The following is a 72089-nucleotide window of genomic DNA, read 5'->3' on the forward strand; positions in this document are numbered from 1 at the left end:
TGCAAGGCATACCCATAGAGCTCGATGGCTGGATTTGCAATTCAAGTTGTGCAAGGATACATTTCCACTAGATAGCATTGTTTTGGTAGTAGATTTTACAGAGAACTACACACTACAACCACAAAATGAGGTGCAAGCAAAGTATTATACTTCTCAACAGGTTTCCATATTTGTTCACATAACATTCATGCATTCACTTACAAGTACAGAGGATGACAAGAAGATTTTGAGGGAGTACCATTTTTACATCAGCGATGATCGATCACATTCTACAGAGTTCGTACATGGTTGTTTTCAACTATTTTATGGAGATTTGGCTAACAGGGGCATCACATATTGTCAGCACATTATTTGGTCAGACAATTGTGCATCTCAATTCAAGAATGCACGGATGTTCTATTGGTTGAGCAGGATGCACAAGTTGTGTAGAATTCAATACATGTGGAATTTCATAGAGGCTAGTCATGGAAAGGGAGAGCACGATGGTGCAGGCACATGCATCAAAAGAGCCTTAGCTCGTGAAGAACTTTTATTTTATAATGCCATCTCGGGTGATGCTGAAACTTGCAGTGTGGGCCAGTTCAAAGTTGCCAACTGCCAAATCTCTCTCACCTTTCGTCGTGGGATCAAACTGTCTTCTTCATTAGCTCCGAGTGGCCGGGTAAACCCTATTCCCAATCTCATCCTATCCCCTTCAGTGCTCGAACGTTCTCAGGCACGCCAATCAGAAATGTCCTCAAGGGTCACTAAATGCCATAGGGCTGCGATCTTTGACGGGGCATATCTCGGAGCTCGTGTGAGGTATAGATGGGATTCTAGTTCCTACAGGACTGTGTTGTGGAGACCTACAATAAAATCTCTCACTTTTTGGAGATCACATTCTATTTTCATTTTACAACGCCATCTCGGGTGATGCTGAAACTTGTAGTGTTGGCCAGTACAAAATTGCCAACTGCCAAATCTCTCTCATCTTTCGTTGTGGGATCAAACTGTCTCCTCCATTAGCTCTGGGTGGCTGGGTAAACCTTATCCCAAACCTCTTCCTATCCCCTTTAGTTCTCAAACGTTCTCAGGCACGCTGAACCAAAATGTCCCTAAGGGTCACTAAATGTCACAGGGCTGCAATCTTTGACGGGGCATATCTCGAAGCTCGTGTGAGGTATGGATGCAATTCTAGTTCCTACACGACTGTGTTGTGGAGACCTACAATAACCTCTCTCACTTTTTGGAGATCACACTCCATTTTTGTTTTACAACGCCATCTCGGGTGATGCTGAAACTTGTAGTGTGGGCCAGTACAAAGTTGTCAACTGCCAAATCTCTCTCACCTTTCGTCGTGGGATCAAACTGTCTGATCTGTTAGCTCCGAATGGCCAGGTAAACCCTATCCCCAACCTTTTCCTATCCCTTTTAGTGCTCGAACATTCTCAGGCATGGAAATCTAGAATGTCCCCAAGGGTCACTAAATGCCATAGGGCTGCGATCTTTGACGAGACATATCTCAGAGCTCGTGCAAGGTATGGATGCGATTCTAGTTCCTACAGGACTTTGTTGCAGAGACCTACAATAACCTCTCTCACTTTTTGGAGATCACATTCTGTTTTCATTTTACAACACCATCTCAGGTGATGCTGAAACTTGTAGTGTTGGCCAGTACAAAGTTGCCAATTGCCAAATCTCTCTCATCTTTCGTCATGGGATCAAACTGTCTACTCCATTAGCTCTGAATGGCATATCTTGAAGCTCGTGCAAGATATGGATGAGATTCTAATTCCTACAAGACTATGTTGCAGAGACCTACAATAACCTCTCTCGCTTTTTGGAGATCACATTCCATTTTCATTCTACAATGCCATCTCGGGTGATGCTGAAACTTGTAGTGTTGGCCAGTACAAACTTGCCAACTGCCAAATCTCTCTCATCTTTCATCATGGGATCAAACTGTTTGCTCCATTAGCTCTAGGTGGCCGGGTAAAACCTATCCCCAACCTTGTCTTGTCCCCTTCAATGCTTGAATGTTCTCAGGCACGCCGAACCAGAATGTCCCTAAGGGTCACTAAATGTAACAGGGCTGCGATCTTTGACGGGGCATATCTCAGAGCTCATGCAAGATATGGATGAGATTCCAATTCCTACAGGACTATGTTGCAAAGACATACAATAACCTCTCTCACTTTTTGGAGATCACATTCTGTTTTCATTCTACAATGCCATCTCGGGTGATGTTGAAACTTGTAGTGTTGGCCAGTACAAAGTTGCCAACTGCCAAATCTCTCTCATCTTTCGTCGTGGGATCAAACTGTCTGCTCCATTAGCTCTGACTGGCTGAGTAAACCTTATCCCCAACCTCTTCCTATCCCCTTCAATTCTCAAACGTTCTCAGGCACGCTGAACCAAAATGTCCCTAAGGGTCACTAAATACCACAGGGCTGCGATCTTTGACGGGGCATATCTCAGAGCTTGTGCAAGGTATGGATGCGATTCTAGTTCCTACAGGATCGTGTTGTGGAGACCTACAATAACCTCTCTCACTTTTTGGAGATCACACTTTATTTTTTTTTACAATGCCATCTCGGGTGATGCTGAAACTTGTAGTGTGGGCCAGTACAAAGTTGCCAACTGCCAAATCTCTCTCACCTTTCATCGTGGGATCGAACTGTCTGCTCCATTAGCTCTGAGTGGCTGGGTAAACCCTATCCCCAACCTCATCCTATCCCCTTTAGTGCTTGAACATTCTCAGGCACGCCAATCCAGAATGTCCCCAAGGGTCACTAAATGCCATAGGGTTGCGATCTTTGACGGGGCATATGTCAGAGCTTGTGCGAGGTATGGATGCGATTCTAGTTCCTACAAGACCATGTTGTGGAGACCTATAATAATCTCTCTCACTTTTTGGAGATCACATTCTATTTTCATTTTACAACACCATCTCAGGTGATGCTGAAACTTGTGGTGTTGGCCAGTACAAAGTTGCCAACTGCCAAATCTCTCTCATCTTTCATCGTGGGATCAAACTGTCTGCTCCATTAGCTCTGGGTGGCCGGGTAAACCCTATCCCCAACCTTGTCTTGTCCCCTTCAATGCTTGAATGTTCTCAGGCACGCCGAACCAGAATGTCCCTAAGGGTCACTAAATGCCACAAGGCTGCAATCTTTGATGGGGCATATCTTGGAGCTCATGCAAGATATGGATGAGATTCCAATTCCTACAATACTGTGTTGTAGAGACCTACAATAACCTCTCTCACTTTTTTGAGATCACATTCCATTTTCATTCTACAATGCCATCTCGGGTGATGCTGAAACTTGTAGTGTTGGCCAGTACAAAGTTGCCAACTGCCAAATCTCTCTCATCTTTCATCATGGGATCAAACTGTCTGCTCCATTAGCTCTGGGTGGCTGGGTAAACCTATCCCCAACCTCTTCCTATCCCCTTCAGTGCTTGAACGTTCTCAGGCATGCTGAACCAGAATGTCCCTAAGGGTCACTAAATGCCATAGGGCTGCGATCTTTGACGGGGCATATCTATGGGCTGTCAATACTTTGACTATACTTTAAGTCAATGATTATCAATATGTGAAAAAATGGAACTCGTTGTATTTTGAAGTACTGAGAAAATGGCCTTGCCCTTCCCCAGGAGTTTCAGAAATGGGAGACATTAGGTAAGAGAGTGAAAATGTTACTATCACTTAAATGCACATGACGCAATTGGAAATGCAAATTTTGATGGTAATCATTTTGTGATAAGGGAGAGACTAGGGATGATCATTGTTACTATCTCTTTAGTAGTGGAATTTTGTTTTCTCTTGAATTTGGTGGTGGGGGATCAGTGGTAAGACTCCTTGGATATTCCTTCTTATGATGTTAGTGACAAGTGTTGCTCTTTGAAAACACTTGTACAATCTTTTTTAAATTATTAGATAAAAATAGAGAATTGTAAGTATTAAACATGATTAGCTTTTAGTTCCTAGAAGATCTTTATTTCCCCATCAATGCATTTAGAAAGTTAAGTTTGAAGAAGATCATAAATACAAAAAATTAGAGAAGCAATTTAAACATTTATATTGATTGGAAACATGTGACTCTTGAGTTTCCTCTACCTTTTAAAGAACGTTCCTTAGCTAGCAGACCTAATTCCACATTCCATAAGACTGTCATTGCGCTAAAGATTTAGGAAACCAACTCCTCTAAGATAAAGCTTCCCAGTAAATAATAATCTAGCCTATTGAGGTACATAATACTTCTCAATTAAACTTGTGTTAATTCAGTATTAATTTTGTAATTAACTACAATTTCAGTATCTGTGTACAGGGGGTGACTGAGAAAACTATTTGAGGTCCAATTTGAAAATATAGTTGTAAGGATCTCGACCAAGGTTCAGAACTTCAATGATTAATACATTCATTCAGGCCAGAACCTCACTACAAAAAAATAATATATAAAAAAGGTAGTGAATAACGTCATGTCTAGACCAAAATCAACCAATGAAAGTCAAATTAGCATAATGTGGAACAACAATATATGCATTGAGTGGGTTGTCATAAAAAAGCTTCATAATAAAATTCATGTCTAGAATTAAAAGACCTTAAAGAACATTTATGCTTGTAACACAAATGGCCATTCAAAACTGAATATGATTACAATATGTGAAATAGCATTACAAGAACTTGTAATGCTCTTGTGAACATCATGTTAATTCTTGTAAGAATCCCTAAGATGCTTGTTATACTCAAAATTTTGTTGAACTTGAATTAATTTTTATCCTGTCAGTCAATTGTCTTAGGGTGATATATGCTTCTTGGAAGGAATAATGAGTTCATGATTAACTCTGTATTAAGATTCATAGCATCTTCTAGTTATTTGCAAAGGAAATTTATAAATTACTTGCTAATGTCATATGGCTTGCTTGAGAAAGATGTCTGTGTTCTTATTGATGGGTACTAATGACTATCCATATTTAGTTCTTTAATATCCTATTTGACAAGCTTTCCATAGACATTTCTTTGTCATACTAAGTATTTTTGAAAACATATTTGAGTAGGACTATAGTAGATACTACCAGAAATAGCTTCTTTGTAGTTTTTGAGAAATACTAATAAAGCAAAAAAGAACATCTACTAGTTGGTAGACATAATGGCAACTCTCTAGCAATTGAATTGAATTTCATACATGCACATATCTAATTTAATGTCATACACGAACATATCTAATTTAACGTCATACATGAACAAACATATAATATAAAATGATAACCAATAATGTCATATACATTAACAAACACATAATATATTATGATAACCAATAATGTCGTATATGAACAAACATATCATATATTAACCAATAATGTCATACATCAAATATGTCATACATCAAATATAGAATGTCATATGTACATCAAATGTGTATCGAATATGTCTCTCAGATGCCTATATATATACATGGGGAAGGAAACAAGTCTCTATATATATGTATCAAATATCTCAACTACATCTTTTCCTTCCCACGAGGGGAAGGAAACAAGTCTCTCGACGTCCTCTGCTGTCGTGTGGAGGGAGACAGTGGAGATGACGGGGCCTTCCTGACACACTCACTTGACCTCTTATTGAGGCTCTTCTCTAGGTCCAACTAATACAAAGAATGTAGATATGAATCAATATTTATTATACGTTTAAATCAAATATATGTACTCACAAAATCAATTATTTTCTTACTGCCAAACAAATAGTCACTCTGTAAGTCCACCTCAAATGCTCGTGGACGATCAGGCATGACAAGACCCTACAACAATTCAATAAATATAATCACTTATAAATAACATTAGAAATTTTGAGATTAACTATTATAAACAATAACTAAAATGAAGAAAATTCTTTCATACCTCCGTCAGTGGCTGTGAGCTAGCCACAGCTACGGCCACTCCACTATCAACAGACTGTCGCAGATGAGGAGGTGTGTCCGACATCATGAGCTACACGTCATACAATAAATATTATATCTAACATGAAACATGGAATAAATATAATCAAATGAATTAAATTAACATGAAACAACTATACCTGTGTGAAGCTTGTATGATGTCTCTGCTCTGCATCTGTGGTAAAGGTTGAGGGTCCTGTTGAGAACTGATGCACATGCATATTTTTTTTGGTCAATCCTTAATATGATTACGTAATAAATATATGTATTAATTAAAATGATTAAATTGATACATACCTCAGGACTCGTCAAAGGGACAAAAAATGGGCCTGGAGGATCACTGCTAGGCCCAGGAACACTTTGACCCTAAATTTTGAACAATGTCAATAAATCTTAATTAATTAATCATTCACTATACATATGAAATGTGATCAAATTAGTAATTTACCTATGTGTCAATGCCAAATGTCTCATTCAGGAACTGATCGGTGACAAGCCCATCATCTGCACCATCTCCGACATGAGTGCCAAATGTGCATAGGGATCCACATGAAGTGCACATGTGACCACGACGTATAGAAGGCTCCCCCTCAACTAATGGGCTCATGGAATGGATGAGGGTCTGTGTCAAAGCATTAATGGTCCCTAGAGTGCTGGCCTCTACATATTCCTTCACAACTGAAGGAATAATCACATGCTCATGCTGTGGATGGACCACGGGTGCCCTAACTACATTAGGGTCACGACATGCTCCCGGCCTCTCAAATGATGACCCCCCACCTCTACCCTGGGAGTCTAACATATCAAAATAATTGGGGATCTCCCCAAGGACAAACTCACAATATAATTTCTTCAAAAAATACATGGGGACCTCATGATTGTTGCAAGGAGGGGCATCAAAAACCATCCACCATCTATCCCAAAAATTATTTCTAATAGCATCATGTATGCACCAATGGATGGGGAATCATTTAGTACCCTCTCTAACAGTATTTTTCTCACTGAGTTTTCTAAATAATGCACATATACTACCTTTTGGTATTTCCTTTTTTTTAACATCTTCATATGACAATTTATTTGCATAAAATCTTTTTTGTTCATCCCTCTTAGCCCACCAAATATCTAACTGACCACTAATTGAGGCTATCTGAGTGTTAATGGATTCGAGGGATGATGCCAATTGAGCCCTCATTGGATTTGTTTGTCCAGATTCTTTCAACCGAGAAATGATTCCTTCTAATTCAATTTTGCCTCTCTCTATTTCATTTCTTAGATTTTCTTGTGTGCCTGGTGGAGGTCTTGCAATTGGTTCGGGTTGTGGAATTTGTTCTTCTTGAGGAGGGTTTTGGTTTTGGGATTCTTGAGGGTTTTGATGTTCTTGTGGATTTTTTGGTTGATTATGAACATTTCCTGATAAAAAATCAATTGGAATTCAAATAAATAAACAAATCTAAATGAAATTTGTAAAAACCCTACAAAAGAATATTAAAAACTTACAAAACAATATGAAAAATATATCAAAAAATGCAAAGTTAGGTTTATATCACTTACGGCGTCATCGTGGGTGCACTTGTGGTCTTGGATTTCATCAACGAGGAGGCATTTTGGAAAAAGGTGGTGCAAATGTTGAGTCTTCAACTTGCGTACGCATTGCTCGTTGTAGGAGTAAAAGAAAATGGTAATGAAAATGATGGGATGCAGGTTTGCAGCCCATCATACATACTTCTTATTTTTTAGAAAGCGCATATGCGCTATAGCACGTACGCACTATAGCACGCACGTGCTATGGCTTGGGTTGCCCAAGCCATAGCGTGTGCATGCTATAGTGCGTGCGTGCTATAGTGCGTACGTGCTGTTTAAAATAGGAAAAAAAAAAAATTGTTGTCACCTTTTTGGCACCACAACTCGGTGCATATGCCCTCTTAGGCTTAGGTAAAAATAGATTTGAAGGACTTAGAGAGTTAAGAGTAGATGTTTCTAGAATTATGAATTTAAAGCTGGATTGTAGATCTTGAAGTTGTAATCTATATCAGATCTTAACCCAAAAGGCCTTATAGTTGGGCATGTATGCTAAAGAAAAGTACTCTCTCTCTCTCTCTCTCTCTCTCTCTCTCTCTCTCTCTCTCTCTCTCTCTCTCTCCCCCACTCCCTCCCTCTCTCCCTCTCTCTTCTTGGTTTTTTTCTTTGTGTTTTTACTTCCTTTATGTTTACTCTACAAGGTGTTTCGATAGTTAAGTGTGCCTTTGGCCCTTGCTATTCACACCTTCATTGCATCAAGTGGTATCAAAGCTTGAGGTTTGTTCGTGTGGAGATTGGACTATGTAGATCCCTAAGTTTGATTTGGTTGTAGGTTGGAAGATTTGGGGATTTGACCTATAATTTGGAGAGGGTTACGATCTTGTAGAAACATAATTGTAAATATCATTCAGGGTAGAGGAAATACTAACTCTAGTATTATAGACATGTTGAGACAAATTTCAACTAGATTAGATGCTATGGTGACAACTTAGAGGAGAGGAGCACATCTTGATGATGTGAGTGATGATGAAGTGGCATGTCCCTTTTCAAATAATTAAAAATAGTAATTTTTGCCAAGGTAGGCAGGCCCAAGAAGGTGAAGTTTCAGAAAAAGGGGGTTAATATTTGGAAACTGTTGGACTAATAAATGAAAATTATTATTAAAATATGTTTTATTAACCCCTCTTGGACGTGAGTTAGGGTTATGCCCTCTTTTAAGGGGTTTGGAGGCATTTTGGGCTGATTCCATAACTTGATGGAGAAGGAGACCAAAGAGAAGGAGTTTGTAGGTTTCTAGGAAGGCTAAGGATGGGATTTTGAATCCATTCCATGTGCATGCTCATGCAGAGTTTGCCTTTGTGCTTAACAGTGCAGATTTGTGGGTTTTCAGGTGTATTTTTTGTAAGAGTTTGGTGTTTCCAGTTGAGTATTTCATATCAGTTTGTGTTGCTGCTGTATATAAGAATTTTAAATGTTAAAATAGAGCTGAATATATTTATTTGGATATGATTATACTTCTGTGATAGAATATTAAGTTTTTGTGGCGATTCTGAGCTATTTTGTGCTATTTTCGGGAGCTCGATGAGCATTGTTTTTGTCCTCCATTTGAGAGCTATTGTGTGCATGTTATACAGATCTAGAAATGTCATTTTATATGCTGTTATTCTGCTCAAATTTTTGTCAAAATTTCCACTTTCAGATTTATTAATAATGGGCAAAGCTGTGAAGCTTTTGGCACTATTTCTGGCATACCCGATTTGGGGTTTATTGAGATATTGGTGGATCTTTGAAATATTGCTTGTTTGATTTTAAAGATCTGATTTGAGGCTTGAAATATCATATAAAATCAGAGAAAGGGACATTTTAGTGGTATCAGAGCTATGATCTTGCTAGCCTGAGGGTTTGTAGAAGTTTGCATGTCAGTTTTGACAACTACCCAAATCTTGCATGTCATAATTTGGTGGTTGCATGTTGCTTCTAATCAGTTGCATGTCAAAATTTATGGTTGCATGTGACTAAGTGAAAGAGAAAAAGGATATTTGTAGTGAGAAAAGAATAAAGAAATTTTGATCAAACCTCCAATTGAAAGTAAAAGTACAAAATCCAAGGAAGGAAAAAGTATGGCTGATCCAGATGAGATGGCAAAGAAATTCTTCCAAGACATCCAAGGTATTTGTCATAATTACTAGTTTCTGTAGCTGCATATTGCAAGTAGTTTAAGTCTCATATTTGTATTGAATATTGCCAAATTAGTTGCACATTCATGTTAGGTAATTGTTTAGACAATCTAGAGTCTTTTTGTAAGCATTCATTTGATGCAAATCGAAATAAGAGTCCTTGCAACAATCTAAAAAATTATATCAGCCATATGACCCCTTGCTTGCAAAGTGTTTGATGAAATGTCAAAAAACTAAAGTATAAAGATTCTTGGTGTTTGAAGAAGTTATAACCTATTGGGGTTACAGTCTACTTTATCTAGAATGGACAGGTCTAGTACAGAGTCTCAGAGGACACGATCTTGGAAAATTGATATCCAGAGTCAGAATAGTAGAAAGGATGATTATTTAGACATTCGAGATAAACTTAGGAAAATAAGCTATGACATGTCTGAATAGTTGGTTGAGCACCACTGTATGATGAATGACATGTTGTTTGACCTAGCTAAGGTGGATAAGTTGACTGGATTTCTATTTGGCAAATTTTCTCATAGGGCAGATGACACAATTACCAAGAACTTGCATGAGGAGTTTGAGAAACTAGCTTATAGCCAGGCAGAGGTCTCAGATTCTACTCTACCACAAGAGGTAGTGAGAAAGGATATTACACAGATTGATAGTAATGGTCACCTGATACTAAAATTGAGACAATTGTATACAAGTCGTCAAAGGGTGATGTCACAAGTATTCAAGATGGTATAGTTACAACAAGAAGTGACTACAGCGTAGTGGGTTCAGAGGATGATTATGAGGATGTTGTTGTGCATGATGGTGAGATACCTAGTAGAGATGAGAAGACCTTGAGCATTCATGAGTTTGCTGAGAAAGAGTACCAGGCACAGTTAGATGCTTCATCACATGACGTTGAGGCTGGTAGTACTTCACATGATTTGTCCAGCTAGCTAAAAGTGAACAAAGACAATATTGTGACTTCATTATCTCATCATGATAGATATGTGGAGTTAGTTGGTATTGGTCATATTACTCAGGTGAGGAGTTTGCTTAAGTTACCAGCCGATTCTAGTTTACAGATATGGACCCGAGATTGTTATATTAGCATTTGGGATTCAGTTGACTAGAGATCTTTAACACTTTTTGGTAGCAGTGTTTGTTTGGGTGCTATCATGGATTTGATTAGCAAATTGCCCGGTGTTTTCTTTTCTTGTGCTAGCAGCTTGTCCAATGTTGGTATTAGTTTTTATACATCAGTTTTGGGCTTTGTTCATATATCCAGTCGACCATACTTGATGGAATGTGTTGATGATCTTTCATATTTGGCAGTGTGTATAGATGAGTCCCAGGATCATATTAGCATTGATGACATCCAGGAGGATGTAGTGGGTAGTTTTGAAGACTTAGTTTCCTCGGTAGTTTCTTTTGGTACAGAGGAGTTCGGCATCAGTGCTATAATTTTTGATTCTCTGTATGTTGATATGAGCTTTAAAGTTGATGCACAAGATATAGATGGTAATACTCTAGAGACTAGTAACTTTGAGAATACTCCTTTAGATAGTGCATCAGAGGAGATTTTTAGGAGATAGTCTAGCCAGTGCCATCATGTGTCTAATCAGTTGAGAGTTAGTGAGTGAGACATTGCTATCGCTTGCCAGCATTTCGATGTTGCTTGTCAGTTGTTAACAATTTATGGATGGGGTTCTCCTACTAGTGATGAGAAGGAAGGTTGTTATCTTTCCTTGATAGAGATCCACTCTTTTTGGGAGGCTATTCGAATTTTGAGAAAAAATTATATGTAGTTGGTAGCCGACAGAGATTATCTTACGAAGTGGAGGAGTATAGCATATGACACATTATTGGCCAAGGAAGATGAGGTGAGTGAGCTTACTTAGCAACTTGAGGTGACTTCTGAGATTCTTGAGAGTACATAGTTGGCTTTCAAGGAGTCACAGTTTCATTTGACTAAGGTGACCATGGAGTTGGAGTGACTGCAATCTTTACCAGATTTTGTACAGTCACAAGTTGTGGTGTTTAGTGATCTGAGGATGTCCATGGTTGAGATTGTCAGAAGTAGTGGAGATGGGGATGCATCCATCCTTGATACTAACATTGGCATATCAGGTTCATTCCCACTAGAGTTAGGTTTAGTTGAGTTGGGTGCTGCAGCAAATTGTTGTGGTATGCTTAACATGGTGGTGGCCTCTAGTACTAATGGCACATAGACTAGAGATGTTGTATAAGAGATCATGTGTGATGTTGGTGAGCTGGCAATTGGCATGGTTCCTGCTAGTAATATTACTCCCTTGGCAATGTCTTTGGAGGTAGTAGTCAATTTTAACTTGGTTAGTGATCAATTGCAGTTAGTTTCATCTGGATTGTAGTCTGAGCCACCGACTAAGATTGGCACATTCTATCGACACTACACTGTGACATATGCTCATCAATTTACCTTTGATGACCATGTTGATGAGATGATGATACAGAGATGTACTTTGGTTCATAGTGCTTGTCATCAATTATGGGATGGTTTGATGCCTCGGGATGAGAGTTGTGATGGGCATGACATGGTGATAGTTTCTATAGTTGACAGCTTGATAATACATGGCTTAGAGCAAGAGTTTGGGAGTAATTCTTTAGCAGTTGTTGTTATTGATTCTACTCCTTTGGCTATGACATCTCCTGAATTAGCTGGTGGTTAGTCACAGTGGGCTGTATCACTTGTTCATGGAAAATTTGGTTTAGGTTCCATTTCTTGCTATTTATCTTGTAATGTCTTTTCACCATCAATAGTGCATGGGAGTTATGGTTATGAGATAGTGGTTGGTGATTTACAGAGTTGTGTTGACTGTAGGAGTTGTACAATGTGTGGATTCTCCATACTTGGTACAGTTTCATTCAGGAGCATTCACCATTGTTGCTGAGTTGGATTGTACATTCCATATAGGCTAGTGAGATATGTTGATGGTATTTACTGTGTTGGAAGTTTAATTTGTCCACTTTACTTGGGTTCTGATGTTCTAAGAGTTTGTGTCTCGGGGGTTTTTGACTGTGGTAGTAGTGATTTTTGCGCATTGCTTTATTTGTCCTTCTTCCATAACTTGATTTTTGTGCATTGCTTTATTGTTCTTCAGAGGCTACCAAACCTGGGAAGAAGGAGACCCAAGAATGGGAGTTTGCAAGTTTCCAAGAAGGATAAGGATGGAATTTTTAAGCCATTCCATGTGCATGCTCATGCAGAGTTTGCCTTTGTGCTGAATAGTGCAAATTTGTGAGTTTTCAGGTGTATTTTTTGTAAGAGTTTGGTGTTTCCGGTTGAGTATTTCATATCATTTTGGGTTGCTACTGTATATCAGACTTTTAAATGTTAAAATAGAGCTGAATATATTTATTTGGATATGATTATACTTCTATGATAGATTATTAAGTTTTTGTGGTGATTCTGGGCTATTTTGTGCTATTTTCGGGAGCTTGATGAGCATTGTTTTTGTCCTCCATTTGGAAGCTATTGTGTGCATGTTATAAAAATTTGGAAATTTAATTTTATATGCTGTTATGCTGCTCAAATTTTTGTAAAAATTTTCACTTTCAGATTTATTAATAATAGGTGAAGTTGTGAAGCTTTTGGCACTATTTCTGGCATACCCGATTTGGGGTTTATTGCAAAATTGGTGGATCTTTGAAATATTGGTTGTTTGATTTTAAAGATCTGATTTGAGGCTTGAAATATTATATAAAATAAAAGAAAGGGACATTTCATGAAGTAATGACACCAAACCCTAATCCAGAACCTGAGGAAGATCAGGATGAGAAAATATCATTCAGATTACTATCTAGGGCACATTCAAAGCCTACTGTAGAATTTTTTCCTTATGATGGAAAATTAGACACTAATGTTGTGCTGGCTTGAATCTTTTATATGGAGAATTTCTTTGAATTTGAAAGCACTCTTGATAATTGAAAGGTGAAAATTATAGTCACTAGGTTGAAAGGTTGTGCATCATAGTGATGGAAGAATTTTTAAATTGATAGATAAAGGAGAGGAAAGAAGAAAATTAGGAATTTCCTAAAAATAGAGAACAAGGTGAAGAAGAAGTGTGTTCTTGTTGATTACTAAGTTAGCTTGTTGAGAAAGATGAAAAATTTGGGACAAAAGGACATGATTGTAAAGGAGTATAATGAGGAATTCTATAGATTAGACATCAGATCTGGACATGTAGATGATGAGGTTAGAAAGTTAACAGGTATCTAAATACATTCAGATCTATAATTCAAGATGAAATAAGTTTTTTGAAATTGAAAAGTGTGGAAGAAGCATATCAATATGCCTTCAAAGTTGAGGAGCTCTTGATAATTAAGCATGAACAATGACAAAGATAGAGGTGGTAGATTCCAAAGAGGCATATATGAATGGAAAAATGATGATAAAGGCAAGACCAAGTGAAAAGGTGGTAATTCTTACTAAGGAGATACTAGTTCTTACTAAGGAAGAGGTAATTATTATCTTAGAGGTGGTATTTGTGGTAATTTTTTAGATGTGATAAAGAAGGATATAGATCCTTTGAGTGTAGATCCTCTAGTGAGAATGAACAAGGTTAACATAAATTTGGTGATTCAAGGAGATCATGAGGGTTCATGTGGTGGACCTAGGGCTAGAGAAAATATGATGGTGATAAGAACTTTGTGTAATAAGTGAATTGATGAGGAACCTATCCTAAGGAGAAGTCTTTTCAATACTAGATATAAGATGGCTAGAAAATATTGTAAAGTGATAATTAATAGTGGAAGTTCATAAAATTTGGCACTAGACGAGTTGGTTACAAATTTGCAGTTGTAGAGGATGAGACATCCTAAACCTTATCATGTTTCATGGATCAAGGATGAACATAAGTTGTTGGTAAGTGAATAATGTGTTGTGAATCTCAAGATTGGAAATTACTTTGATGAAGTTTATGTGATATTATGCCTATGGATTGTAGTCATATTTTGTTGGGTAAACCTTGGAAATATGATAGATATGCTATGCATGATGGAAGATTGAATCAATATACTCTTTGAGTGAATGGAAGAACAAAAATATTGTCACCTTTGATTGAGTATCGTGATGACATAAATTGTACTACTATGAGAATTTTCATGGTTAATGGAAAAAATTGAAACTGAAATGAAAAGGAACCAAATTTATTTTTCTATAATTTCTAGAGGGTTGAGTTGTGATAGTAATGGCTAAACAACAGAAGCTAATTGAGACTGAGTGATAGTAAAAATTGGTAATGTTAGCTAAGTAACAATAGAAATTGAAAGGTTACTAAATGAGTATAAATAAATTATTGCAGAGGGTATACCTGATGGTTTACCAAAACTAAGAAGTGCAAGTCATTGTATGGATCTAATTCCTAGAGCTATTTTCAAATAAAGGACCATATAAATTAACACCTATAAAGAATGAATAACTTAATAAGAAAGTGTAAGAGTTGCTACATAAAGATTTGATTACAGAAAGTTTGAGTTCATGTGTTGTACCTTCTGTATTAGCACCTAAGAAGAATGGAGAATGGAGGATGCATATTGATTCCAAATCTACTAACAAGATCATAGTGAAATTTAGGATTCCTATGTTGAGAATGGATGACATAATGGATTGTTTGAGTGGAGAAAAATATTTTACCGAGATTGATTTGAAGAATGGTTATCATCAAATTAGAATTAGAGAAGGTGATGAATAGAAGATTGCTTTCAAGACAAAATATGGTTTGTATGAATGGTTGGCAATGCCTTTTGGTTTGACTAATGCACCTAGTACTTTCATGAGGTTAATGAATGAAGCTCTCAAGAGACTCTTGGGTAAGTTTTCAATTACTTGTTTGGATGATATTCTAATATTTAGTAAGACTAAGGAAGAAAATTTTGATAGTGTTAGACAAGTATTATGGAGATTGAAAGAGAAGTTGAAAATTAACTTGAAAAAGTGTTCCTTTATGCAAGAGGAGACTATGCATTTCATATTTTTGATTTCACCTAATGGTTTCAAAATAGATCCTAAGAAGGTTAAAGAAAATTTGGAATGACCTATGCCTAAGAATGTGGGGTAAGATCATTTCGTGGTTTGGCTAGTTTCTATAGAAAGTCTATAAATAATTTTAGTTATGTTTGCAATGCTATGATTGAAACAATGAGGGAAGTTAAAAACGATTTCAAGTGGACATATGGATCATTTGATAAGAGTTTTGGGACTTTGAAAAAAAATATTGTTGAGTTACATGTAATGGCCTTACCTGATTTCAATAAGGTATTTCAAGTTGAATGTGATGTAAGTGGTAGTACAACAGGAGTTGTGTTGAATAAAGAAGGAAAACCTGTTACCTTCTTTAGTGAGAATTTGAATGATGCTAAAAGGAATAATTTTGAGTTTTATCAATGGTTTTATGCTATTTTTCAAGCCTTGAAGAAGTGGAGACATTATTTGATTCCTAAGGAGTTTGTGTTGTATTCTAATCATAAAGCTTTATTGTACTTGGGAAGTCAACATAAATTGAATCAGAGACATATGAAGTGGGTTTAGTACTTGTAGATTTTTACATTTGTGATCAACCATAAAAGTGGAGTTACTAACCGAGTTGTTGATGCATTGAGTAGAAGACATTATTTTTTGATCAAGATGAAGGTTGAAGTTCTTGGTTTTGATGAAATGAAGGAATGGTATGATATTGGCCCTAACTTTTATGAGGCATGAAGATAGTGTCATGAACCATATCTATCATATCACATTAGTAAGTTTGATGAGTATTTCATTCAAGAAGGTATGTTGTTGAAAGGAATTCAATTATCTATACCAAGGAATACTATGAAATTTAAACTAATTAATGAAAAGCATTGTGGTTGAATGGCTCAATATTTTGGAATTGATTAGATATTAAATTTTCTTAAGGATAAATATTATTGGCTGCAAATGTATAAGGATGTTTGGAATTTCGTAAGGAGTTGGGAAATTTTTCGAGTTGGGAAATTTTTCAAGTTGAAAAAGGAGTAAATCAAAATGCTAGATTGTATACACCTATTTCTGTTCCTAAGAAACCTTGAAGTGACATTAGTATGGATTTTGTTCTTGGCTAACTAAGACAACAAGAGGGTATGATTCCATTTTATTTTAGTGGATAGATTTTCTAATATGGAGCATTTCATACCATGTAAGAAGACATCAAATTTTGTTCATCTTGCTAAGATTTTCTTCAAAGACATTGCTAGATTGTGTGGATTACCAAAAAGTATTATTTATGATAGAGACAAAAAGTTTGTTGGTTATTTTTGGAGGACTTTGTGGAAGAATATGGGTACTAAGTTGAGATTTAGTTCTACATTCCATCTAGAAATAGATGGATAGATAAAGGTTATGAATAGAATCTTGGGTAATTTGTTGAGACGTTTAGTTGGAGATAAGCCAATTGATTAGGATATGGTGTTAGCACCATTTAAGTTTTCATATAATAATTTTGTGAATAGGAGTATAGGAAAAATCCTTTTGAGATTGTTGCTGAATGCACACTAGAGGAGTATTAGATTTGAGGGATCTTTTTTGTGAAGAGAATAGAAATACTAAAGAGGAAGGATTTTCTAGTTTTATAAAGTCCTTGCATGAGGAAGTAAAGTTGGAGTTGGAAAAAAGTAATAAAAAGTATAAGGAGAATGTTAATAAGTCTAGAAGACATCATGTTTTTGAAGTTGGCAATGAGATGATGGTTTATTTGAAGAAAGGTAGATTTCATATTGAAACATATAGTAAGTTGAAAATGAAGAAGTTTGGATCTTGTAGAGTTTTGAGGAAGTTTCATAGTGGTAATGCTTATGTTGTTGAGTTAACTAATGACATGGATATATCTCCTATATTCAGTGTTGCTGATTTGCATAAGTGTCATGAATCAGATGATAAAGTTGTTGTACTTGATGATTATCCTAAGAAGAAGATTGAAGAGGCTGAATAAATATTGGATTAGAGATTTGGTAAAAGAACAAGGGGAAAATATTACTATAAATATTTGGTGAAGTGCAAGAATAGACCAATTGAAGATGCTACATGGATTTCTAAATTTGAGTTGGATTCAGCTCATGTTGTGACACTTGCATCATTTAGGAAAGGGATAACTTTAAGGAACCCCCCTCCCAAAATTTATAAAATTGTGGCAAATCACATGTCATTTGGGTGAAAAAAAATTAATAGGATATTTGGTGGCAAATTTTTTAATAGGCTAGACAATTTTTATAAAATAATGGCGATTATAATTTTTGTTTTTAATAAAATTATTAATATTGATGGTGAATTGTATTTTGAAATGTAATTATGTTAAATGTATTATTTGAGAACTTGGACTGTCTGATGATCCAAGATCAATGGCTGAGGTTTAATTTTGACCAACATTTCTTGAAGGCAGAAGAATTATCGAGGTAGTCACTAGAATGTTGACACATATCAAGGTAAGTTGTACTTGTCTGTGGAATATAGCATCACTCATAAATAAAAAAATTCACATAGGAAAATGGGAATTTGGTGAATGATGATCATCGAAAGAGACACTCAATTAATTCTATGGCGAATAAGAGTAAACATTAAAGAGAAATATGTGCGAAGAACCCAACTACCAAATTGAAATTATGTAATAATAGTGGGAAACATTCTGACCACTATATGAGTATTTTATAAAATTTGGGTGAACTGGTCAACTAGTAAACGGTATTTTTTTAGCCAATTTCTATAGCCCAATCGGGACATATTAGCCAATTGGAAAATAATAGCCACTAAAAAAATCCCTGATCTAGGATAACCATTTATTTCTATCTTGGTTGTTTGATATAGGAACATCCCTAGTTGACATGTTATCCTACTCATATGTGTTCATTCTATCAGTTGTAATCATTGCTGAGTGGTAATAATTATTTAATATCAACTGACTTGAAATTTTCCCAAGTCATGTTAACATGATGGTTGTTGTGTTATCTCATTCACTCTATTAGTGTTGATTGAGTTGTTCATTTTTGTTTGAGCTATCCAATGTTGACCAAGCTATTTGGTGTTAGTTGAGCTATCTAGTGTTGACTGAGTTATCTAGTGTTGGCAAAATGTTCCTTCAAGAGTCGAGTGAACCTATGATTTTATGACCCTCAATTCCTTCTTTAATTTTTTTAAAGATTGGTTCTTAGTTTGAGTCAACTTATGTAATTGATTTGGATCATGAATTTAATGCTCAAATCTTATCTTGGGATATATACAGACCATTTTGAGGTCAATGTTTATGTTATGAAATGGCATAGAATCTTCTGTAGGCTATTTTGGAAAGTATAAATAGGGTTCTTTGGCTTAGGTTAGAAAGGAGTTGAAGAAATTAAAGAGTTTAGAGTGGACAATTCTAGAATTGTGAATTTAAAGCTAGATCATAGATATTGAAGTTGTATTTTGTATCTAGTTGTAACCCAAAAGGCCTTACAACTAGGAATGTATGCTGATAATTTTTTGAATCAATAAAAATATTTTTGTTCTCTCTTTCCTTAGTGTTGTTCTTTGTGTGTTTACTTCCATTCTGTTTACTCAGTGAGGTGTTTGGATAGTTAGGTGTGCCTTTGGCCCTAGTTGTTCACACACTCCTTGCATCATATACTAATTCACTCAGCATTAACTAACTTCCCAAGTCCTTGGTCTCTTCCATGTTACTCAACTTCTATGTTGACTCAATCTCTCCTAGGGTGCTCAACAACCTTTGACTTGTTTAGCTTATCTTAAGATATAGACATGTCCTTTGTAGCTTGACCTTCTTTAGATGGATCAATCATGGTTTTGACCATCCAACGTTGCCTTGGAAATAAATAAATGTTAGACAATAATAGAAAACTTGGGCTTAGAGAGTAACATTAATGTCCATTTGATATACCTTGAATTTCTTATGAGTTGCACATGCCCATAGAGTTCTAACTCCTTCCAATCTCACTATAGGTGCAAAGGTTTAACCATAACCAATTTCTTCTTCTTGGGGATAACCTTTAAAAGATAGTCTAACCTTATTCTGTTAACCTCATAATGGTTTTTGACACTTGAGTGCCAATAACACTTACCTAGTCTATATTGGAGCCGAGTACACCATGCATGCCGAGCCACAAAAAATGTCAAATTAGGAAAGACTTCAGGTGCCGAGTGATCTTTATGTGCCAAGTAGTTTTTAGATGCCGAGTGAAGATTAGATACCGAGTGAAGTGTAAGTGTTGAGCAACACAAGGTGTCGAGTGTTAACAAGTGCTGAGAAACATAAGGTGTTGAGTGTTAACAAGTGCCGAGCAACATAAGGTGCCGAGTGTTAACAAGTGTCGAGTAACATAAGGTGCCGAGTGATACAGTTTTGTTTAGGTGTCGAGCTATCCAGGAAATAGCATGTGCTGAGTACCAGAAATACTTTAGGAGCCGAGTAACTCAGAATATCAGCATAAGAGTTTGTAACTGCACAAAATATGATGCAAACAGTTTTTGTAGCTGACATAAGGTAAATCTCGAAGGATTTAATGATGAGATCAAATCTTTTATCTTTCCTATGCAATCTACATGCAACCAATAGAAAAAATGCAAATAATAAGTAGAAAATAGAGATTGAATATGGATCATAGATCCATACCTAACCCTAAATCCTCAAATGTCTTTATAAGGAAGAAAAAATTTCATTGTAAAATATATGAGTGGATATACAAGGGTGCACAAGGAAATCTATTTTCAGAAGCGAGGGTTATCAGATCACAAAAAGGTCAAGATCAGAGAAAGTGGAACAAGTGCCTACATTCAGCAATCAAGGATTGTAATCTATCAGGTTCATTATACCTAATACTTTCTAGCAATTGTATTAGAATGAAAATCCTATGGTGATAGGTTAGCTTAATAGCTATTTCGAAGATCCTTTAATTAGGTGATTAAATCTTTTAACAAGGTGACACTTCATGTAAAGTGTTTGTAAAGCCTCTAACCAGGTCACTATTAATATAGTGTAAAGTGTTTAATAGGGCAAGCCTTTAACAAGGTAGACCATCAGAAATGGTTGAACAATATTGCTGTAGTAATTTTTGTGGGTATCATCCCCACCCCAGTTTTACCTTCTTATTCCTAGAGGGTTTCTGGGTTACCAAATTCCAGTGTTATGAGTTGTTGATGCATGTCTTAGTTTCATGTTTACTTGATGTATTTACATGCACACAATTTACTTTCAATTAAAAGTTTTATTGGATAAAGTGTGATACTTTTGATTCACCCCCCCTCTCATAAGTATTCTTTTCATATTTGAATATTCCAACAATTGGTATTAGAGCATCCAGATTCTCACAAGGAAAATCCTAACAGCTTGGAGGAAAAGATCTAAAGATGGAAGCTTTCAAACTTGGAAAGATCATTGAAAATCAGGTGATAGATTTGCAACTTGCTCTGCATAGCTTGGAGGAATTTAGAAAGAAGTTGAGAAACTCATGAAAAAAAAGGAAGGATCTAGCCATAGCTGAAAATGATATACATTACAACGAGATTGATACCACCAACATATTTTCCAACGGAGATACTAAAGAGTTTGATACAATGATAACAGAACTGATGGAGAAAAATAAAGTTCAAGTAGATGAGATAAGATCTCTCAAGATGGAACATGAGTCACAGGCCATAATGATATGTGAAATCACTGAACACAAGAAAAGAGAAATTGAAGATAAAGTTATGATGGAAAATGACAAAAGAAATCTTGCAAATAGACTTGAAAAAAAATGTACTGAATTGATAAGGATCTCAAACATGCAGATGGATACACTTGCCCAAATGATGAACCTTCATCATGAACTCAATGTAAAAGATATTGAGATCTCTACTTTAAAGATGCAGAATGAAAAAATGCAAAATGAATTGAACAGAGAAAAAGAGGTAGCAGAGAATCTCAACAAGTCAAGTGAAGCTATCAAGTATTTTGAACAGTTGCTAAAATCTCCAAAATCTGCCCATGATACATCAGGATTAGGATACAATAGCACTGAAGTTGGGGAATCATCAAAGAGTGTTGAACAAAGAAGTGATAAAGGTAAGAATTCAAAACCCACTTGTCATTACTGTGATAAGAAGGGGCATATAGCTAGTGTGTGTAGGAGTAGAAGACTCAATCAATCAAACACACCCAAAAATAAGAGTTTCTATCACAAGTGCAACATGCAAGGACATATAACACAAAATTGTAGATCCAATGTCACAAGGACTCTGAGATTTGATGGACATTGTTATAATTGTAAAAAGTATGGACATAAGGCATTTGAGTGCAGGTCAAAACCTATGTGGACATTAAATCAACCAGCAAAAATAGAAGGGAATGAAAGTCATTATCATTGGGATTGCAGTACCAGGTATAGTTGTCATTATTGTCAAGAATATGGACATATACCACAGAACTACATAAGAACACATTTCAGAGAGAACTACAAAAGATGGTTGAATCAAACTACATTTTTTAGTTGTTTGAAAATTGGTCATATTATCAGAAATTGTCCTATAAGATCAAAGGCACCCAAGACTGAAGAAAACAATTGAAAAGAAAAGATTGATGTCGAAAAGATAAGAAGGCAAATGAATAAGACTTGGAAAAAGAAAGATGAGTGCAAGACATCAAGTGGAGGGATCACTTCATCCAATGGATCAAGTGATCACAACTCATCAAACTAAGCATAAGAAGTATACTGGACTAATATACAAAGCTATATCACACATCAGTCCCAAGACAAAGAAGCCACGCTAAGTATAAATCTACATGAAACAAGATGTCAAGACAAAACCTAAATGTTGTTGCCAGAATATCTTTGGATGTCAAGTTAAACTCCAACACATGTCAAGCTCCTAATAGCGATCGAGCTGATAATTGATGCCAAGTTGGTTAACTCGAATGGAAGCCAAGCAAAGTGAAAATATGGTGCAAGCTGAGTTAGGTCAAGATTTCTTCAGAAGTCGAGTTGGTAGTTGAGCATTTAATGTAATGGAAATAGGGTAAATTATTGCAATTTCAATTAGTTTTACTCATCATGATCAAAGAACAAAGAAGAAGAAAGAGAGATAAGTGACTTCATAGCAAGAATCCAACATTTCAAGCAGTTTACAACCTCATTCAACACATTTTTCATCGATCTTAAGGTATTTTCATTTGTGCCGTGCTACGCAGTTTCGTATCTTTTTATTGTGAAAACACTAGTTTGAATGAATGGCATCAAGTTCAAAAAAATTGAGGATAAAGAAATGCTTGAAGTTTAGTTAGTTTCAAATGAGGTCAAGCAACTCAATTTTGACCCATTCTCAAAGTTGCCTACAAAAATGACCCAGTCGGAGCTCTCTCCCAAATTCCCCCAAAAGTTGTAATGGTCGAAGACGTGAGAAAATGTTACAACTATAAGATAGGTTCCCTAGGAGACATGGAAATAAGACAAGCTTATGAAAAATTGTGCATAGATGGAGTCTTGAAAGATGAATTCAAAATCATTGAAAGAAAGGGTTTAACCTAAGTTTTGAGCTTTCCCACCGTATTCAAAATAGAATGGGTTAGACTTGTGCTGAGTAGAATTCATGGTGGAAATTTGTGGTTAGAAGATACTCCCATCAAATTGACAAAAGAAATCATACATAGAGTAATAGGGTACCCAACCCTAGATCAGTTCAAAACTTTGAGAAGTGAATCAAAGGAGGTTATTGAAAAGAACACTGGTGCCCAGTGGAACAAAAGAGGAATGAAAATTCACACCATACAGGATCCTCTAGTTGAGTTTTCTATTAGAGTCATCCCCCATAAATTCTACCAATCCAGTAGACTCAACAGTGTACCATGTATTGCAGTAGATGTAGGCTACAAATTGGTGAAAAAGGATCATACGTATGATCTTGCAGAACTACAACTACAACAGATCAATGAAAACCTAGCTTCCATAAGAAGAACAAAGGGAACTCAATGCAAATTTGGAGCAATCCTAGTTTGCATATTCTTTTATGTTCAGAATGAGTTTCCTTCTTTTGGAAAAGTGGCATGGAGGAATGACAAAACCATCATTTCCCAAAGCAATGAATACATAGAACAAATGGGAGAAAATTTTGATACCTTGATGACAAGCTATTTTGAGGATTTCAAGAAATCCATGAAGCAAAGATCAAGGATACCAATTTCCTTAGTGGAAAAACATAATAATGATATATAATTCTTAGTTGACATTGATTTTACCTATATTCAAGTAGTAATACCAAGGGTAAGATGGCTAAGGCCATTTGGATATGAAATTAATGTTGATGAGGCATCTGCACCAATAACTGCATTATTGGCAGAAAAATAGATAAAAGTGTTCCACATTTTGGCACTTATGATGTGGTAAGCTCAAAGATAAACATGGAATTAAAAACTGCTTCCACATTGAAGAACAAAGAAAAATTATTTAAACAGATTAAGAAGAAATTTGGTAAAGAAATTGAGGCTAAAGCAGAAGGAGAAGAAGATGACAGTGATGATGAAGATGAGCATGAACAAGGGCCAATGGAATTAACTCAAGGTCTTGGAGAAGAAAAGGAGGAAGGTGCAGAGGAAGAAGAAGCCAAGGAAGCACCAACTGAAGCTGAGCCAAAGAAGAGAAAGGCAATAGAACAGCCTCCAACTAAGCCCAAATCAAAGAAAGCTACCACAACATCACCTCAAAAGCCAACAACACGAGCAGCAACAAGGGCCTCCACTCAAAAGGCCAAAGAGGAAGTTACAAAGAAGAAACAAATCAAGGAAATATAGGAAGAGCCGAGGAAAAGAAGAAAATATGTGGCTAAACCTGATACTAATGAGGAAGACCAATTTGAAAAGGTAAGCCATTTTTCAGTTGATACCTTATGTAAAAAGATTGGAAATGGTGACTTAAGTAATTTAAATAAAGTCAATTTCGATAAATTTACTAAAGAAGAATAGAATAAGATAGAAGAAAGAGTTTATGGAATGATGGCAAAGTTCAAGTACACTCCACTTGAACTAGATGGACAATTGCCAAAAGAACTGTCAAAAATTGTAGAAGACAGATGGCATTTCTGTTTGAAAATGGAGAAGGAGATGAGGGAATCAACTCTAGCAAGTGTATTGCCAAATTTGACCAAGGAACAAGTGAAGAATGCAATCAAAAGGCACAATAATAGGTTTACACCTAAATACAGGGCATTCTTCATACTCCAAAATAGGATGGAAGGAATTGTTCAAAGAACAATGAAATCATGGAAGAACTTGTACAAAAAGATTGAAGATTTTCTTGAAGAAGAATACAAGGAAGAAGCTATTGTACCAATAGAGGAGAGGAGAAAAAGGAAAGAAGATGAAGAAAAGAAAAGAGAAGAAGAAAGGAAAGAAGAAGAACAAAAGAAAAGAGAAGAAGAAAGGAAAGAAGAAGAACAAAAGAAAAGAGAAGAAGAGAAGAAGGAAGAAGAAAAGAAAGATGGAGAGGAGGAAGAGACACACAAATAGGATATAATGGGAATAGTTGAGCAAGAGTAGCAACTAGATCAGAGTGTGCAAGACACACAATTGCCACCCCCTAGCCCTCCTCCAGCATCCATCTCACCTGCAGACACTATAACTATTATTGATGTTCCTGATACTTCTGGTTAGAATATTAATCCATTAACTATAGATCTTAAAAGAATTCTTGACCAATCTACCCAACAAGCAATATTATGTGCAGATCCAGTATTGGTCAGTATGGATGAATTGCAAAAACTAGTAGAAAGTATAGTCAAAGATAAGGTGAATCCACAAGAACCACCTTCTATCATCTCTACAACTACTAGTAGTCAATTTCAAATGCCAACAAGAATAGTTCATGCTGCAAGATAGAAGCAAAGTGCAGTTGTAGAAAAAGGAATAGAACAAATAGAACAAACTATTACATCTGATCCTACAACACAAACACAAGGTGCACTTCCACAAATTACAATAATTGATCATGGTAGATAGAAGGAGGAGGAAATAGTGAAAACCCCTAAAGAACAAGAGGCAATAAAAACATTAATAGATTTGCCTACCTCAGGAACTCCTTCACATCAACCATTACAAATAACAGCTCCAGGATCTACATCTACAAGAGTTGCAAGGGTACTTCACTATGGAGACCCTGAATTAGATGAGGAGATAGTCATACCATGCTATGACTCAAAAACAATAACCATTCATCAAATCAATGACATGCAAGAAGCACTAAATAGGAGGAAAAGACATGAGATACTCAGGAAGGAGTATAAACAAAAGCAAACACTATATGAAATTAAGGACATATTTATGGATGCCTTCAGTTTGCAATCACTAGATGAGTCAAAGCATATCATGGAGAAATTATTAGATATTATTGACCAAGTGAAAAATGAAGACCTAGAAACAAATGCAAAACTTATGGAGTGGTCAGAGAGAAAATTTCAAGGAAAAGTAAATGAACAAATATCAAGTCAAATTGCACTTTCACAGGTTGAATTAGCAAAGCTCATTGACAAAGTGAAAAAGGTACTTGTAAATATATTCTCATTGTACAAAAAGTTGTGTGATTTTTCATACTTCACATAAGAGACAAGCCAAAAGATACTGAGCCTAGAAAGAAATTTAAACATTTCAAGCATGCAACTACCAAATGATCCAGCTCAAAGTGAGAAGCATTTTTCTCAATCGCTTCACACTCACAAAGAAATAGTTGTATTAACAATAGATGAGGCTAATATCAAGGCCAAACTAATACAGCTCCAATCCTCCATTACCCCACATTTAGAAATACTTCATAAAGAGGAAGTATATGCTGAAACTGTTCTCAAGAAAGACCCAAATCTTTCTACTTTAGAAGGACTTATTCATCTTGCTGCCAAGACTGTCATCCAGCACAAGTCACTAGAAATTGCTTTGAACAATTGAGATGTAGCTCTTAGGATGATTATGGAGGTAAATAACACATTTTTGGCTAAATATGGTCTTAACCCTTAAACATTCTTTCACATAAGTGTCAAAAAGTGGGAGAAAATAGGCATAATAGGGGGAGATATAGATATTATGAGATGAATTAATGGGGGAGAAAAGATACAAAGGAGGAGCTTGATATGCAGATAAGGCACAATCAACCCAGGGGGAGTTACAAAGTTTTTGAGGTATATATTGTAAGTTACAAATTTTGATAAGTTTTCTTTAAACTCTGTATATACCAATCAGATAAGTAAATGTACTCATAAGTTCAGTTAAGTGTTTTTGTCACTCATGTCAAAGGGGGAGATTGTTAACCTCATAATGGTTTTTGACACTTGAGTGCCAATAAAACTTACCTACTCTATATTGGAGCCGAGTACACCATGCATGCCGAGCCACAAAAAATGTCGAGTTAGGAAAGACTTTATGTACCAAGTGATCTTCATGTGCCGAGTAGTTTTCAGATGCCGAGTGAAGATCATATACTGAGTGAAGTGTAAGTGCCAAGCAACACAAGGTGTCGAGTGTTAACAAGTGCCAAGCAACATAAGGTGCCGAGTGTTAACAAGTGCCGAGCAACACAAGGTGTTGAGTATTAACAAGTTTCAAGTACCATAAGATGTCGAGTGATACAATTTTTTTTAGGTGCTGAGCTATCCAGGAAATAGCATGTGCCGAGTATCAGCATAAGAGTTTGTATTTGCACAAACTATGATGCAAACAGTTTTTGTAGCCGAAATAAGGTAAATCTCGAAGGATTTAATGATGAGATCGAATCTTTTATCTTTCCTGTGCAATCTACATGTAGCCAATAAGAAAAATGAAAAAGGCATGTAACCAATAGAAGAAATACAAATAATAAGCGAAAAATGGAGATTGAATATGGATTGTAGATCCATACCTAACCCTAAATCCTCAAATGTCTTTATAAGGAAGATGAAATTTCATTGTAAAATATATGAGTGGATATACAAGGGTGCACAAGGAAATCTATTTTCAAAAGCGAGGGTTATTAGATCGCAAAAGGATCAAGATTAGAGAAAGTGGAACAGGTGCCTACATTCAGCAATCAAGGATTGTAATCTATCAGGTTCATTATACCTAATACTTTCTAGCAATTGTATTAGAATGAAAATTCTATGGTGATAGGTTAGCTTAACAACTATTTCGAAGATCCTTTAATTAGGTGATTAAATCCTTTAACAGGGTGACACTTCATGTAAAGTGTTTGTAAAGCCTCTAACCAGGTCACTATTAATATAATGTAAAGCCTTTAATAGGGCAGACCATCAGAAGTGGTTAAACAATATTACTGCAGTAATTTTTGTGGGTATCATCCCCACCCTAGTTTTACCTTCTTATTCCTGGAGGGTTTCTGGGTTACCAAATTCCAGTGTTATGAGTTGTTGATGCATGTCTTAGTTTCATGTTTACTTGATGTATTTACATGCGTACAATTTACTTTTAGTTAAAAGTTTTATTGGATAAAGTGTGATACTTCTAATTCACCCCCCCCCCCCCCCCCCTCTCATAAGTATTCTTTCCGTATTTGAATATTCCAACATATTCATTACAACTTTTTGATTCCCATTTAGTTTGTTTCTAAAAAGACAATTTGTTCCAATAACATTTTTGTTAGCAAGTCTCAACATTAGTGTCCATGCGTTGTTTTCTCAATTTGATAAATCTATTTGAATTCATAGCATTTATCCTTGATGTTCAAATTGTCAAGTACACTTTTATAGTTCTTTTTGCAAACTCAATAATTAAAAAAGTATTATTCTTCAACTTAATTATTTTCATGATTCTAACACTATGATCTCTAATGATTTGTCTAGGTGAATGATTCATTTTAATATACTTTCCTAGGATGGGTTAGGTTCTTTGATTTCCAATATTATATTCACTTAGTAAGGGTTCAATGTCCTGCTCAATTTGTTTTGTTTGTCGCTTGGGTAATGTAATTTTTTGATTAGATAAATAGGTTTTATAGGGACCTTGAAATCCAAGAGTTAAAACAATAACAAGGCTGATAATAAGCGTGAAAAGCCCAACCAAAAGAGTTCAAGTTCAAAGGCTGATAATAAGCCCAAGGCCCAGCCTAAAAAAAAAGATCATAGAAAAGACTAGGAATAGAAACTACTTAGAAATGACAAAGGCAAAAGCCCTGACAAAAGCCAAAAAATAGATTGAGACAAAAGAACAAGTAGTGGATTAGTCCTTGTTCTTTCTCTCTAGGTCTTTCATGGCCTGAGTAGCCTCATAGGCCATCTAGTTCTCCTTAGCCTCTTTCTTGTGCACCCTTTGATCCTCCTGGTCCTAACCATTGTTGATGTTGTCCTTTTCAATGTTGACCACCAATCTAACTTTTTCCCTGTCTTTTCCTTCCTCTTCTTCTTTCATAACTCTGTCTTTGATCTAGCCAATTAAAGAAATAATGTTGTTGTTAATGGAGCTTAACAACAAAATCATCTGGTTCAAGAGATTATGATTGTAGATTTTCAGGTTGTTAATCCTTCTCTTTACCAGACAAAGCGTCTCACCATTGCCTTCTCTATTATTAGAATCTGCTCCATTCCTATTATCCTCCATATGACCCACCTACTCTTTGACCTCCTCTAGCTCATGGAAAAGCCACTTGATTGATTTGAAGTTATCAATCATACTATTGTGGGCATTGTTCAAGAGGTTCAACCCAGATTCCCTTGCATTATACGAAATAGCCACAATTGTTGGGTCTATAAGTTCTTCAAGCCGTGCTTCTTCTTGGGTAATGTTAAGCTATTTCTTGGTATCTCTCTCTTTTTATTTAGGCACTACACCAAGTACATCTTTATATACATAGAGAAATTTATTGTAATCATTAGGTTCTTTTTTGCTCTTCTCATTATTCTTATATGCAAACTCATTAATTCTTACATTTTCAATTTCAATAATTTTATCAATTACTTTTTTCAAAAATTTGTAAGACTAGAACTCTTAGTGGAATAGATGAGGAAAATACCTTTATCACCCTTAGAATCAAATTTTCCATTCCTTTTATATTTATGAATGTAACATCTACTCCCAAATATCTTGAACTCACATTAGGTGTATAACCATACCAAATTTGATAAAGTGTTTTTTTTTTTTTTTTCCTTTCTTCAATTGAACTCAATTGAGAGTGTAGACTATGGTACTAATGGCTTCTCTCCAAAATTACCTTTTCACTTAGTAGTGTCCTTGCACAATCCACAATTGACATGTTCCTTCTCTCAGTAACCCCATTCTATTGTGGTATCTTTAGTGTTGATAACTATCTCTTAATTTCATGCTTAGAACAAAAGTTGGTGAATTAAAAAGACATAATCTCACCACCTGTATCAGATCTAAAACATTTTAACTATTTATCAGTTTCTTTTTCAACTCTAACTTTTTACCATTTGAACATATCAAAAGTATGTGTCATTAACTTTATAAACATGAAATTCATCATCCTAGTGTTGGATACAATTTTTCAAATTGTGTGTTTTCTTTGATGTCACACAAATTTCATATCAGTCATCAGATAGTATCTACAGAGCTCAAAAGGTCAGCAAGGCAAAGGGTAGTATCTACCAAGCTTAGAAGGTTAGCAAGGCAAAGGACAATGTTTACCAAGCTTGGATGGTCAACGAGGTAAAAGGATAGAATCTACTAAGCTCACCCGATCATCAAAGGTAATATGATTGAAGCAGGTTCTTACCAAGAACACTTGGTCATCAAAGGAGATGTGACTAAAAATATTGTTATCAAGCTCACTCAGTCATCAAAAGAAATATGGTAGAAGCAGCTCTTACCAAGCTCTCATGAAGGAATTCAATTCTTACCAAGTGAATCTGGTAGCCAAAGGATTTTACCAATATTGCAATGTTAACCAAGTTAAGAAGGTTAAGTCAGAATTTTTTTGGAAGTAGTATCTACCAAGCAGGGTTGGCCAGTAAAGGATTTCACTATTTTATGAAATAACATTTATTTGTTCAAAATAATATCTTTAGCTGACTGATGTATGGTTTATTGGTAAATGTAACATGTAAATGGTCTGACTTGACAATCTAAATGGTATAAGTAAGAGGTCAAGTCACGAATTCTAAGTGTGAAAAAAAATGGAATTAATGTAATATGAAGATTGATTATTATGGAAGTGAATCTAAAGGATGATTAGAGATCATTGAGGAGCAGTAGATCCATATTTGATCAAGGAGGATCTAACGATGCTAAATAGAGAGCTGTCACCAAAAAATTTAGTTGCATCTTGTTCAGGTCAATTCATTGTTTCTTTCTAACCATTGTAGCAGTGATTTCAAATCTCTTAATAGAGTTGGTTTAGTAGCCATTTTGTAAATCCTCTAACAAGGTGACAGTTCAGTTGAATTGTTCTAAAGACCTCTAGCAAGGCCACTCCTAACAGAGTGATTAAATCCTCTAACAAGGTCACACCTAATAGTGTGTGTTGTAACCTTTAATAGGGTTGGCTCCTAATAGGGCTCACTTCAAAAGAGTGAAAAATTGGTGACTAGTTACTTGGTGGTTTTTCCCTTATTGGGTATCCACATTAAATTAGGTGTCTCTTGTGTTCATTTTGATTTTAGTTACATGCATGAATGCCTAAAAAATAAGTAATAGTTAAATTTATCGAGTTACAACATTTGTTTATCAAGTATCAGCAGTAACTAGATCGGATCTGTGGATTAATTTTTGTAAGTAACTGATTCACCCCCCCTCTTAGTTACCCTATCTTTATCCCAACAATTGGTATCAGAGAAGTTGGTGCTTATAGAATTTCAAGAATCTAAGTGATCTGATTAGGATCTAGGACTATTACAGAGGAATGCTAATTTATTACATAGAGTTAATTTAAAACTTTTAACGAATCAAATTAATGTAAATGAAATAAGAGAACAACAAGATTAAGCTGATAAAAGAGATAATGAGAGAAAGAAGATGCAAACAATTTGATCTCGGAGTTCATCCGTATGGACTACGTCTCCGGGTCCAGCTCCAATAGGGGGACCGATCCGATTTGCTCCAAAATCAATTACAAGTGTACAAGATCTTCCCTTCAAGCACAATTGCAGCATTACTCTCCAATGTGCAGGAATAATCATCAAGTCTCCAAAATCATAATCTCCTTCTCATCACCTGGATGCCTTTCCAAAGCCTACTACCCCCATTTTATACATCAAATTTAGCCAAAAATGGGCTAAAACAATTAACCAACATAATCTCCCATTTTGATTACATATTTCGAATTTACCCCTTTTACCATTATTTGGATATGATTTGACACCAAAATTAAGGGTTTGTTTTCAACAAATACCCTTATTTAAGTAAGATTGGGCGGATTTGTTATGGATAGATAACAACTCTTCCCTTACTATTCTATATACCATAAATAGCCCATTGGTTGGCCTTAATTTTAGGAGACCTATGGTTAGGAGTTCAACTCCCATTATCTCATTCCTTTAATTTGAATTAAATAGCTATTTTAATTCGAATTTGAATGTTTTCCCTCTCTTTATGATTTCATGATGTCATGGTGACATCATCAAAATCCATACTTTTGCTTGAATTTGAAACCATCATAACTTTTATATCCGATCTCCGTTCTTGATGAAACGAATGCCATTGGAAAGCTTTTGAGGAGCTCTTTCATTTGGAATCCATTGTCAAATACTTTTGAGATGATTTTTTTTTTTCACCCTTTTATGACCTTTGGTCCCAGTTGACCATTTTGACCAGTCATAATTTTTGCACTTGAACTCCAATTTTGATCGTTCGAGTTATGTTGGAGTAAAAATTGTGAACACTTGTAATGATGTTGATTCTTGGAGCATTAGGGATATTTTACTTTTTAGTAATTTTTATCCCCTGGATCAAGCCTCCCCACTGAAGAGCTTTCGGACCTCCGAAAGTTTGGATTACTCAGAAAGAAGGTGAGGGTATAGTTCCCTCACTTTACCAATCTCCATCCATCTTGCCTTGCTTGGATGCATCCCATTCAATCCCACTCGGAGGTATTCAACTGGTCCTCTTCGTGAAGTTCTGACATTCCTGTCAAGGATGACATCTTGTGGCAATTCTGACATGTACTTTGGTGAAAGGTCATCAACTGATGGAACCTGAACACTAATGTCTTCATCCAAGATCATTGGAGGCTCATACAACTTCAAATTCTCAACATTGAAAACTGAGTAAATTTGCATGTATGGAGGAAGATTAAGGTGAAAAGCATTAGTACCGATCTTTTCCAAGATCTCAAAAGGACCATACCTGATAGCTTTGAGCTTCCTTCCTTCACCTTGCATTCTTTCCTTGCTGATATGTAACCAAACTCTGTCACCAACTTGGAATTGGTGATCAATGCGATGCTTATCATGGCGAGCCTTGTATTTTGCTTGGCTCTGCTCTAATTGTGCTTCTACTGCCTGATGGATTGCTTGGACCTTTTGGATGAACTTTAAAGCCTTTTCTGCATCATGGCGTCCATCTACAACATCGTCCTTCCCAAAAGAAAAATCCATTGGTGTCTTAGGCAAGTAACCAAAGCAAGTCTCAAAAGGAGACCTCTTTGTAGAAGAGTGTGCCGCATGGTTGTAAGAATGCTGCACATAATGAAGACTTTCATCCCACAACTTAGGATGCTTACTACAGTAACCTCTAAGTAGATGCACAAGTGTCCTATTCACTACCTCTGTCTGTCCGTCGGTCTGCGGATGGAAGGTTGTACTCTTCTTCAGCTTGGTGTCCATGAGTCCCCATAAAGATGACCAAAATTCCCCTAAGAATCGAGAATCTCGATCCGATACAATAGAAGTGGGTAACCCAAAATGAACCCATACATTTTGAAAGTACAAATGAGCAATCAGTTTAGCAGTAACTTGCTTTTTACAAGACATTAAAATACACATTTTGCTGAACCGATCAACTACTACATATAAATAATCATGACCCTTCCTAGACATAGGTAAACCTCCCACAAAGTCCATAGATACACTTTCCCATGGACGGGATGGTACAGGTAATGGTGTGTACAAACCTAATTTCCTATTACTTGGTTTACTAGTTGCACACATTACACATCCTCTTATATACTTGGTGACAGTTTCCTGCATACGAGGCCAGTAACAATATTTTTGCAATTGAGCTAATGTCTTACTTACCCCGAAATGTCCTGCAATCAATGAGGTGTGTGCTTCACGGATTACATGTGCTTGTTCATTTCTAGGAATACATAATTTTCCCAAGTGGTACAACAAATTATCCTGTACATAGTAATCTTTCTCTTCTACATGTTTACCCTGGATTAAAGCTGCATAGATATCCTTAAAGTTCTCATCATTAGCATATTGTTCTTGAAAACTTTCATGAACCATAGAACTATTTTGAAGGATTATCAAAGCATTCTGAATAGGAGGTCTAGACAGCATATCTGCTACTTTGTTATGGGAACCCTTCTTATACTTAATTACCAAATGAAACTGTTGTAGAAAACCCATCCACCTAAAGTGCCTACTTTGTTGCAACTTAGATTGTGAGTGCAAATATTGTAGTGGTTGGTGATCAGTTTGGATTACAGTTTCCTTTCCCATTAAGTAATGTTTCCATTTTTTAACACTCTGAACTAAAGCATAAAGTTCTTTATCATACGTAGGATAGTTACTTACTGCTCCTGAAAAAGTTTCAGAGTGGTAGCAGACTGGTTTACCTCCTTGCATGAGTATTTTGGTAAGTCAAACTTTACATCCAACTTAATTCGAGGCTTATGTCCTCCTTTGAAAATATTAGAAGACTCAGAATGGGTAGAAGAAGGAGAAGAGGGGGAAGAAGGAGAAGAGGGAGAAGAAGGAGAAGAAGGAGGTGTCTTTGGTGGATCACGATCAACTCCTTTCTTTTTCCCTTTGTCCTTTCGAGCTGCACGTCTTTGCATCTTCTCTTCTCTTTCTCGTACCAAAACCTCTACCATTGTCTACAAATTCTAAAGAGTCTTCTGAATACTCTTATCTTGAGAAGCTTGTCCACCTTCGTCTGCCATTTGTGATGATGGTTTAGTCCTTCGTTTTCCAATCTCAGGATTGTATTCCTCAAGCTTTCCTTCGCCTTTCTCAATCCTCGATCTTGTTAACATTCAAATCTGCAATACTAATCCAACAAAGGCTCTGATACCAAATTTGATCTGATTAGGATCTAGGACTATTACAGAGGAATGCTAATTTATTACATAGAGTTAATTTAAAACTTTTAACGAATCAAATTAACGTAAATGAAATAAGAGAACAACAAGATTAAGCTGATAAAAGAGACAATGAGAGAAAGAAGACACAAACAATTTGATCTCGGAGTTCATCCGTATGGACTACGTCTCCGGGTCCAGCTCCAATAGGGGGACCGATCCGATTTGCTCCAAAATCAATTACAAGTGTACAAGATCTTCCCTTCAAGCACAATTGCAGCATTACTCTCCAATGTGCAGGAATAATCATCAAGTCTCCAAAATCATAATCTCCTTCTCATCACCTGGATGCCTTTCCAAAGCCTACTACCCCCATTTTATACATCAAATTTAGCCAAAAATGGGCTAAAACAATTAACCAACATAATCTCCCATTTTGATTACATATTTCGAATTTACCCCTTTTACCATTATTTGGATATGATTTGACACCAAAATTAAGGGTTTGTTTTCAACAAATACCCTTATTTAAGTAAGATTGGGCGGATTTGTTATGGATAGATAACAACTCTTCCCTTACTATTCTATATACCATAAATAGCCCATTGGTTGGCCTTAATTTTAGGAGACCTATGGTTAGGAGTTCAACTCCCATTATCTCATTCCTTTAATTCGAATTAAATAGCTATTTTAATTCGAATTTGAATGTTTTCCCTCTCTTTATGATTTCGTGATGTCATGGTGACATCATCAAAATCCATACTTTGCTTGAATTTGAAACCATCATAACTTTTATATCCGATCTTCGTTCTTGATGAAACGAACGCCATTGGAAAGCTTTTGAGGAGCTCTTTCATTTGGAATCTATTGTCAAATACTTTTGAGATGATTTTTTTTTTCACCCTTTTATGACCTTTGGTCCCAGTTGACTATTTTGACCAGTCATAATTTTTGCACTTGAACTCCAATTTTGATCGTTCGAGTTATGTTGGAGTAAAAATTGTGAACACTTGTAATGATGTTGATTCTTGGAGCATTAGGGATATTTTACTTTTCAGTAATTTTTATCCCCTGGATCACTAAGCTAAAGATCGAGATGTCTTACAAAAGAGAAATTCCAAGACTTAACATGGACAACTTCTTAGCATGACAAGGATTGATGAGGCTTCATCTGGCTTCTATTGGTGATATAGGGCTGAAGTACCTTGATGAAAAATATGAAGAACCTTCTAATACATTATCTATCAATGATATTTCTGAAAAGAAGACTCACAATAACATGATGATAGATATAGCATCTGCTCTAAGTTATGAAGAGTTTGATGACATCAAGGATTTCAAAACTACCTTTGAAATGTGGAACAAGCTAAGAGAAATCTATGGAGGAGATGATAATGTGAGAAGAGCCAAAGAAAAAAGTTTGAGAGGACAATTTGATCAAATGAGGATGAGAGAGAATGAAAACATTGCAAAGTATGTTGAAAGAATTAAAGCATGTGTTAGTGCAATCAAAGCATCTAGAGGAGATATCAGTGAGGAGATAGTTATAAGTAAATTTCTTAGAGCTCTAATTTCCATTTATGCAATTAGAGTCTCTATAATTCAAGAAAGGAGATGTGAGGTAAATCATAAAATAAATTTAGAGCCCATAGTTGGAAGATTGACTGCATTTGAGGTATACAAATATGATAATTATGTTCTAGCTTCCAAGAACATTGAATCAGCATTTAAAGCCAAGCTTTCACTCAAAGAAAAAGAGAAAAAGATGAAAGATCCACAATCAGATAGTGATGAAGAATCAAAAAAAAGTTTAGAAAGTTATCTTGAAGTGGTTGAAGCTCTACTAGCAAGAAAATATTCAAGAGGCAAAAGGAAATACAAAGGTAAGGTTCCTCTAGTCTACTTTTCCTGTAAAGAAATTCGACATATTGCTACTAGGTGCCCAAATAAGTCGAACAAAGATGAGAAGAAAGGTCACAAGTACAATGGCAAGAAAGACTTAAAATAATTCAAGGATAAAGGTAAGAAAACATGTTTTATGGCTAAAGATTCCAATGATTCTGGTGATGAAGAAGAAGATGAAATTGTCTACATTGCTGTGAAAGATGAGTCTGATAATGATGAGGAAATGGCACTCATTTCCCATATAAGAAAAAATGATACATTGATCATAGATAGTGGTTGTTCCCATCACATGATTGGTGATAAAACTAAGTTTGAATACTCTGAAGAGTATAATGGTGGCAATATAAGATTTGGTAATAATGAACCTTGTTGTATAAGAGGAAAAGGAAGAATATCACTAACCAAGGAACTTGTATGTGATAATGCATACTAGGTAGAAGGAATAAAGAATAATTTATTGAATGTGGCATAGCTACTCAATAATGGATTCAAAGTAGAATTTATGCATGAAAATGCAAGATTATTGGATGGAAAAGGAAAGTTGATTGGATCAAGTACTCAAACTAAAGGTAACTTATTTTATCTTGAACTTGGTGAATGTTCATGTTTCATTGCTCAAATTAAAGAAAGTTGGCTATGGCATAGGAGGTTGTCTCATATAAATTTTGACAACTTAATAAAAATAAGTAAATTCAGGAAAGTAAGAGGTATCCCTAACATAAAGAAACCTGAGGTTGGTCTATGCAAGAATTGTCAAATTGGTAAAATGGGAAAGACTAGTTTTAAAAGCAAGAACTATCAAACTGAAGAAATTCTAGAAATTGTGCATACTGATTTATGTGGACCTATTGGTATTGAGAGTTACATGGGTGAAAAATTCTTCATTCTATTTGTTGATGATTATTCAAGAATGATGATTGTCATGTACCTAAGAGAGAACTCAGAAGCATTTGAAAAGTTCAAATGGTATTTGGCCAGAGTAGAAAAGGAAATAGGAAAAAGACTGAAATGCTTAAGGTCTGACAGAGGTGGTGAATTCATTTCACATAAGTTTTATAACTTTTGCATTGACAGGGGAATCAAAAGATAGGTTTTAGCACCTAGAACTCCTGAACAAAATGAAATAGTAGAAAGAAGGAATAGATCTATCATGAATTGTGCAAGAACCTTAATGATTGAGAAAGAAATTGCTATCAAATATTGGAAGGAAGCTATCAACATTGCAGTTCATACCTTGAACCAAGTACAACTACAAAAGGACTCATTCAAAACACCCTATGAGTTGTGGTATGGCTACAAACCTAATGTAAGTTATCTAAAAGTATTTGGAAGCAAATGTTACATTTTGATTGAATCTAGAAAAGATAAATTTGATGTAAAAAGTGATGAAGGAATATTTTTGGGATACTCTTGCAAAAGAAAAGCATATAGATGTTTGAACTTATCTACTCACAAAGTTATCGAAAGTGCACATGTGAAAATTGATGAGTTTGTAGAAAGAATAGAAGAAGAAAGCAAAAAGGAACTTGAAGACTATAGAAGATTTGTTTATATTGAACCTAATACAATGCCAAGTATACCTATTAATTAGGAATCCTCAACTCTAGAGTCTTCATTAACTGAGTCACAAGAAGTTCAAACTAAGTCAATACCTACCAAGCTGCAAGAACCCGAGTTGCAGATAGAAGCTACAGAGTTAGCATCTATTGAGCTCAAGTAACCAGAATCAGAACAAGAAGTTGAGACATAGAAGGATAACAATGCAATTCATTCAAAAGGCATGGAGACCATGTTAACCAAGTATGTCAGAAAGCATCATGCACCAGATCAGATCAGTGGAGATAAATTAAAAGGAACAATGACAAGAAGTAAGTTGAAAGGCACTTGTTTACTTTCTGATTTTGAACCTAGAAATGTCAAAGATGTACTAGAAAATGAAAGTTGGATTGAAGCTATGAATGAACAGATAGAACAAATAGAGAAAAACAAAACATGGACTCTTGTACCAAGACCCAAAGAAAAAAATGTGATTGGAACAAAGTGGGTATTCAAAAACAAACTAAATGAAGATAGTAAGGTATCAAAGAACAAAGCTAGACTAGTATGCAAAGGATACTCTCAAGAAGAAGGTGTAGACTATGGAGAAAATTTCATTTCTATTGCAAGATTGGAAGATGTAAGAAGCTTACTTGCATATGCTACATTCAAAGGATTCAAAGTTTATCAGATGGATGTCAAGTCAGCATTTCTCAATGGCATATTGGATGAAGAGGTTTACATTGAACATCCTAAATGTTTTGTTGATCCAGACAAGAAGAACATAGTCTGTAAATTGCATAAAGCATTATATGGTCTGAAACAAGCCCCTAGAGCATGGTATGAAAGATTGCATAAATATCTTATTCAGATTGGTTTTCAAAGAACTAATGACAACAATAGTTTGTACATAAAGGAAGGACTAGATAATATGATTGTTTTGGCAGAAATATTTGTAGATGATACTTTGTTCACAAGAAATGATAATCTTTGTAAAGAATTTTTAGAACAAATGAACAAGGAATTTGAAATGTCAATGTTTGGTGAAATAAAATTCTTTTTTGGTTTTCAAATTCAATAGAATAAGAATGACATCTACATCACTCAATCTAAATACACCAAAAGGATACTAAAAAAGTTTGGTATGGAAGACTACAAACTAGTTGGGACTCCTATGTGTACAAGATTAAAACTAACCAAGGATGATGAATCAAAGGAAGTGGATCAAACATTGTATAGATCTATGATTGGAAAGTTGCAATATGTAGTGCACACAAGACCAAATGTTGCCCTTGTAGTAGGAATTGCAGCAAGATTCTCAACAAAACCAAAAGAAAATCACATGATGGCAATCAAAAGGATCATGAGATACCTAAAAGGAACTGAAGAATATGGATTATGGTATAAACTTGGAGGAAATCTGGATTTAAAGGTCTTCACTGATGCAGATTGGGCAAGAAATATTGATGATAGAAAGAGCACACGTGGAGGAGATTTCTTTCTTGGAAAAAGGTTGGTTTCTTGGACAAGCAAAAAGAAGAATTGTACATCTCAATCCATAGCAGAGGCTAAATATGTTGCAATTATAGTAAATTGCTAAAACGTTGTGTGGTTTAAACAATTATTAGAAGGTATGAAGCAAGAAATCAAAGAACCTATTGTTATGTTTTGTGATAACACAAGTGCAATTAACATCTTTAAGAATCCAGTGATGTATTCAAAAACCAAGCATATTGCCATAAAGTATCACTTTGTTAGAGAGTTGGTATAAGAAAAGGAAATAAGACTGGAATATGTCCATACAAAGGAACAAATTGTTAACATATTCACAAAACCTCTACCTAAGGATGCATTCTAGTATCTAAGAGGTAAGTTAGGGTTCATTCCCCTATCTAAAGATCACTAAAATAAGGCTTTAGTGATGCATCAACAACTTAAGAATAGGGATCGCGGGGTCTAGGGGAAAGTGTATAAAGATTCAAATGCCTAAGACACTTAAAATAAAAATTGAAAATCTATCAGTTGATGCAGCAAACCAATGAAAACATTGCATATGAATTAGTACATCAAATACAATGCTATTCAGCTATTTCTAGTTGTCTTTGGCATATGTTGTCAAAGAGGGAGAGTATACTGTCATATCTTTTTGTAATTTGAAAAATATAAGAGTCTGCATAAAAGGGAGAGATTATTATGAAGGAGGGAGTTTGCTGTATTTGAAAAAGAAAGTACAATATTCTATCAGTAAAAGTCTTGTTTTCAAATTTCATTCTACTATGACATGTTGTGTTGCCATCAATGCCAAAGAGGGAGATTGTTGAAAATAATTTTTCAAATTGTGTGTTGTCTTTGATGTCACACAAATGTCATATCAATCATCAAATAGTATCTACCAAGCTCAAAAGGTTAGCAAGGCAAAGGACAGTATCTACCAAGCTCAGAAGGTCAGCAAGGCAAAGGACAATGTTTACCAAGCTCGAATGTTCATCAAGGAAAAAGGATAGAATCTACCAAGCTCACCCAATCATCAAAGGAAATATGACTGAAGCAGTTCTTATCGAGCTCACTTGGTCATCAAAGGAGATGTGACTAAAGAAGTTCTTACCGAGATCACTCGGTCATCAAAAGAAATATGGTAGAAGCAACTCTTATCGAGCTCTCATGAAGGAATTAAGTTCTTACCAAGTAAACTCAGTAGCCAAAGGATTTTACCAATATTGCAATGTTAATCGAGTCAAGAAGGTTAACTCAAAAAAATTTTGGAAGCAGTATTTACCGAGCAGGGTCAGCCAGTAAAGGATTTCACTATTTTATGAATAATGCTTATTTGTTCAGAATAATATCTATAGCCGACTGATGTATGGTTTATTGGTAAATGTAACATGTAAATGGGCCAACTTGACAATCTAAATGGTATAAGTAAGAAGTCAAGTCACGAATTCTAAGTGTGAAAAAAAATGGAACTAATGTAATATGAAGATTGATTATTGTGGAAGTGAATCTGAAGGATGATTAGAGATCATTGAGGAGCAGCAAAGCCATATTTGATCAAGGAGGATCTAATGATGCTGAATAGAGACCTATAACCAACAAATTCAATTGCATCTTATTCAAGTCAATTCATTATTTCTTTCTAACCATTGTAGAAGTGATTTCAAGTCTCTTAATAGAGTTGGTTTAACAACCATTTTGTAAATCCTCTAACAAGGTGATAGTTTAGTTGAATTGTTCTAAAGACCTCTAGCAAGGCCACTCCTAACAGGGTGACTAAATCCTCTAACAAGGTCACACCTAAAAGTGCGTATGGTAACCTTTAACAGGGTCGGATCCTAATAGGGCTCACTTTAGAAGAGTGAAAAATTGGTGACTAGCTACTTGGTGGTTTTTCCCTTATTGGGTTTCAACATTAAATCTAGTGTCTCTTGTGTTCATTTTGTTTTCAGTTACATGCATGAATTCCTAAAAAATAAGTAATAGTTAAATTTATCAAGTTACAACATTTTTTTTATCGAGTATCAGCAGTAACTAGATCTTTAAGACATCTAAGGGATCTGCAGATTAGTTTTTGTAAGTAACTGATTCACCCCCCCTCTCAGTTACCCTATCTTTATCCCAACACCTAGAATAATCATATAAAAAAAATGTGAAATACATGTCACCATAATAAGTTTAGACTCTCATTGGTCTACACAAATCTATATGCACTAATTCTAGAATGTCATTAGAAGTATTTGATTTTCTTGAAAAACTTGACTTTTTCATCTTACTAAGTTGATATTATATTCACATAGCATTCTTAGGTTTATGAAAATTTGGTAAGCCTCTTACTGTTTTCTTTCTATTAACTTTGACTATATTCTCCAAATTGACATGACATAGCCTTTTGTGACACAACCACACATCTTCAACTTTTGTATTTTCATAAAGTAAAAGCACAAACCTGTGTCACCTTTTATAAAAGAAAAGGATCTCAAAATGTAACTATTCAACTTTAATGACATAAAAAATGGTATTTGTGTTTAGAATTTGAAAATGATGTAAACTAATGAAATGTGTAAAATTAGATGAATTTTATGCCCATAATTTTTATTATTATTTTGATGAAGAATTTATTCATTTAAAAAAGAAATTGAATTCTCCTTTTAACTATAAAATTATAGGGTGTAGTTCCCATCAAACAAGTATATGAAAATCTTTTTTATTTTTTTCGAAAACATCTTATAGACTAAATGTATAGATAGGGAACAAAAAATGAAAATTATTATTTTGATGTATACTTTCCTTTTTAAGCTTACTCAAGGTTGACTTTATCAAAATCTAATACTTTTTTCCTCCTATCAAAACTTCCTTATCAAATCTGCACCTTTTTTTAAGAAAATTACATAGTCTTGAAGAAGGCTCTCTCCTCTAGAGATAAATATTAATTTTTAATTTTTTGATATGATTTAATTTTTTTTTCCCTTTTTTGAGGAAGCATCTTTTGAAATGTTAAAATATCCACTTATAATATTTTGAAATTATAGCATATTATATCTAATCAAAATAATCTAAAATTTATATAATGATGATATTGAATCTGAGATCTATGAAAGGGTATTTTTAATGTTTGAATAAAATGAGTTTTCATAGAGAAATGAAATTTGACCAAAACATGTTTTGGTATCCTAAATGGTGACATAGATCTATGCTTTCACATATTATAGGATCTATTAAAATAGATTGCCTCTAATTTTTTCTCCAATGCCAATTAGATTTCTTTCATCATCATAGATCATGACTTTCATATTCTAAAACTTCATCTTATGACCAATATTATTCAACTATGAAGCACTAAACATATTATATTTTAGTCCTTGCACCTAATATGCATCATCACACCTGATCTTATAATTTAATATCAGTGGAATTTTACCTTTTACTAGACATGGAACATCATTCCCTAGTTTAACTAATCCACCATCAGATTCCTCAATTTTATTAAGCTTACTAATGTCTCTAGCCATGTGATGTGAACATCCACAATCAATAATCTATTCATCATTCTTACTAACATGTGAAATAAGATATTTTTCATTCTTATAAATTTCATTGTTAAGATATTTTTATTAACAAAATACACCACTTCTACTCATTTCTCATCTTTAGTGTCTGACTCTATGTGTTCTTCTATAAAAATATAGCATTATTTTTTCCCTTTTTCCTAGTAGTCTTTGTTCTTTTTGTATTTTTGATCCTTCTTGTAGTGTCTCTCATGTTTTCTACCTATACTTTGTTCATTTTGATTCGAGAGATACTTGATAATCTTATTATATGTACTTTGAGCTGACCTGAGTGTCAGATTTTATGCTTTAATTTTAGTACCATAGACATTTTACGACTATGTTGTTCAATTTATCATATTTGCATGTTGATGCCATTTTGAGATGATAGTAGGTCTATAATGATATCTAATTATCTAGTATTTGGACATATCTCTAATTATTTTATGTGATGGATTTTATGTTATGGTTATTTTTGGAAGATTGGTTTGATGATATGTTACATTCATTACTAGGCTTGTCATTGATGTCAATGTAACATGTTTGATGTCTTCTGTGGTATCTGACAGAAGAACAAAGGAGATATTAAGTTGGTATAGAAAACTAGTTGAGAATTGTAACTACCTGAGGTTATGGGAGAAAATTTGGAGTATTTGGTATATGTAGTTAACATTAGAAATATAAACAACAAGTCTAGAAGAAGTTATGTAAGTTTTGGTGATGTCTATTCTAAGATAGAGTTTACAAAGGCATGTTCTGGTAAACTTGGTATATATCTCTTAGAAGAGCTGATATCTGATGATTGAGGTTGAGGACATGAATAAGACATGTTGAGGATGATGTGGCTAATCTCACTCATCATAATATTGTATTTACAGAAAGTTATTCAAGTTACAAGGTAGAAGATTTGGGTTATCACTAAGTGTAACATGTTCTTAGTGAGGTCCTATAATAATTTATTAAGAAGGACTAACAACTAACTCAGGGAATTATTTTATAGACTCAACATAAAGGAAGAACATTTTTCTTTATCATGATATGTTTTGACATGATTGAATGATCGATGATAAGTAGTAGAGTGTGGAATGTAAAGTTGAGAAGAGCAATGTGGAAGTGAAGAAAACTTCATTGTCAATGTTTTTCTAAGTGATCCAAGGTTTGGTATTTGGATCTGAGGTTCATGACTTAGTCTACAAGGTATGATAGTGATTGGTCTAGTTGATAGGATAGAGGAAATGATAGAGAAAAGAAGAAGATACCATAATATTACTTGTTTGAGTAGTGAGCTCTTCTCGTAGTTGAAATTGCATGTTTGGGTAGTGGGCTCTTCTTTCATACATTATACTACAACTCCTAACAAGGTTGGCACAACACCTAGTAGGGTTGGAATATCCTAACAAGGATTCAAAGTCTCCTAACAATGACTCATTGTACTAAATGTTGTTATAGACTCCTAATAGGGTCTATCCTCTAACAAGGAATATTTATATCAGTACATCATCTCGTGGGCATCATTCCCACAGGGTTTTCCCTCTGATCAAGGGTTTTCCCAGTCCACATATCTAGTGTAATTGTTTATGTTCATCTTTGTATGGTTGCTATTTAATTTTATTGAATGGTTAATTTTTTTTATTGAAGATAAATGTTTTAATTTTTGGATGACTAATTCACTCCCCTAGTTATCTTGGTGGACTATTGTTTCTAACAATTATTTATTTCATTCTTGTCTCTTTATGCTTTATGTGAACATGGGTGATGTAAATGAATTATATAGTTATAATTTAATAAATGGTTAAATTATTTAATTATTGAATTTATTTCTTTAGCTATGATATTGTATGCAATTGCACTTGATCATGTGTCTTATTGTGTAGGATTTATATCCCTGGCAATGGCATATTGAGTTAGTGATTCAGCTATTCATATTTTACCAATGTTATCCCTATATGGTTGACATACCCTTATTTAATTTTTAAGTTAAACCTTTTGATGATTATTAAATATGAACTCATTTTCATTATGTGATTAGACTAGTAAGTGTGTCTGTGCATTTGGAAGTTTGCATTTTTTTGAAAGTTGTCAAAGTTAATTTCTATGATTTTGGGTTTTTAGGCTTTAAATTTTATTGAATTTTATTTTCGACAGCTTTTCCTTAGGTGAATTCCTATTATGAGGGATAAATTCTTCTTTTTTGGGTCGATCCAAAGTTTAGCTAGTCTAACTAACTATTTTCCCTAATCGATTATTCACTCAAAAAGTGAATAAGTATTGAAAAAGGGATTTGTTGTCTCACTTCTCACTTTGGAAAAATAAAAATTTGAGAGCCCTTTTGAGAATCATCTTCTAGAGGATCATGTTTACATTTTTTGTGGGAGCTATGAGTGTGGGATCTTTACGAAGTCAGTCTCATTGGATCTAACTCGAGTAGACCTTGCTTTGCCTTGATTTTTGGAAACTTTAGCACACAATTTATTTTATTGTGTTATTTTTAGTGTCATTCCCTTTTGCTATTAGGTAGGGCTTTCATATTTTCTTATTTTTGTTTCATTTTTACTTCTATTTCTAGTAGCAATTTTTTAGAAGGCTGAGAACCAGTGTTCCCCTCTATTTATGTCTGTTGGTTCTACTTGGTTAGTTGGGTATGAACATTTTCCCTATTTTTGGGATGGGGGTTTGGGGTTTCAAGTCATTATGCTGGCCATTTTTGTATATGGTGTTTGAACCCAAATTTATTGGATTTTCAAGGCTTTTGTGCCCAAATACCATATGGATTTTAATTTCCAAAATTTTCCAATTTTTTGGGTTTTTAACTTGTTTTGTGTACCCCCTTTTTTTCTCAGGTTTCCTTGGAATGATGTTGGTCATGGACCTAGATCATCCATTTGAATGTTAGGTAGACCATTATTTTACTTTAATATTCCATTGGGATGTGTGTTGCATTTGTCCTCTTGAGACTATTTTGGTTGAGTGATATTTTGTGTTGTGTTCTCATCCAGTCCTTATGTTATAGTTTTTGTGATGGAGGTGTGCCACACACATGTGTGCATACCTTTGATGGGTGACTTGCAAGGCTTGATATTTTGTGGTACTTTTAGGAGTTATGATCATTAGGGTTGGGTTGGGAATATACATTCCTATGGGCACTCATCATCAGATGAGCATTGATATGGTAGGGTAGCACATGAATGGGCTTCTATCTTACAATCTAGTGACTTTTTCCCATTTGTTAGTAGAGGAAGTTTTATATAAGTGATAACTAAATTAAAATAATGGGTGGTAATAAATATAAGATAATTAATATGTTGGAAAGAGTACCTTCTATTAGGAAGAGTTGCCACCCAGATTATGCACCTTCCATTCGGGAGTGCAACTACCAATATGAGCTTGGGATTTTTGATGCTAAGTGATTCTCCATGATGCCAACCCTTAATTAGTAACCCATTAGGTATTTGACTAGGACTTTTAATTTATGAAATGTCTATGGTTTTAGTTTTAGTCATCATACTGCCTAGCTTGAATATTAGCCATGGATATTTGCTTGTATATATTTGTGGTTGGATCTATTGGAATTCTTTAGAATAACTAAGGGAGTGAATCAATTATCCAAGGTCCAAATGTATCAATAAAACTTTTCACAACTTAGTGAACCCATAAAAAATTTATCATCATGCATGCATCCATAAGATTATGCATTCACTTAAAACTTGTAGGTTACTATCAAATCAATTTGCAAAAATGTAAACATGAAACATAACAGATTTAGCAACACATTTGCCACAATGATTTATGTGGAAACTCAATTTGGGAAAACCCACCAATAACATGCTACTCTTTTTCACTCCTTTGAAGTGATGCTCTATGAAAGGTCAACCCTATTAAAGCTCACAATACATGCTATTAAATGCGACACTATTAATGGATTTTAATCACCCTATTAGGAGTGAGCCTTGTTAGAGGACTTTAGACCATTCACTTGGAATGTGACCTAGTTAAAGGATTTTCAAATGACTGTTAGGTAAACCTTAATCCAAAGGATTTACCCTAGATTGATACAATTATTAGAGAGTAATAGTAAGGGTTTGATCTGATAACAACTTATGACTCTATTTACAGATTACAAATCTTTGTTTTAGTCCTACATTTTTCTTGGCTTTTACACATTTTAGCTCTGATAACTTGTTCACCCTTCAAGCATTTATACCCTCAAGCCTTCTTGCTTAAAATTCCAATGAAAACTCTTTATTTAGATCACTTGATGAAGAAATATCCTTGACTCCTTGTCTTCCTTAAGTTCTCACACATGACAACCCTTGTTTCTAACTAGTCATCCCTATAAATAGAGAATAGAGATCTGTTGTTGTTCATTCTCCATTGTCTAATTTAAGGTTAGGATAGATTAGGTAGAATTCAATGAATCTACCCCTCATTCCATATCACTTCTAGAAACTTCTCCTTCAATCCTCTTTGAATTCACATCAAAACTATTTACCATGAATTTTATGCCACAAGCTCATCAATCTTATCTTCCATCTACTTCACACAATCCAAGAAAAAAAACTTGTCAGCTCAGATCCATCAAATTCACGATCTTTCTAATAATGTTGTCACTCGACATTAACTTGTTTTTGATGCTCAACACATACTACATTTCTCGACATCCTCTAAAAAGTTACTCGGCATGAACTAAAGTTTACTAGTGCTTGACATCCACTATTTTTCTCATCATACACTAAAATGAACTTTTTTTCAACTCTAACTATATTTTTTGCTTGACTTGCACTAACTTTGCTTGGCACCTATTATCCAATTGGTCAAGCTTTATAGAAAAAAAAATTTTAGCTTGTTCTTCTGAACTTACTTAGTGTAACTAGCCTTTGTAACCTTAAGTAGATTATCAATGCACTATGATATCACTATCTTAGTTGATTCTTGTACTCCTATTTTATATAATAACTCAGCCTTCCCTCTTGGAAATTTTGTTATATCTTTTTTATCAAATTTTATTCATCAATCAAACAAGTGATAGTACTTAAATCATATAAGTAGTTGTCTTACCAGAAAAAATGTAGGTTTGACATTAGTGACAAAATAATAATTGAAACATATTTATCATACTTTTATCAATCTACTTTGAACAATCTTCATCTTTCAACAATCTCCCTCTTTGGCATTGATGGCAAACCAAAATAATCAAACCAACGGACTTGGTTAAAACAGTAAGACCAAAAAAATACCAAAATGAAAATAATTCCTTGTACTAAAATCTCTCCCTCTATTAGCAACTTTCATCTTCTTAATAGTTTACAAAATTCTTTTCTGTTGGCCTTATAACTCCCTCTCAATTACTATCTTTCTCAGTAATCAATATTTTCTCCCTCATTCTGTGTGTTAGGATTTCTCCCTTTTGTTCAATCTCTTGTATTTCTCCCTTTAAAATTAGTTTAACTCTTGTATTTCTCTCTCTTTGACAACAATGCCAAAGACTTGTCATCTTAATATGTAGGTATGGACTTCCTTAGTTTCTCCTATTTCACCTTGCTTGTGATTGATTTGAAGTTTTAGCTTATTGATTACTTTAGGAAGCTCCTAAAGTAAGATTCATTGCATCAATTTGTAACATATGGCAATCGGCTTGTTTGATGCAGGGAAATCAATTACTCATATAGCCTTTGATAGGGGTATCATACCTAATTTACCTCTTAGATACTCATGAGCATCCTTAGATAGTGCTTTTGTGAAGATATGACCAATTTTATCTTTTGTGTTAACATATTCCATCTTCACCTCTTTATCTTGAACTAATTCTCTCAAGTAATGATACTTGATTGCAATGTCCTTAGTCTTTGTGTGCATCACATGATTTTTTGATATATTTATAGCACTTGTATTATCAAAATAAAGTCTTAGTGGTTCAGTGATCTCTTCCTTCATGCCTTTGTGTAGTTGTTTGATCCATACAATATTTGTACAATAACAACAATATATTCAACTTTAGTAGTAGATTGTGAAGTGTAGTTTTGTTTCTTGCCAGTCCATGTAATCAACCTCTTGCCTAAGAAAAATGCTCTTCCATTGGTGCTCTTTCTATCATCAATGTTTCTAGTCCAATCAGCATCAATATAATCTCTTAATTCAAATTTCTCATTTTTCTTATAGTATAGACCATATTCCTCTGTTCCATTTAGATATATCATAATTATCTTTATAGCTATCAAATGATTCTCCCTAGGATTAGCAAAGAATCTTGCAACTATCCCTATAGATAATGCAATATTAGGTCTGCTATGTACTGCATATTTTAATTTACCAATCATAGACTTGTGCAATTTTTGATTCACCTTAGTTGGATCATCATTCTTTGATAATTTATGGCATGACACCATAGGTGTACTTACTAGTTTAGAATCCTCCAGTCCAAAAGTGTTTAGTATCTTCTTGACATACTTTGACTGAGTGATGTATATACCATATTTCACCTGATGTACTTGCAAACCCATAAAGAACTTGATCTATTTAAAAATAGACATTTCAAATTCTTACCTCATTTTATTTGCAAAAGCCTTACATAAAGCATCTTGACCTCCAAATACAATATCATTAACAAAAAATTCAGATAATAGAATACCTTTACCTTTTTTTCTTCATGTATAAATTGTTTTTATCATTAGTTCTTTCAAATCAAATCTTCATAAGATAATTATGAAGTCTCTCATACCATTTTATTGGTGCTTTTTTCAAACCATATAGAGCTTTGTGTAATCTACATACCATGTTCTTATTGTTAACATTAACAAATCCTTCTGGTTATTCTATGTAAACTTCTTCCTCTAATATACCATTTAGAAATGCAGATTTAACATCCATTTGATAAAATTTGAAACCTTTGTATGGAGAATAAGAAAATAGAGTTCTCACATCTTCCAATCTAGTAACATGAGAAAATGTTTCTCCATAGTCAATTCCTTCTTCTTGTGCATATTCTTTAAAGACTAATCTTGCCTTGTTTCTTGTGACTTCACCATTTTCATCTAGTTTACTTTTGAATACCCACTACTTGGTGCCAATCACATTTTTGTCTTTTGGTCTAGGAACTACAGTTCATGTCTTGTATTTCTCAATTTGTTGAATCTCTTCTTCCATGTCTTTACCCATTCCACATCTTCTAAGGAATCTTTTATTGATTCAGGATCTTTTATGCTCAACAAGAATGTATCATTTCTCAACTTGTTTCTTGTCATTAATCTAGTATCTTTATCTCCAATGATTTGTGTATCAGGATGATGTCTCTTGACATATTTGGACAATCTTGGTTTAGCTTTGGTTTCTTCATTTGGTCTATCTATTTTTTAGAGTCACTATGTACATCTCTGTCAGGTATTTTAGCATCTCTCTCATGTACACTTATCTTAGAATCAAAATGTGCCTCAACTTCATTCTATAACTTAGCATTTGAATGTATCTTAGTTCCTAAATGCAACTCAACATTCATATTATGTGACTTGGCAGTCACTAAAACTTGATGTTCATTTATAGCTTGATTTGTAGCAGCTTCTTCAGTAGGCATACCTTCATAAAAGTGTACAAATGATTTGTATTCTTCTAGTTCTTTTATAAGTTTGGTCTCATGAACTTCTATATATTCATCAAAATGTGCATTTGCATTTTCTACAACTTTGTTAGTGTTAGTATTTAAACACTATAATATTTACTTCTTGTGGAATAACCTATGAACATACCTTCTTCACTTTTTGCATCTAGTTAACCATTCCTCAAATCTTTGGGAATAAAGGATTTGCTTCCAAATACCTTAAAATATTTTACATAGGTGAGTATCCATACCATAGTTCAAAAGGTGTTGAATCGGTATCTTTCTTTACTTATACAGAGTTCAAGGTATAGAAAACTATACTTATAGGTTCTCTCCAATATTTCAAAGAAACATTTTTCTCTATCATGAGTGTCCTAGCACAGTCCACTATAGACCTATTCCTCCTTTCAACAATTATTTTCTTTTCAAGGAGTTCTAGGAGTAGATGTATGTCTTGATTCCTCTATCATTATAGAACATCTCAAACTCATTTGACATAATTTTTTCTCCTCTATCAAATCTCAAACATTTTAGACTCTTACCTATTTCCTTCTCAACTCTTGATAACTACCACTTGAAAATTTGGAAAGCATCAAATTTTTATTTCAAAAACATAATTTTCATCATTCTAGAATAATCATCAATAAGCAGCATAATGGACTTATTTCCTTTGTAGCTTTGCACTTCAATTGTTCCACACAAGTTAGTATGAAAAATCTCTAGTATTATGATGTCAACATCCATTGTCAATGATCCATCTGTCATTCTTTTTCACACAAGATATAAGTGTAGTTGCCTTATCTTTGTCAAATTCGTCCTTCATTGCAATATACACCACTTCATCATCATGTTCATCAACTTCATCTTTTGTTTCCTCTTCAACAATGTAGCAAGACTTCTTGCCTTTGTCTTTGTAATCTTTCTTGTCTTCATCTCTTTTAATTTATACTTGTCACCACCTTGGTAGTTCTTCTCTGGACATATAACTACAATATGACCAAATTAATTGCAATTGAAACAAATGATAGGTAATTTACCTTTAAACTTGTCTTTACCTCTATAAAATCTCCTTTCCAATAATGCTTCAAGTTGTCCTACATCCTCCTAATCTATGTTAGTATCACCGGACACATACTTTGTCTTTTTTTTCTTCTTCTTCTCATTAGGTTTAGGCTCCTTTAATGATAGCTTCACTTTGAAAGAAGATTCAATATTTTTAGGTTTGTAATTGTCAAAGTTAGATAGCTCAAAAGTAGTGAGTCTACCTACTAGACCTTCAAGAGATAGAGTATTCCTTGGTATACATCTCAATTCTTGTATTGCAGAAACTCTAATAGAATATATAGGTAGTGGTGTTCTTAAAACTTTTCTTAGTATAGTATCATCATCTATTGTACTAGTAGCTCCTCTTATTTCATTAACAACACATTTTATCATTGAGTAATATTGAGCAATATTTTTACCTTCTTGCATTCTCATATCATCAAACTTACCTTTGAGACTTTTAGCTTTGGCCCTTAGAACATTAGTGTGTCCTCCATAGATGGTTTTTAAGGAATCCCACATTTTTGTTGTACTATTAAGACCTTTGATATAATTAAATTCAGCATAGCTTATGGCAGAGGTAATCTCCAACATTACCTGGTTGTGTTCTTTCTTCTTTTTCATATCCTCGGTAGTTAGGGCTCTAGCAAGATCAACATGCTCAATAGTAATGGTAGATTTTACATGATCTACAAGTCCTCCAAGGTGTAGCTTTATCAAAATTTTTCATGTAGGAAATTTATCTCTATTAATCTTGGATACATCTCTTTTTGACATCTTGATCTTTGTGCTTCTAGTACCTTCAAACTAGTTCTCTCAAGCATATGGCTCTGATACCAACTATTGGAATTCTTTAGAATAACTGGGGGGTGAATTAGTTATCCAAGGTTAGATTTATAAATAAAACTTTTCACAGCTTAGTAAACCCATAAAAATTTTATCTCATGCACGCATCCATAAGATTAAGCATTCACTTTAAACTTGCAAGTTACTGTCAAATCAATTTGCAGAAATGTAAACATGAAACATAACTATTGGTGTAAATAAGTATTTACTTATTACACTTACTTAAGTTTTACTTAGGTTAATGCATTATTTAATTATTTTGCATTATTTTATTATTATTTTAGGTGAGACACTTAGGATTTTGTGAACTCTCATTGAGTTACACAACTCTAATTATGCACATGGTGTCTACAATACAAGAGTATGCATCATTCACTAAGTTTTCATGATGAAAACATAGTTATCTGCACTCCTCATTTAGCACATGTTGTCTACACCACTGATTTGCATGCTACACCATTGTAGGCTTATCCTCACATCATCATACTTAATCCTATGCTTAATGGAAGATAATCCATATCTGGTGGACATGTGCTTGGTTGTATGACATATCATGATGCTAACTTCTATGCATTCTAGAAGCTCTCAAGAGGCTTTTATATTCAGGCACTCCTAGTGTACTCTTGAATCCAATTATTGAATGAATATCATCATTCTAATCATACTCGATCTATTTTGGTCTACTATGTGCTTGTGTTGAGTTCTTTAGTTCTTGGGTCAATTTTGGCCTAAGCCAAATTCTTACATGGTATCAGAGATGAGGAGGATTCTCATCACGTAGCCGTTTGAGACTGTTCATGCTTCAGCACCTCGACACAAATCCAAAGGATTTGCAAAAATTAGGAGTGTCTAGAGCTAGATTTGACCTCACCATTGTGTTCGAAGCATCGATTTGGTGAAGATCGACTATAAACTTGCCTGTATTAGGTGAAAGTTGATCGTGACACAAATTTTTTTTTGCAAACCGACACCTGAAGGCACCGATTTGCAAATTGGGTATGATCTTTTTATTGATCTAATTAATTTTTTTTTTTAGATATTCATCTTTTCTCTATTATTATCGGGTATTTTTTTGACAGTATTTTCGAAATTAATTCTCCCATCAGAGAAAAAAAAAATTGTAGAGTGAGGGAGTCACATCCTAAACCTACATATTTGGTGGCATATTTTATTTATTATCGCAGGGTTTATGTAATTATTCTATGGGCTATTGTTAAATATGGGTTATATATATTATACCTGGCAACTTCCAAATCTCACCACAACCCAACCACCAGCCCTAACCAAATCAAACTAGGGACAACTAATTTCCAGCAGGCAGCCACACAAGGAAGGGCTTATTCTTTGGCTTAAACACCACCGCCATTTGACTTTCGGCAGGACCCTGCACCCACCAATGGCCTAACCTATCTCCAACCATTCATTTTATTTTTTGAGGGTGAGCATTTCAAATTATATAGTGCATTACATGCCACTCCCATGCATGTGGGAGTAATACTCCACGTTTTGGCAATCGCACTTCGCTCTTCGACATCGCTGTTCAGAATTCTAGCAATGCAGTGAACCTCTGACACGAAAAAGTTTTTTTCTGACACATTGCAAACTATGCATCATCTGGCACTATGTGTGAGATTCTAAAAACAATTTTCTCTATGCACATATTCACTTCGAGACACATTCCGAATAGGAAGCCCTCCAGCAATTATCGAGTAAGCAGTGAATGTGCATACAGTCAGTCCTACTCAACATCCAAGTGGCACCTCATCATCTATTGAGTCATCACCACATCATTAGATACAATCAGAAATTATACCTTTGACATGGCATCCATGTCAACAAGCCACATCGACAATCCATACGATCTGTACCATTGTGATGTCACACTTGGCGCCATGCTGATGTCATAATAGCCTTGGATTTTGTTGTTGTCATCCACTCACAAGCCTAAAATTAATAGTTGTATGATCATTATTCTAGGGCCCTATTGACCTAGTATGACGAATGTATGATCATCAAAGTTAAACCCATATTTTTCTGATGCAACCCCTCTCTAGATTGATTTTAGTTTTTGTAGTCTGACTTCAAGAGGCCATAACTCGCACATCCAAACTCCAAATCAGGTGTAATTTTTTTTGAAATTGGGTAAAATTTTCCAAATTTTTTATTGGTGTAGCTATTTTTTGGTTTTGGTGCATGGATTCTTCATAAATTGCATTTTATTGTGACTGTACTGGATAATCTTACATTTTGCAACTTCAAATGCTCTGTACAGGCACATCTGGAGTAAAAAATAGGTTCCATTTTTTTTGAAAGTGCATATTTTTTCATCTACTTTATAGATCTCGTATTAGATTGTAGGGTTGTGCGGACAAAATTGTCACTTTCAGCAATAGGGCCTTTCTTTGCTTTGTAATGCTTCAGTAATGTAGCACATTGTAAAGTTTTAGATTTGTACTCTATTAAGAGGTTGTAACAAGAAAAATTAAAAGTCCATGAAGGCAAAAATTGGTAAGTGGCCCATTGTAATTGCACTACTGATAAAGTGCCCAAAGCATCTATTTTGGGGGGGTTTCTTAATTTAGTGAAAAGGGGGGGTGTTCTTGGTGTTGTGTTCTCTCTTTTCTACACTTTTCTTTCATTTTTTGCATAATGGGCAACTTTAAGTTTCCTAAATTAACTCCTCATAACTGTGCTTCGTGGTTAATCAAAATGTTGTATCACTTAATGCATAATGGAGTTTCACAATATGTAAATGGTATTCTTCCTAAACCAACAGGTAATAATGTAACAATAAGTGAAATTTCAAATTGGGTAGCCATGGATAGGAAAGCCCTAGGTGATATATGTTTGGGGGTAGATGATAAAATCATGTATCAAATCAAGAAATGTACTACATCCAAGGAAGCTTGGGATACCCTCAAAAGTCTTTATGGTAAAGTGTCTGAAGAGGATGTTTTTAAAATTGAAGATGAGCTTGTATCCTTAGATCCTAAGTTGTATGACTCATTACAGGACTTCATCATCAAGGTGAATGAATTAAGGACAAAGCTTACTAATTGTGGGAGTTCTATAAAAGATGACAGACTGATCTATCTCATCCATAACAAACTACCATAAGAATATTCCACATTTGTATCTTCTTTTAACACCTCAAATACTACCTTAGGGTCTGCCTACAAGAAAGTCACTTTTGATGAATATGCTAAACTATTGGATGATGAAGATAAGAAGTTGAAATCAATGGGGATTCTCAAATCACCTCAGTCCAAAGAATTGGTGGCCAATGAGGGTTCTCAACATTCAGCTGCGCAATCTTCAAACAAATGAAAGGGTAAGAAGAAATGGAAGAGTAAATTTGAGGATGCAAAAAAGACAACACCACAATCCAATCAACAAGGAAAGTACTTGAATTCCAACAAGAAAGGGGACAACAGCAATAAGGAGAAGAAGTGTACTTATTGCAAGAAATTGGGTCATGAAGAGCATGAGTGTTATCTCAAAAAGATTTATGAATTGACCAACATCACAAAGAAACATAATGTTCCATTGCCTAATGCTTACAAGGAGAAGGGATCTTCTTCAGATTCAAAGGGAAAAGGGCAACCACTCATTTCTAATTCAAACTCTTCAAAAGAATGGATATTTGACTCAGGTGCCTCATATCACATGGGTTCTTCAAAGGAGGATTTTTCTTCATTGAATCACTCAAAGGTACCACACATCTTCATGGGAAATGATAGCAAAATGGAAGTTGAAGGAAAAGGAAATGTGGAGATGGAAAATGGAGAGTTTCAAGAAGTTCTCTATGTTCCAAACCTAAGTTCAAATCTCCTATCAATCTACCAAGTCACTCACTTTGGAGATGGACATAGAGTTGAGTTCCTTCCAGACTTAGTTAAAGTGCACAGTCTTAAAGATAACTCCTTGGTTGCAGTGGGGAAATTGAATGATCACAAGAGGTTATACTCTTTCTCTCATTTCGTACCCAAGTCCTCTTCAAAGGCCTTGTTATCTCAATCAAATTCAAATATGCAATTATGGCATGAGCAGTATGGTCATCTTAACTACCGCTATTTCCAACAACTTTGCAGATACCAAATGGTGAAAGGTCTACCTCAAATCAATTTTTCTAAGGGTGAATGTTCAATAGATTCAGTGGATATGCATCTAGAAGGGAAGTTACAAAGAGAGAAGTCTTCTAGAGCAACAAGTGTTCTACAGATGGTTCACATGGTATTAGCAGGTCCTTTTGCATTCAGCCAGGGTCACTATATACTCACCTTAGTTGATGACTTTTCAAGTTTCACTTGGGTCTACTTTCTACATAGCAAGAGTGAAGTGTTGGACACATTTATAGACTTCAAAGCTCATGTAGAACAAAAATCCAAAAAGGCCATCAAAGTAGTCCACATGGACAATGGAAATATGCATGTGAATAGAAGACTTAAGGACTTTTGCAGACATGAGGGAATTGATCTTCAGACTCCGCTAGCATTCAGTTTGCATAAGACAAATGTTGCAGCTTTGAGGATTAGAACTCTTAAGTCTATGGCAAGTTGCATGATTCATGCCAAGTCTCTTGATCCATCATTAGAAGTCAAAGCAATCTCAAATGCCACTCACATTCTTAATCATTCTCCTCATCCATCCTTAGATGGAAAAACTCCTTTTGAGGCATGGTGTGGTAGAAAACCTATTGTGACACACTTCATAGTCTTCAGTTGTCCTGCATGAGAAAATAGATCTTCCAGGGGTTGCAAGGCACAGTCATCTCACCCTTGTACCTTCATTGGTTATGAAGATAGTGTGAAGGCATATAGACTTCTAGATCCTGAGACACATCAGATATTTGTGGAGAAGGATGCACATTTTGAGTAAAGTTCACCCAACTTGTCCTCTACTCCTCTTTACACATCATACAATGTGGAAACTGATAGTGACACTAGCGATAGTGCTTCAACAGATTCAGACATGTGGGGTTCTATCAAGAGATACGTCGAGAGGTCACTTCATCAATTCAGTCCACATGCATACATCGCCATAGTGATAAGTCTAGAATAGCAAGGTACATCCAATCTTCCAAATACAAGTTCAGTGACAAATTTGGGGGATAGTATTCATGATCTGCCTCTTCTTCTTGATGCAGAATTACCTTCTTCAATTGTCATCAGGGTTCGATATGACTCTCTTGTTCATTCTCTACCTGATCAATCCTCCTAGGTTGAAGTGATTGTGGATACTTATGATCAACAGTTGCAGCAGGGTTCTTCATCAGTTGCAGAGACAAATAGTTCTTTGGGATAGGTTCTTCATCTAGTTGAGTAGGTTTCAAAGACAACACTTATTCATGGGATTCTTTCCACACACAGAAGGAGTGTCTCATTTGTACCCTTGGCATTGTTTCTTCCTAAGGGGAGGAACACCATTTTGTAGTCTTGGATTAGCTTCTTCATTGAAATAGTCACTATTTGGCATTCTTCTTTTGGGGGGGGGATTGGATGTATGTCATAATGGGGGGTCCTGATTACTCCATCCATCCATGCATCCTTCTTTATCTCTCTTTTTGGGGGAGGGTTTTTCCCATGAGGTTTTCCCTCTTTCCTCGCTTTATTTGAGATTGCATATCATTATGTACATGGGTACCTAACATGGCCTAGTAGCTAGGACTCATCCTTGCATTTAATCTTAGATTGCGTAAGCTTAAGTGCATTCTCCTAAGTTGCACTTAAGCGGGGGTGTTGGTGTAAATAAGTATTTACTTATTACACTTACTTAAGTTTTAGTTAGGTTAATACATTATTTAACTATTTAGCATTATTTTATTATTATTTTAGGTGAGACACTTAGGATTTTGTGAACTCTCATTGAGTTATGCAACTCTAATTATGCACATGGTGTCTACAACATAGTACTATGCATCATTCACTGAGTTGTCATGATGACAACACAGTTATCCATACTCCTCATTTAGCACATGTTGTCTACACCACTGATTTGCATGCTACACCGTTATAGACTTATCCTCACATCGTCGCACTTAATCCTGTGCTTAGTGGAGGATAATCCATAGCTGGTGGACATGTGCCTGGTTGTATGACATATCATGATGTTGGCTTCTATGCATTCTAGAAGCTCTTCTGAGGCCTTTATATTCAGGCACTCCTAGTGTACTCTTGAATCCAATTATTGAATGAATATTTTCATTATAATCATACTATATCTATTTTGGTCTACTGTGTGCTTGCATTGAGTTCTTTAGTTCTTGGGTGAATTCTAGCCTAAGCCATATTCTTATAATAACAGATTTAGCAACACACACACAATGGTTTACATGGAAACCCAATTTGGAAAAAATCACAATTAACATGCTATTCTTTTTCACTCTTGTAAAGTGATGCCCTATGAAAGGCCAACCCTATTAAATATTACAATAAACACTATTAAATGTGACCCTATTAAATGATTTTAATCACATTGTTAGGAGTGAGCCTTGTTAGAGGACTTTAGACTATTCAATTGGAATGTCACCTAGTTAAAGGATTTATAAATGAATGTTAGTTCAACCTTAATCCAAAGGATTTACCCTAGACTAATACAATTATTAAAGAGTAATAGTAAGGTTGTGATCTAATAACAACTTACAACTCCATTTGCATATTATAGATCTTTTTTTAATTCCTCCATTCTACTTGGCTTTCACACCTTTCAATTTTGATATCTTGTTCACCCTTCAAGAATTCATACCCTCAATCCTTCTTTCTTAACATCTCAATGCAAACTGTTCACTTAGGTTATTTGATGAAGCAATACCCTTGATTCCTTGCCTTCCTTAGGTTCTTGCACATGACAACCCTTGTTTCTGACTCGCCATCCCTATAAATAGAGAATTAAGATCTTTTGTTGTTCATTCTCCATTTTCCAATTCAGGGTTAGGATAGATTAAGTAGGATCTAATGAATCTACCCCTCATTCCATATCACTTCTAGAAACTTCTCCTTTAATCCTCTTTGAATTCACCTCAAAATAGTTTACCATGAATTCTGTACCACTAGCTCATCAATCTTGTCTTCCACTTGGTTTACACAATCTAAGAAAATAAACTTGTCAGCTTAAATCCATCAAATTCAAAATCTTTCTAATAATGTTGTCACTTGACATTAACTTGTTTCTAATGCTCAACACATATTGTATTTCTCAACATCCTCTAGAAAATCACTCAATATGAACTAAAGTTTACTAGTGCTTGGCATCAACTAAACTTTACTTAACATCCACTAATTTTCTTGACATATACTAAAATAAACTTTTACTTGGCTCCAACTAATTTTTCTGCTAGGCTTGCACTAACTTTTCTCAACACCTACTATCCATTCAGTCAAGCTTGGTAGAAAAACTTTGTTTAACTTGTTCTTTTGAACTTGCTTAGTGTAACTAGCCTTTGTAATCTTAAGTAGATTATCAATGCACTATGATATCAGTGTCTTAGCTGATTCTTGTACTCCTCTTTTACATCATAACTCAACCTTCCCTCGAGGTGCTTTTGTTACATTTTTTTTTATCAAATCCTCTTCATAAAGTGATAGTACTTAAATCATATAGTAGTTGTCTTACCAACAAAAAGAAGGTTTGATATCAATGAAAAAACAATGATTGAAACACATTTATCATACTTGAATTAATTTATTTTCAACAATCTCCCTCTTTTAATAGGATCATTATCTCCATTAGCATGATAGTAGTGGACCTATGGGTTCCACGTGGTTGGAAGGTGTATCTACCTATATGACTATTGGGGACTAGAATATAGAGGAATATAGAGACAGTCTACTATCCTAGTGTGACCATTGCTAGATGTTTTCACTTGGTACTCCAAGTTCTAGAGTATGCTTTCTTGTGATTTATGCATTCATTAGAATACTTGTATATCATGTTTAGATAATTTTAGAATTGACACATTTCCTTATTAAAAATTTTAGCATATGGTAGATGATGACTTTGATTTGTAGGATTTTCCTATGCTTTACTTCTAGCATGTTAGATTTCCTTATTCTTATGTTGTAGCATCTTTTAGTAGTGACATCTCCATAAGATAGCACCCATGATCTAGTTAGTAGTTTGGAATTTTATGCATGGGGGATGACTAGGATCCATGATGGTCTTATGATGCTATTATGGTTGGGAGGAACCATGTACTTAGTTTGGTTGTTCAATTTATTGTGATGTTGTTTCAGTACATTGCGATGTTTCTTTCAGTTCTTTCCCTTCACTACCATGTTATAAGGTTAGATGTAGTTTTTGTCTTATAGATGTAGTGTTAAAGTTCCTATACCTTGAATATGGATCTATTACTCCCTGGTGTAGAGGTTTTAAGTTCTTGTTTTATCCCTTGATTCATCCTTAGAGTATTTCTTGTTGTTTCTCGGTGACCATGCATTAGCATTGGGGGATACTTTTAAGTATCATACACCCAAAATATATTTATTGTGGGACCTTTTATTGTATCACACATCTCTTAGAGTAGTGTTTTGCAATATTAGAAAGTATTGCATGCCTATTGAGGAAAGGTCATACAATACTGGTAAAGTATTGCACACCTTCTTAAGAAGTGTTGCTAAAACCCTGATTGTATTAGATGCCTTCTTTAGAAAGGTCATATGAAACTGGAAATTATTATACTATGTTGATTTAAAGTATCACCTAGGTTTTGGAATTACTTGCTCAGGCAGAGAACAAGCACATTTTGGTTTATCCAAGATTTTTTCAAAGGTGTTCTAGATACCTTTTATTGTGTTCTCAAATACTTTGGAGTTGCATTTCAAATTTAGTATGTGTAAGGATTCATATTTACGTGCATCCTTCTGTGGTTTGTCATTTTGGTCAATAGTGGTATTTGGATGGTTGTTTAGTCTTTCTTTGTAATCTTTGTTGTCCTCATAAGTTATATTTCATGTGCATTCTTACTTGTTCAAAAAAAAAAAAATCTTGGCTTATACTTATCCTCGTTTCCAAGGATCTTTAGGGAGGGCATTACACTTCCTATCATTTATGTCACTCCTTCTCTTTTTAAGACATCTAGTAGCAATATAACCTGCCTCATTATATTTAAAACATATAAGAGGTAATTTACCTTTACCTCATGGCAACCTCCTTTCAAGAAATGCTTCAATCTCCTCCATGTCTTCTTCTGATTCCAACTCACTTTCATCTCTACTACTCTTTTCTTTCTTTGAACTACCAATGGTAAGTGAAGTCTTGAAAGCATTCCCAATTGTAGGCACACTATTATCAAAGTTGCTTAATTCAAATGCACTCAAATGACCAACTAAACCATCAAGAGTTAGATCAATACCATGCATAGGTCTAAATTTGTGAATTGTAGATACTCTTATAGCATAACTAGGCAAGAGTGTTCTTAAAACTTTACTTACAAATTATTTATGTCTAATCGAACCTCTTGTAGCTTTGATGGATTTCACCACTTCTTTTATTCAGCTCACATATTGGACTATATTCTCACCTTCTTACAGTCTCATATCAGAATATTTGCCTCTCAAACTTTTTAATTTTTCTCTCAATACATCCTTAAATCCACCATGCACAAGTGCCAACTTGTCCCACATTCCTTTAGCAGGGTTATAGTTCTTGACATCATTAAAATTGATATCATTCATGGTAGATAAAATCTCAGTCATTAGATTATTATTTTCTCTTTTCTAACTCATCTCTTCTATAGTTATAGGATGGGTAGGAGAAACATATTGATGGTCTAGACATGTGTAGCATTATCTCTAATCCCAAATAGATGTAGCCTCATCTTATTTTTCCATGAGGAGAAATTCATCTTGTTTAGCTTAGTTACCTCTCTCTTATACATCTTTGGATATTTTTCTCAAGTTCCTTCAAACTTATTCTTTCAAGCACTCAACTCTCATACCAAATGTTAGATAACCAAGAGTAGGGATGGATCAAATATATCCAAGTATCCTACTATTGGTAAATAGATTTGTCTTCACATAAAATCCTTACAAAATGACTCAAAAATGCCCAAACTTGAAGAAAAATAGAACCAAAAGTTCAATTGTGTTGCAATGAGATTATGCAAGCACCCTCTAAATTTTATAGGATACAACTCCCCAATGAGAAATGAAAGGAATAAGATTAAGAAATGCTTTTAACTTGAAAGAAAATGCTACCATCACTATTCTTGGATAGTGGGAAAATAACTATAACATAAACTAAAGAAAAAATTACCACATATAATGATGGAAAACACAAAATCCTTCCACTCACACATGCATTCAAAAAATGTAAGAGAGACTTAAACACAGAAAGATTTTGCAATAGATGGATTCCATAATATAACACAACTGCACTACTCAACCATGATTCACACATAAACCAAGAAAGAGATTCAAAGCACACAATATTTGAAACAATGGAATTTACATTCAACCAAAAATTATCCAATTTTTGAATATTACTAACAATCCAAATCTTGCAAAAAACTAAAAATAAAATCTAAAACAAAGTTAACAGCTTGCTTACAATCAAACACTATCCATTCGTATACAATCTACTATGCAACATAAAATCTTCTTTTTCTCCTATCATGCAACATAAAATCTATAGGATAGTGGAAACCTTCCTTTGGTTAATCTTCTCCATTAAATATAATTATAGAAAGTCACTTTTGGCTTCTATAACTATCTCTTGGAAACTATCCCCATATTTTTCTTTGATAAGATCTTTTTTAGTTATCAAAAATTGATTCTTGGTTATTAACAATTCTACTTATATGATCTAAGGTTTATAAGCCTAGTGTCTATAGATATAATGAGGACAAATGGCATATAATTTTAATTAAACTTTTTATTATCTCTCATGTGTGGATTCAAAATAGAATCACTAAGCTACATGTTGTGGTTTCACAATGCACACCCCATTTTTCTTAGAAACTAGGACACCCTAATTTATTTTTTAGCTTTCTGGATCCCTAATTTGGGGTCTTTTAAAGATTTTTCCTAGTGTTTTTACCTAAGTCAAGGTCTCTACCCAAAAGCCTAGATTCTTGAAAATTGTTTCCAAGGGACAAAAGTCATTTTTTTGCATTAAAAGATGTGCACTAGCCCACCTAGCACACCTCACCCGATGCATTAGTGCACTAAGTCACAAAGGGAAGAGCATACCCCTTGGAAATGAGTAGTTTCACACCTAGATAGCTGTGCAGTTTCCAAGAGGTGTGCTAAGTCCTAGGCCTATAAAGCCTAGGATCCCACTCCCTTCTTCACTCCACTTTCTCTTTCAGCTTCGCGCAGCTACACCTATGCGTCTCTTGAGGTGTGTTGTTGTGCCCAATCACCCTCTGTCACTTGCACACAACACACATAAAACATAATAAACTAAAGGTATAAGGTGAACATCTTGCACACCTCCCAAGGTGTGCAAGGTGTGCACCATGTTTTTTCTTTAAAAAACTTAAAATAAATCTAAACCCTATGATAAACCTTCACCTAGTATAACGTGCATAGTTGCACACCTATCCAAGGTTTCCTATTGCACACCTTTACTAGGGTTGACATCCTCGTTCCATTGTAAGGGTTCACACCTAGCACACACCATGAGGTATGCTAATTGTACACCCTTAGTATTGCATAGAAGAAAACACACCTAGCACACCTCTAAGGTGTGTCAAGTGCACTTTTTTTGTCTTTTAGGTTAGAAAATAAGGTTTTTTAATGTTTTTAGTCAGTTTTGAGGATTACTGTTTCTGGGTTGTGTTCTTGTCATCACTAGAGTTTATGTTAGTTTTTTCCACCTTTAGGCTAATGGATCTTGATTTTGTGTAGATTCAATGGCTTCCTTCTTGTCCTCCCTCACTTTAAAGATGGTCTCGAAACTAATAATTTTAAAGTTTCAAGGTGTTCTAGTAAAGTCATTCTTTCAGGATGAATATTCAGAGATGTAGGACATTAAAATTAGTTATATTGTTTGGAATGCCTTCCTAGTATTGTTCAAAAAACCTACCAAGAAGTCTCCAATGATATATGCTCTTATCTAATTAGGACTAGTCAACACAATATCTCACCTAGTATCGATACAATCCTTTGAGTTTATCATGGCACTGGCAGAAAACCATGTCTCTAAAGAAAGGGTCATAAAGAGAATAATTAGAGAGATCATGCTAGATCTCATACCTAAGACCATAGAAAAGGTATTATATCTTTCAAAAGAAGATCAATATATCAGATTGACATATCATCAGGTGGAAAGATGGTACAAAGAACATGGAGAGAAAGCATCATAAATTATTCAATCCTCATGTCTCATTGGGAAGACTCCTCTTGGATACAAAGCATGAAAAGAAAATGACCAAGGGCCATATAAAAGATGATCTCAAATATTCTAGACTACTTTTGAGTAGAGTCATGGGGTTACCAGTATCAGGAAACTTGAACATATGGATGGTGCATTTCATTGAGACCATTAGAACAATTGAGATGCCAATTGATTGGGCTTTGATTCTTAGTGAGAATTTGGATGAGTAGCTAGTGGCAATCAAGAATAACCATAAGTTCTACATGACATCTCATTTGGTGTACCTATTAGCTACTAGACCATCATACTATTTGGGACTATTCAAAAGAGGCAGCATGCAAGATGCAAACACATTTCCTTATATAGTATACCCCCAGTTGGTGAAGAAAAATCTTTTAGAGCATACAAAAGAGTACATAGTAGTGAATGATTTCTTCATTTTTATAATCATTCAATTTATCAAAGAAGATTATGCAAAAAGGATGTCTAATGAGACATCAAAAAAGATTATAAAAATTGGCACCTACTACATCCAATTTAAGACATATACTTATTTGAGGGTAGCAGGAACAATTGTCAATCCAAAAAAGCTCCCTAGCTATCCATGTGACAGGCTCATATTGCTAGAAATTATAGAATAAATCTTGTCTACATATAACAAAGTAAAGAAGCAACACAAGAAAACTTGGGTATGACCTATCATTATAGGTCTATGTAGCATTATTCAGATGTAGGATATTCTAAACTTTGAATCTAAGTGGTATTAGCATCCCTTAGAGGAATATAACTCTCCCTATCCCTATTTTTATAACATTGGAAGAGTACAATACTTAGCGGGCAAACAATTCCAACATGAAGATGCAACTAAGGACCATTGAATGAACATAGTAAATGACTAAAAAATTTGTATAAGGGATTATTGTAGGATGACTCTCTATTTGGTAGGTAGTACTTTGAAGATAAAGATTCCTTTAAAGATAGTGCAACAAGATATTGAGGAGCTCCTTCATCCATTTTACAATAGAGATAAGATATATGATTGACCTATTTTGAATGTGGAGATTGATCAAGAAGAAAATGCAGATATTAATCATAGGGTGAGGCATGTCATCAAATTAACCAAGAATTAGATCAAAAGACCATTCAAGCTAGATCCAATTCCTCAAATAGTAGTCTTCCAAGCTACAACTCACCCAAAAAAAGGAAGAGAAGTGAAGGTAATAGTGCCCACTTTCATAGCTTAGTCCCTAATGAGGCCAAAAATAGTGCACCAACTTGATAGAGAAGTTGGATATTATAGGGCTCATAAGAGTAAAGGTAAGAGGAAAAGAACTTTGCCTCAATAATCCAAGCTAGAAGAAGGAACAACTCAAGCACTACCACAACAAGGGGCAAATAATCAACAAGGATTAGAGAATATAGAAGTTATATAGGCCTAGGCTAATCCTCAAGTGCCACTGACAGAACAAGGGCAAGGAGGAGTTGAAGCAAACATATAAGAAGTATCTCTATGTGAAAAAGGAGGTACAAGCCTCCCCATCGGCTCCTAAGAGTAGAAATATGAAAAATCCAATCAAGAGGAGACAAAAGGTGATTAGAAAGGTTATCCCTTTTCTATTAGTATCAGAGGTTATCCTAGAAGGTTAAAGAAGAAGAGTATGATGAAGATGAAGAATATAATCTCCCTTTGACTTAGAGGATTTGTCCTGCTAGGGCCACAGGGTTAGAATAGACAAGAAGCTCCACCATTATACCACCATCCATTCCAACATAGCCTATTCAGTCTACAACTTTAGAGGATGAGTTGCAGAAATAAATTGATGAATAGAAGGATGAAGGGATTGATGTCTTTTAGATGTTAGATATTGATTTTATGCTAGTTGGTACTAAATTAGTGGGAGATAAGATAAGGGATACTCTAGCTAATCAACCTTAACAAGAGGATTGGAGTCAATTTCCACCTTAGCCACAAAGACCCGAAATAGCTCCACCATCACCAAATATAGATTCATTTTGTGTGGATAAAGTTTCATCTACTCCTCTCCCTCTGAGTAATGAAGAGTAGGTCCAAGTGGAATAGGAAGAAGAGCCACAAAAAATACTCATTGATGAAGGGAAGGGGAAATATGTGATAAGCCTCAATAGACTTCCCAAGACACAGAGATGAGAACTGTGGACTCAATAGATACAGAGACTCCCAATGTGGATATCTCACAAAAGGAGAAGACTTAGAGAGGGGTGATAAGGGAAAAGGCCTAGAAGAAAAAACTCCTCTTCATCAAAAGATAAATATCTGATGGAACATACTTTGAGATGGTTGAGAAAAGAGGTGATGATTATAAAAAAAAAGGAATCAATATTCCACTAATGAAGAGGGAATGGGAGAGTTCATTGAAGCTCTCAAGAAGCTTGAGCTGCTTGTAGATGATGCACAAACATTGGCCTTTATCATGAGTGATCCAAATTAGAACTTGCTTGCCCATGTTGTTATCCCTCCTCTACATGCAAATATTGAAGACTTAACCCCAAAAGATTATCAAATTAGGGAGGTTATGCTTGGAAAACCCATAGTGGACATTGCCAAATTAATGGTGACAATGGGAATCAAAGAAGTGTTTAGGCACTTAGAGTAGGATGAGATGAAATTGATAACACTTCAAAAGTAGAATGATATCCTAAAGGGATATTTGAATCAAGTAGTTGGTCCATTAGATCCTAAAAATCTCAAGGAGACTCTAAATGCAACACTTGAGAATAGGCATAAGGAGAATGTGTAGTTAGATCTATTTTTGAAAGCTTGTCAGCAATGGTGAGAAAGTTCTGAAGAGAAAGGTGTGTAGATTATTCAAGGAAATCTCAAACTGCTACACCATATGTTGAATAATACAGATAAGCTAGTGACTATTTTGAACCAGGATTTTGGGTTAATAGACAAAGAGCATACCTGGGGTAAAGACCTGCAAGCATTATAGTCCATAAAGGATCAAAGGTATCAGATGTTAATGGATGTATATACAGCAAAAGAGTTAGATAAAATATATGATTGGATAGAGAAGATTGTGGATGGCAATAAATTAATCGAAACATTACATGTAGATATTTATAAGCTCAAGGATCAACCCCAAGAGAAAATTTTGGAGGTAGAGAGACACTATAGTAATGTGTGCTTAGACATTTTTTAAGATGATTTAAGGGATAAATTGATGACTATAGAAATAGTTGTTGAACAGTTCCAGAAGACTTTTAAAGAACCTTCTACTAATGATGATATTAGATAAGCATTTAGGACCAAAGAGGCATTATTAGATTTGAATGTGAAACTAGGTGATTTTGTAGAGACTCACATCAAGGTAGGAAATTATAGGGAAAAAGTGAAGGAAAAATATGAAGCTTTAGATTTGTCAGATGCAACCCAAGTCACCAAGATTATGGAGAAATTCATGAGAAAATACCCAAACATAGCTCTGGTATAAAGAGGAAAAAAACCAAGAAGCTTGAATTTTAGTTTTGACACTTGGTAAAAAAATTCATTTTTGGACCTACTTGGAAGGTGCACTAGCTTCTGAGGTGTGAAGGTCAACTAGGTGCACTAGATGTGCTACTTCTAAGGTGTTTTTCTTTGAAGGTGTGTCAATAGTTAACTACTAGTTCTAGATTTAGAGCTTTCCATGCATCAAAAATGCATTCTAATGATAGTTTAACTCCTACAAACACCTAGTGAAGATGGAGCTTCTATTTTTGGCATCTCTAAGGACTTCCACATCATCTAGTGGCTTTCTTCTTCTTATTATCTCATGATTTCTTTTTTAAGACATGTAAAGGCTCATGCATCCATTTAATAATATAAATATGGATGGAGATCCACGTAGCACTAGTTAGAGAGTCAGTTTGTATATAAATAGATTTGTTTTATTAGTTTAGAAGCATATGTTTGCATAAAGATATCTGTCACTCTCAACAAAAATTGAGGAGAAGATTTCTTATAAATTCAAGAATGTAATATGTATTCTAGGCCATTATTTTGATGTAATAATATATGCTTTTGGTGCTCTCATTTAGAGTGTAGTTATTCTTTCCTAAGTGTCTTATATTTTGTGAATGTATATTCATGAAGTGTAATGTGGCCAATAGTTTTATGTGTTATTTTGATAGAGTGATCTTTTAATTTTGGTGTTTTCTATGGGTTTACAAATTCTAATGACATACTTAGTTTGAGAAGAGATGATCTTATTGTTCCTACATAGCTTTTTGTCTCGCATGAGAACACTTTCTATGGCCTTGTAATCTAATGAAAAGTGAAAACATCTTATCATTATTGAATTCCCATCAATGATCACATCAGTGGAGTCAAGGAAGTGCTAATCATATTTTCATTGGTTACCTACCAATCTTTTCAAAGGCTTAATTCATAGATGTGTTGTTTTTATAGCTTATTTCCATTAGGAATTTATTTTTCAAGTGATTTTCTTAAACTTCTCATCATCTTATCTTCATTATTTTCTTTGCTAACCCTTAGTTAATTTAGGAATTAATATAGTTGCATTGTTAGATTGCATTCATTAAAAAATAGAAAATACAAAAATATATTTCTTTTTGTGTGGTTTCTTCTTTTGAGATAGAAAGAAGATTCAAATCTTATTTGAAATCAGTCAGAACCAATAAAGGCCTACCTATGAACAAATACATTTATCTTCAATTGAGTGGATTCTAGTAGGTTGCAAGATCACTCAAAACCTTGGAGTTGATCCTAGATTAGCTTTTCAAGGGAGGAGTTCAAAAGGATTCCTTCCATTAAGCATCATGCAAAAATGATAGCTCAACACCACATATATTCCCACTTGACATCTCCAGGAGATTCTCACTTGTTGGCTTCTCCATATGTTTTTTTGTTATTGCATGGTGGATTTGAAGAATGTTTATGTCAATGTCAATTGTCTATGGTGGAATTTAGACTAACCATGAGTGCATCCAAACATAGTTCCTTCTTCAAACTAATATTGGGTCTTTGGAAGAGTTTAATATGAAATGCTGAAAATCTCTTTGCAACCTAATTTCTATCATTTTCAGCATTCTACACATTACTCCTTTGCAAATTATGTGCATTGTTCATTACAACTTGGAGTGTAGGAATTCTTTGTAAGATATTTGAAATTTCTTATTAGGCCTAATAACACATGATGTGAAATGAGAATTTTTATAAATAGCATACATGTACAAGCTGATGAGACCCTCTTAAGAAACATCCACAAGCATCTAACTATATGCAGTTATTAAAAAAATGTGACACGATATCAAATAGATCAATGTCATTTTTCATGCTTGATTTTCCTTTTTCCACCATGAAACTTCCTTATTGATTCTCCCTTTGAAGTTGCATCCTTGAATGTGAATATTTGATATGTTGTGTCATCAACTGTAGGATCATATGGTTTGGTTTATTCCTTAGAGGGTTGGCAACTTATTTTAGATAATGAGAATGTTGCTTTGGTGAAGACCATATTGCGACCTTGACTTTTTAAATTGGGTGTTAGGTATCTTGCCTCAAACAATTGGCATGCCACATATTCATAGTCCATATTTGATATGCATATTTCAAAATTCTATCTGATAGATAGCATGCTTCCATAAGAAAGAACATCAATAATGAGAATAAACTAACCCGTGGCCCTTAGAATTCTTTCATTCATTGATATTCATGTTTGGCATGAGTTTGATGATGTTGGAACTTCATTTGAACCACCTATATGTGCTCTTTGCATTCATTCGATGCTTCCATGAAGAGATTCTTCCTAGTCTCAAATGATATATTTTAGGTGAACCAAGTCTCTTATAAACCACAAGGGTGTAGTCATTGAGATCTTGTTTCCATACAAGAGGACCATAGACAGCCTATGGACTCTCTTAGTGAGTGTGAGACAAGTCTTGAATATGTCTGAGAACATCATGACATTAACATCAAGCCTATATTAGGAATTAGAGGCCTTAGAATGGGAATTCTCAAAAGCATTTCAAGTTGATCTAAGAGTGACACTTTGGCTTCAAGTACCACCAACATAATTTTATCTTCATAAAGCATCTACCTTCTTCTTAGTTTCCAAAAGGAAAACAATCACATGTTTGAAGCTTGGTGACCAACCAATGAACTCAATCTACTATTGGTCTCTTTTGAAAAATTTATATTTGATAGAGGCTCATGGAAAAAAGGAATCATCATTTTTATGTGCCAAAAATTTGATGCCATTGTGCACATCTATGAATGCATTTTTCTATCTATTACTGACAATTCAGGATCATACTTTCTGTGGTTGAGGATAAACAAATATAACTAATCCACACTAAAAAAAAAAGGGAGAATACATGATTTGGATAGTGAAGAGACTACCATGTTAATTATCTACCTAAAAATCAAATGATTGATATTCATTATGATCATTTTATCTTTGTGGTTGATGAATTTATGATGATGTAGTCTAAAAAAGAAGCAAGCTAATTTCTCCAACTAATGTATTCACCTTTGTTTCCCATATACTTCATATATGTCATCATTTTATGTATCAATTCTTTAAGGTGCATAGTTAATTCATCCACTATTTAAAATTGGCCAAAATTATTAAACTTAATCAGATAGGCTCAACTATTTCAAACTATATTGAACTAACTACACCCAATTGGACCACTTTGAATTAATAAGCTTGTGCTTCAAATCCAAACTCTAAAAGTTTTGAATTATTACAAACCATATTGAACTGAAATGCACTTTTATATACTTATGAGCCTCTTTGAATTCATGAATCATCTTTAATCATACATGTATTGTGTTACAAGCTAGAGTTGTCGTTGCACCAAAAGATTGACCTATTAATGCTTGATACAACTACTAGACTTATCTAACACTAAAGGTAGTTAAGCCATGTCATGAATCTTGAAGGGGAAGGTTGGCCATTAGTCCAAAAATTCCCCCATTAGCATTACCTAAGAAGATTCAAAACTATGACCAAGCTCTAATGCCACTTCTTACAAGCTAGAGTTATCATTGCAC

The sequence above is a fragment of the Cupressus sempervirens genome, chromosome 2 (assembly GCF_028749045.1).
Source record: "Cupressus sempervirens isolate cs-2001-9-10 chromosome 2, ASM2874904v1, whole genome shotgun sequence".
Taxonomy (NCBI): domain Eukaryota; kingdom Viridiplantae; phylum Streptophyta; class Pinopsida; order Cupressales; family Cupressaceae; genus Cupressus; species Cupressus sempervirens.